Source organism: Amborella trichopoda, chromosome 3 (genome assembly GCF_054954075.1).
Source record: "Amborella trichopoda isolate Santa Cruz 75 chromosome 3, AtrichopodaSantaCruz75HAP2 v2.0, whole genome shotgun sequence".
NCBI classification, from domain to species: domain Eukaryota; kingdom Viridiplantae; phylum Streptophyta; class Magnoliopsida; order Amborellales; family Amborellaceae; genus Amborella; species Amborella trichopoda.
In genome coordinates this window covers 59933943-59998253 of record NC_142338.1, presented here as the reverse complement: position 1 = coordinate 59998253, position 64311 = coordinate 59933943, and the positions used below count along the sequence as shown (strand labels likewise).

Below are 64311 nucleotides of genomic sequence, written 5' to 3'. Positions count from 1 at the left end.
TTATAACACTTTTAACGGCATTACATAATTCAAAGGATTTCACAAAATACCCTACTGGCGTCTCAAGTAGGTCATCTATATACCTCATCAGCGTCTTGATGGGTCCACTTAATCCCTATCGGCGTCCCAGATAGGTCCACTTAATCCCTGCAGGTCCACTTATACCTCACCGGCGTACCGGATGAGTCCACTTAATCCCTACCGGCGTCCCAGATAGGTCCACTTATACCTCACCGGCGAACCGGATGAGTCCACTTGCATATTTAAATTATTTCTAAATCTCTTTAAACATTCGAAAGCAGCAATATCATGTACTCAACATATCACTGAAACCATTAATATGAATTTCACTTAAACCATTAATAACAGTCACTCTCTATAACATTTCAAAAATAACCAATCAAATATTTTGGGCTCAAATTTAGAAAGGTAGCAGTTTGTAAAGGCATTCTAGCATAATTGCCAATTTAATATGTATAGAAAAAAAAAACTCTTATAAAAATTCAAGAATACGGAATTATCACAATTTATGGAATATCAATTCACAAATAAACATTTCACAACAATACTATAATCAATTGCAAAAATGTCAATTTTTAAATAATAAGGCAGTCATTTGCACATGAATTTTACAATGTCTAAATATTCAAAACAGTAGAAAGAAATATTTGAGAGGGAGCTTCCGATAAAAAATTTCGGTTCGAGAGAGAAGTTCACTGTGTTTCGACCAGAGAGAGAGATCTCAAAATTTTGTTTTAGGGTGGGAGTGCTCACATCCCCTATTTAAATTCTTATAACGTATTATTATATTGTTTTATTACGCTCTACCTCATACCTGAGGTGTCGCGTTAAAAGCAGACTTTTATCGTATGAAAACCACGTCCGCTAAAGGACGTTGCCAGCTGCAAGCAGCAGGAGGCAAAATCAGGCAAAAGAAAAAAAATAAAGGCAAAGGCAAATCTTTTGAAAATAGTGATGGTCCTCAAAGACCATCATATTCAAACAGAACATCACCTATTTAAAAGCATATTTTCTCCTTTTTTTTTTAAATTTTTTTTTTTAGGATTGTTACAGGTGGGAAAGCCCATATAAAATGAGGTAGGCACCTTATATAAACCACACCCTATCATCATCATTTGAAAAAAGATGTGAAAAGGGAAGTCTTTAAAATGAGGTAGGCACCTTATATAAACCACACCCTATCATCATCATTTGAAAAAAGATGTGAAAAGGGAAGTCTTTAAAATTAGTATCTCAAAATCAAGATCGTTCGAATGGATTGTCCACACCATAGATCCGTATTAGATAGTTTATGGGACAAGGATTTAAGGGGACATTAAAAACACTAGATAAGCATAGAAAAGAAAAAGAATAAAAGAAAATATAGGCCAGGACTGGTACCTTTTTGGAACTAGTTCGGTCTCAGCCAATTCCCAGTTTGGATCGATGATTTATGATCCGGTTATTCAAGTTTAAAACAATGGTTTAAAGCAGCGTTTTAAAAAACGCCGAGTCGAACCGGACTCGCCCGGTTCGACTCGGAAATAGTGAAAAAGGAACCGGATCGCCCGAAAATCGGAAATCGTCCGGTTCTAGAGAGAACCGGACGATTCTGTACAGTGAATCGCCGATTTACTGTACGGAATCGGCGAGTCCGAACAGTGAATCGGCGATTCCGTACGAAATTTTTTTATTTATTTATTTATTTATTTATTTATTTTATTTTTTTTTATTTTTTGGTAATCCATGATAGATTTTTTTTGTAATCCATGATCGAATTTTTTGGTTTTTTGTAACCCATAATAGAATTTTTTGTAATCCATGATCGAAATGTTTGTTTTCTTTTCTTGTAATCCATGATCGATTTTTTTGTTTTTTTTTTTTTTTTCGTAACCCATGATAGAATTTTTTGTAATCCATGATCGAATGTTTTGTAATATATGATCGAAATGTTTGTTTTTTTTTTGTAATCCATGATTGAAATGTTTGTTTGTTTTTTTTTAATCCATGATTGAATTTTTTGTTTTTTGCTTTTTTTGTAACCCATGATAGAGTTTTTTGTAATCCATGATTGAATTTTTTGTAATCCATGATCGAACTATTTTTTTCTTTTTTTGTAATCCACGATTGAATTTTTTGTTTTTTTTGTTTGTTTTTTTTTGTAATCCATGATCGAATTTTATGTAATCCATGATCGAATTTTATGTAATCCATGATTGAATTTTTTGAAAATTTGTGATTTTTTTTGTTTAATCCATGATCGAATTTTTTTTTGTAATCCATGATAGAATTTTTTGAAAATTTGTGATTTTTTTTTTAATCCATGATAGATTTTTTTGAAAATTTGTTTTTTTTTTTTTTAATCCATATTATTCAAAGAGAAAACGAGAGAGATGATGATTCTGAGGCCACCCTATCCCAGCCATATTATTCACATATCGAGTCCCAACAGCAACAGTGTAGGGATGAGCACGAAATACTGTAAATTAAATGCTGAATGGCGGTTCATGCAGGGAAAGAACATATCAATATTCGCATATTCATTCAAAAACATGAAAATTCTTAATGGAGTACCCTAATTTTTTATTGAATTCCTAAAAACCAATATTTATAATGAATTTTAATAATTTTTTCGGATTTTTTTGAAGCTTTATTCTGACCGATTCACCCGATTCCGATCCGGATCGCCGATTCGCCGATCCGGATCGGTTTTTGAAAAGCCCGATCCGGGTCACCGATCCGGTTTTTAAACCATTGGTTTAAAGTATCTCTAAACAATTGAAATTAGCTACATTTTATCATGATAATTCTACTACCATAATATTTCCAATTACATCATAATAAAATGAATTTATCATGATATTTTAAAGCTTCTCACTATTATCTACGTAACGTTCGTAGAAAAAGCAATTCTAAAAATTTCAAAATGGAGAAAGAAACCTGGAAACAATTTACAAAATTGATAAGGGATGGTATAGAAATTTTCGAGAGATAGGAACTCTTTTGAAAAAATAATTATACCTCATACAATTCCTTATGACCGTTCTTTCATTATATATATAATGATAATACAATGGTGTAATATGCACTTTCCTATATTGTTGCATATAGAGTTAATTACGTATAGACCTTAAATAAGTTACAAAAATACGACTTGCGCCCTTTATGCCCAAAAATTATAACCAAGGTCCGTCAACACGATTTTTTTTTTTGATAGAATTATCCCTCGGTCCGAGGATGCCATCATCAGACCACTTATTTTGGGTCAAAACTTAAGTTGCAGTCCGAGGATGGCATTTTCAGACCGCTTTTCTTTTTTAAACCTTAAGTTTTGGTCTGAGAATGCTATCCTTATACTGCAACTTTAAGTGTTGGAATAAACAAGCGGTCTGGGGATGTTATCATCGGACTGCTACTTTAAGTTTTTTTTAAATAAAAGCGGTCCGCGGTCCGAGGATGGCATTCTCGGACAGCTTTTTTTTTTTTCCTTTAAAGCTGAAATTTTAGTTCGAGGTTGAAATCCTCGGACTTCAACTTAAGTTTTGAAAAAAAAAGCGGTCCGAGAATGCTATTCCTGGACCGCAACTTTTAAGTTTTGAAAGAAAAAAAAAACAGTCTGAGGATGCCATCCTGGGACCAAGGGGGTAATTTTGTAAAAAAGGAAAAGAGGAAAAAGGTCGTGTTGATCGACCATGATTGTAACTTTCGGGTATAAAGAGAGCACCTCGTACTGTCCTAACTATTTAAGGTTCGTACGTAAATAACTCTTACATATAATATACACTTTCCTATTTGTGTTACATTCTACAATGGCAATATTTTGTTTTTATTACTCCCCCTCAAACTCAACTGGAGAGGCATCTGAAGCTCGAGTTTGAAGCAAAGATATTGAAAAACATTTAATAGTAAAGGCTTGGTGAAGATATCAACTACTTGATTGCGAGAAAAAACAAAACGAGTGACATGTACTCCAAGAGCAACCTTTTCACGCACAAAATGATAGTCTAACTCAATGTGTTTTGTCCGTGCATGAAAAACAGGGTTAACTGTCATGTAAAAAGCACTAATATTATCACAAAAAAAGTGTTTTTGGTTGAGGAATAGGCAACTCAATATCTCGAAGAATAAAAGAAAGCCATGTCAATTCTGCAGCAATGGATGTCATAGATTGGTATTCCGCTTTAACGTTGGAACGAGCCACAGTTGGCTGTTTCTTAGCACTCCAAGATTTGCAATTGGAACCAAGATAAATGCAGAAACCAGTGGTTGAACAACGAGTGGTTGGAGATTCTGCTCAGTCTGCATCAGAGAATGCATATAACTCAAAGGAACTAACCGATAAAATTCTTATTTCACATGATTGTGTACCATTGAGAGAGAAGGCATATAACTCTAAGGGAACTAACCGATAAAATTCTTGTACCACATGATTGTGTACCATTGAGATAACAGGGAATTCACTTAACTGCTTGAAAATGGGCAATTGTAGGGACATGCATAAATTGACAGACTGTATTAACACTATGGGAAATGTTTGGCCATGTTATAGGAAAGAAGGTGCTAGGTAGAGATGATAAAGATGAAAGGTTGAAAAGATAAAATAAAGACTCTTGCAACTCCTTATCTCATATGCAATAGCGATAAAGAAGATGCTAGGCAAAAATAATAAATACGAAAGACTGTATGCAAGAGCAAAAAGCTAGAAATTAATAAATCCGGAAGACTGAAAATACTCAAGACGGAAGGCTGAAAATAGAGAGAGGCTTATTTTGGGAGAGGAACGGCTTCAAGGTTGAGGGTTGAGAGGATCGATATTGCTCTAATGCCATACAGAAATTTTAGAGAGAGAGGAACCCTTTTGAGAAAATAATTATGCTCCACACAATTCCTTATGGTGGTTATTTCATTATATACATAATGATAACACAAAGGTGTAATATCCACTTTTCTATCTTATTATATGTAATATACACTTTTCTATTTGTGTTACATTCTACAATGGCAATATTTTGTTTGTATTAGATGGGCATGATAAAGCTATTAGGTTTGATGATGATTTTTTCTCATCAACGATGTCATTGGTAAAACTTGTAACACATTTATCCTTTTTATTGTGTATAAATCGAACTCATAATTACTGATTTTTCAATAAAAAACTAGTTCATAACTAATGAAACATTCCAAATAATTATCTAATAAAATTCTACATTAAAGATAATAATAATAAAATTCCTATAAAAAAACACACATGATAAAACCTTAAATAATAATATCTCAAGAAGGATAGTAGACACCAAACTATACACTGCGCATGGCGTGTGATTAAATGAACTATAGGACTCCATGGATCATACATCATGGACTCTAGGGGTGGCAATAGACCCAACTAGATTTGGGACTCGACAGGTAGACCCGACCTTGGGTTGAGGTATGGGTCCAATTTTTGGATCTAAAAGGTTGGGTTCAAGTCCAAAATCTAGACCCGTCCACCTGAACCGGACCCAGATAATATGGGTATATGTGGGTATTCATAAATGTTGCTAATACAATTACTTCTTAAGAATCTCCAGTTATTATGTAAAACAGTAAGGAATGTGGGTATATGTAATGTGGTATTCATAAATTATTGTAAATGTCGCCAAGAATATGGGTATATGATGGTTAAAAAAAAGGGCAAGGCAAAAAAAGAAGAAGGATAAGCTCATAGTCATAGGGTGGCCATGGATCCGATCAGACCCAAGACCCAACGTATAAACCCTACCTCGGGTCTGGGTAAGGGTCCAAATTTTGGACCCGAAAGGTCGGGTCTAGGTCCAAACCTGGCCTGGATGCTATTCGGGTTTGGGTCCAACAGTACCTGACCCGACCCCGATCCAACCCGTTCCCACACTTAATGGATTCTCATTGATAGGCCGGGAATGGTTTGGGCCAGCCCCGGTCTCTTTAGGGCTACCCCGAACCCTACTAGGACAAGGTTTAAAGAGGCTCTTGCCTATGCCAATTAGGGTCGGCTTAGGCCAGACAAGAAAAAAAAAAGAAAAGAGAAAAAGAGTGAACAGAATGTCGCCGGGCGAGAATATATCAATCATCTTGACTTAAACATTATGGTTGTGAAAAAAGAAAAGGATTTCAAGCTCTAAAAATAGTGTATATTGTAACAAATTATCTAGATCGTCCATTTCGCCCTAAAAGTATGTGTTCATAGATCCGCAAGATCTATACCAATTTTTGAAGTTCGAATTTCAATGTCAATGTTGGAAATTGATTTTAGAGCCATCATGGAGATTTCAATTGTTGAAAGTGGTTTTCGGATGAGGATTTGAAGTGAGGATTTATTTTGTTTTCATAAATCCTAGGCCTTATAGAAACCTCTTCCATTAAGAGCGTTACATTACTTAAATTCTTCCATTGAATAGATGGTGTTGCAAGTACAACAACAGGATAATTTTATTCTCATGACTAAAAAATGGACATCCAAACGACACCTTAAATTATTTCACCATTAAAATGTCCAAAATATTGGGCCTAAAAAGCCTAAACCATTGTTTATTAAGTTGTTCATCGGATTTATCTTTAGATATATAGCATCATGCTATACCAATCATGAGATAAAACTTTTGGAACATTGTCTAAACCGACATCTTCTACTTTGTAGCATCTTATAAAAAGTCATCCTTTAGGGATTACAAGAAACCAACCACTAAATATGGTTGATGGCAAAATACATAAGGTTGACGACTAAAAGATTTAACAATACCATGAGACACTTATTCTACCATAAAAGATTTAACAATAGTATGAGACACTTGTTCTACCATAGTCAATGAAACCCTGGCCCTAGTAACCTCCTCACCACTTGAAAAGTTTGTTCCTTCATGAGGCATTTGAAGATTTACACAAACCACTAGAGGGCTTCTCACACTGTGGTACCCATCAAACCACATTATCTCTCCAAAATCATACCTCCCCTTTGAATACTTGGTTGGAGTAAGGGTCACATAATATGATAATTTTTGTAGATGCTTAGTGAAAATCAAAACATTTGGCCACACTTGAACTTCCACACCTTCAGGGCTCACAAAATCCGCAAAGTAAATGGCTCTCTTCTGTCCCACATTAGTTAGGGTCCTTTTGATAGTTGCCCTAGATTGAAGATTTGGCACTGTTATTGATGGATAATTGAGGTCTTCCATCTCGAATGAACTAAGTTTTGAGCAGTCTATTTTCACTTGGTTCACAAGTTTTCCTATTTGTGCTTCATTGTATCCCAGTGCACATAGGAAGGGGACATAGTCCAAGGCATCAAGGTCATAAACAAGGCCTGGATCAAAGGCTTTCAAAGGGTTGACATGTCCAGCTCCTATATCAAAAGGATCAACTGCTTTCACAGTTCCTCCTGCTAGGATTCTATCTCCACTTGTGTCTCTTGTGTAAGCTGCGCAACAAGGATATGGGTCAGGGGAAAACAATAAAAAAAACCATAAGATTATAAAATCCCATGGGAGCATATATGTCCTACATTCACTCCCTCTGGTAAAACTCTATCTTATAATGCATTTAGGACAACATATTTATGGGAAGTACCCTCTCTAACCTATTAACCACCCCGACTAAAAAAAGTAAAAAGGATCGCGAGCATTTGATAAAAAAAAATGTACTTAATTTGAAGAAATTGTCCAAAGATAATCCAATTTTTGCATTATAGATTTAAGTGTCAACTAACGGCAAAATCTATTTCCTTTTGGTAAAGATATTCAGAGACTATATATTTTTAGTACAAGGATATCAAAATCACTCTTGTACATCGGATTTTAAATCAGGTGATTGTGATTGTCATTGGCTTGTCTCAAAGTTCAAAAATAAATTTTTTGAACTTCGTGACACCCAAGCCATCCAATTTGACTTCTGATAGCTCGGATAAATTGTGTACCTCTTGTCATAAAGATAAATAGTCTCATAGTATACAATCTCTTTTCGTTTTCTCTTTCAAAATACTCATCTTGTGATCCTAAATGGATCTCAAAACTTCAAATTGAGATCATCCTTCTAAGTAGGGTTTTTGCTCATGGGAGTATGTGTACAATGTTGTCATGGAAGTTGATGCAAATAATATTAAGGTTATTTTAATTTTTTATTATTCTTTTGTTTATCCCTTTCAGATGTGCGTAAGGATAATTAGGGGTAATTAGGGTGGGTAAGAGTTTATATTATCTTTATCTTATATAGGTAATATGTAAATAATACAAGGGTTATTTTAATTTTTTATTATTCTTTTGTTTATCTCTTTAGATGTGTGCAGGGGTAATTAGGGTGGGTAAGAGTTTAAATTGCGTTTATTTTGTACTAGTTAAATGGGTAATTAGAGTGGGTAAGAGTTTATAGATAATGTTAAATTAGGGGAGTTAGTTAAATCTAAGGGGATTTTTATTAAGAATGTTTTAGATAAAAACGTGGGAAGCATGGCTTTGGATAACATGTAGAAAATCTTATCTTTTTTGGTACGTGATGGTTAAAGAAGAAGATATTGATGATAAAAAAACTAGGTTAAGAGAGAGAAAATAGAGGGAGAGATAAAATAGAGAAGTCCATTGTCTATATTCTTTATTAAATTTTTAGTCTATTTAAGGGGACGTTTCCCTTCATTGTAAAAAAAAAGTGAATGAGTTAATAAAATTTGGTTTTGTGAAGAGATTTTTTGGGGCGGATTCCCTCTCAGACTGTATATTCTCTCAACCTTGGGGTGAATTCCCTTGTAGACCTTAAGAGATCGTATATTCTCTCAATCTTGGGATGTATTCTCTTGTAGAACTTGAGAGATGATATATTCTTTCAATCTTGGGATGAATTCCTTGTAGACCTTAAGGTATATTCTCTCAACCTTGGGGTGAATTCCCTTGCAGACCCGAGAAAGAATATTGGGGTGAATTCCGTCACAAACCTTGAGAGAGGGTATAATCTCTCAACCTTGGGGTGAATTCCCTTGCAGATTAGAGAGAGGATATATTCAGAGGATATGTTCTCTCAACCTTAGTCTGAATTCCCTCTCAGACCTTGAGAGATGATATATTCTCTCAATCTTGGGGTGAATTCAATTCCCTTGTAGACCTTGAGAGAGAAAGTGAATTCTCTTGTAGACTTTGAGAGATGATATATTCTCTCAACATTTTTCTTTTATTTTTATAGTGTTATTATTGCTCTGCATTAATTTGCGTCAATTAGATCAGTTGCAACTTTTTGTATTCAACAATTACTCTTGGAACACAGAACACAGTTGAAAGCATCAGTCTTGAAGAAATTGAAGAAAACGTACCAAGGCTCATGGTGGGACTTCATTACCAGGACTTCATTACCAACTTTGAGCTCGAGGTCGAGCTTCTCCCAACCCAAGAGAATGATGCAAATAGTATTAGGGTTATTTTAATTTTTTATTATTCTTTGTTTATCCCTTCATATGTGCGGGATAATTAAGGGTACTTAGGGTGGGTAAGTTAGTTTAGGAAGGTAAACACATAAGGTTAAATTAGGGGAGTTAGAGTTTTATTAGGAATGTTTTAGATAAAAACGTGAGAAGCATGGCTTTGGATAAAACGTGGAAAATCTTATCTTTTTTGCTACGTGATGGGTACGTGATGGTTAAAGAATGAAGATATGGATGATCAAGAAACTAGGTTAAGAGAGAGAAAATAGAGGGAGAGATAAAATTGTCTATATTCTTTATTAATTTTTTAATCTATTTAAGATGACGTTTCCCTTCATTGTAAAAAAAAGTAGATGAGTTAATAAGATTTGGTCATTTTTTAGGGTGGATTCCCTTCAATTTGCATCAATTGGTATCAGAGCTGCATTAGAAGTACACAGTCGGAGCGGAGCTTATAAATAAAAGGAAAAACAAAAAATATAAAGATTAGCCATTTTATAAAACAAAAAAATTGATTCCAATAAGAAAACTGGGAACGATTCTAACATGAACATATCAAATTCTCAAATCAAGTTTTACAAGCCAAGAAATTTTGGGATTTAATTTAAGAAAGGCACACTATAGGCAAGTGGTGTATGGTAATAAGGTGCATATTCAAACATCGACCGTTATTCACTCATTATCAATGGAGGAGGGTAGAGATTAACAGTTAACTCTAAGTGATGTTTCAGTGTATGGTGGATGCCATAGTACTGTAGATATTGGGATGTTGGACTTTGCAAACACCTTCATCTTAGAAAAACTCAAATTTGTCATAGACAAAAAGATGTCTAAGTGCCCCATGTCTTTATGAAATGCCAAGGCAAAAAAGAGTTAAGTTTAGCTTGTTTGCACTCTTGGTTACAAATTTCAAATGTCCAAATCCTAAAGCTCCCTTTATCCAAACTGATATATATATCTACCACTGTAATTCTGGTGTCAGAAACCTTATGATGGCTTGAAATCAATGTTAAATCTTAATTATGAAGCTTAAAATTCTAAAAATAGTGTAGATTGAGTATATCTATAAATACTTGAAAATATATGGTTCAGCCAACTTGTTACAAGACGCACTATTGTTAGGACTTGAAATGCTTTTTTTTCTTTATATCTATACATCTGGAGGTTGAGATGATCAATTAGAAGGTTTTTCAACTTTGAAATAATCTTTTCTATTGGGTTTTTGAGGTGGACCATAGTTATGTATTATAAGGTTGCAACCTTATATAAGCTTTTTCTATAAAATAACAATAATAACAATAATTATAATAAGAATCGTTATTCTCACCTGTTGTCATTAGAGCTGATTTAATGGCCGCAGGGCTCCAATATGGGTGTGCAGACTTGAGCAGAGCAACTATCCCAGCTACATGGGGACATGCCATCGAAGTTCCTGATAATAAGTTCCAATTTACAATACGTCTGTCTATGGGTACTGAGGAAGGTGGAAGAATGGGTGGCCAAGCAGCCAATATATTCACCCCAGGACCACTTAAATCCGGCTGCACCACAATAATATATTCATGCACGATTGAACCTCAGCATATAATATTTGTTTTGTGTGTAAGCTACAATCCTTACAATTAGGAGACCCAAAAGATTTTTTCTATTTTGTCAGGTTTAGAGCTTCCGCGCACAAAATATGTTTGGGTGGTTGTGGTTCATGGGAAATAATTATTATCTTGATATCCATACAAAGGTACTCAAGGAGAAATATGATATGAAAACTATATGGGAGAAAACCTGATTGAAAGAAACTTTTCATGATATAGCAATTCAAGAGAAAATAGGCATTTGAATACGACAGAGAGAGGGAGAGAAAAGGGGGGAGACTAAAATAAACTTTTCATGCTATAGATTGATTTTAATGTGAATTTTTATGTCATCATTATCATTTCTTGAAAAATATCATTTAAGGGGCCAAGACCTTAAAAAAATCATTGAAAGGGGTTAAAACATTCCAATTGGTACTAAAGGGTTTACTTTTTATGTTACAGTTCACTCAAGTATCTTGAAAATTATCTCACAAATTTCATGGTTGGGAAATGTTGAACAGTGATATTTAAGTAATTAGACCCACCCAAGAGGTCCCAACTAAATGAAAGGCCTACCTTTGCATGTTCAAGATGAGTTACTGAAATGTTATAACTAGTTCAGGTTTCTAACCCTAAACAAGCGCCATTGGGCATTTTTTAAAATAGTATTTGAGGAGGTACCCTAGTTAAATGAAAATCAAACAATTGGGATCTTTTGATCTTTTTTACAAAAGGGTTCTTAAATGATATTTCCCCTTTGTCTTTTGCAAATGAATTTAGCAGTTAGGTTTGTCTTTTAGGAATGCAAAATCTTGAATGCATAGGTCACCAACTATAAAGGGATCACCTTGAGTATGGCTGGAGAGAGTGAACTTGGTCCCCTTGAGGAAAAGTAAGCGACTTTAGGTGCTGGACCATCTTCTACACTCGTTCTGCTTGGATTAATCTGCACACTTGGATTCCTTGTGGTCCAAATGATTCTATTAGTACTATAAACTAAGATAGAAATTCATTTGTTTTTTGTTTTTTGTTTTTTCTTTTTTCTTTGCCCCTTTTTTTTTTTTACTTATATAGTTTTTGTTCCATTTTTTATATACTAAGTGGGAATGCAAAAAAAAGAGAAAGAAAAATAAAATAGAAAAATGAAATAAAGAAGACCAACTTTTAGAGAAGAAATGATATAAAACAAATAATAAACACACGTTTTAGAGAGGAAAATGAGAGAACAAATAATGAAGACATATTTCAGTGAAGAAAATGAGAAAATAAAAAAGAAAGACACATTTCAGTGAAGAAAATGAGATATAAATAATGAAGGCATAATTTAGTGGAGAAAATGAGAAAATAAAAAAGAAAGAAAAAAAGAAGGCACATTTCAGTGAAGAAAATGAGATATAAATAATGAAGGCATAATTTAGTGGAGAAAATGAGAAAAAAGGCCTAAGAAAAAGAGTGGGTGTCTCACTTTAATGTTTGGATATAGAAAAGAATTTGTGTCCCTTGATTGATATCAACATGAAGAATGGGAATGAAGGACACATCGGGTATTCGTTTAGTGGATGGTTGGGAGAAAATTAGGGCAGAGCCCCCTGCTAAATAAACGGCTAGGCCTGCAATTGTGCTTGAATCTCCTCCTGTTGAAAAGCATAGCACCACTTTCCTAAATGCAAGCCTTGGGATCAATTTGTTCACATCACATGCCCTATAAATATCGCCAACAGAGATCACATACACAAATAATTATTTTGACCGAGTTAAATAATTCAGTATAAATGCTGATAACGTTTTTTGGCGATTCATTTGTTTGTGCAAATGCATAGTAATATTGTAAATGGTAAAAAATGCTTTATTAATATATTATAATATTTATTTATTATAACATTTATTAATTTTTGCAATATTATATTAATACTAGTAAATGTATCATTATATAATTTTGATATTACTGTAATTTATTACTTTAAGTCTTAATTTATTATTGCAATAATTTATTACAAGATAATATAATATTATCTTATTATTTATTTATTATGATGTTTATTAATTTGTTATAATATTTATTGATACTAATGAAATGATATTCTTTTATATATAACTATTATAATTTTGATATTATTATATAATCATTTATGTGTATTATTGTTGTTGTTATTATTATAATATGATTTGGAGTATTATTGTATTATGAGTGTCAAAATAAGATCCGAACTGTCTAATTTCTTTATCATGCTGTGGGTGTCTTATTTTTAGGAAAATTTTGAATGTTTAGATTCTCTGTATGGCTAGAACTTTTTAAAATTTTAGAATTTATTTTGATTTTTGAAAAAATTCAATATTTTGATTGATATACTGTTGTATATAAATTTATATTTTTATTTATTTTAGAATTTTAAAAATATTAAATACCCCCCCCCCCCCTCCCCCCCCCCCCCCCGCCGAAGCACATTATTACGAAACTGAACTGAAGAAGGCTCCTACGCAAATCTGACGACATGACATTGAAAGAGAGAGCAGTACCCTGTGGTGGAGATGGAACTCCCATCCACTAATGGAAGTTTCAGTGTCTGGTCAATGAAACCCTCGCCCTTTTTTGGTCAGCACGCAGTAGGTAGCCATGCAAAGAACACAGAGAAGAGACACATTAAACAAATGATTAGGAAACTTTCTATATGAAAACTACATACATAACCGAGGGAATAAGAGGTGCCAATAATCACATGAATCGATCACTCATGCCATTTTTTCCATCAAGTGGACTCGAAAGTGTAACTAATAGTAATTTCTTTTACTAAAAAAACATAAGACACTAAAGAGAGGAGAACCACAATAATCATGTCCTAGAAAGAGAGAGCATATTACAACACTCATTCCTAGAGAGAGAGTAAATACCACAATACTTTTCTTGTTCCCAATGACGATCTCAGTAGGCGATTTCTCATTCAATTGGGGTGTTTTTTGCTTTTGGGGAGAGAGAATGCAACACATAAGTTGTTCTAGAGAGAGAAAGCGTGTTATTCTAGAGAGAGAACACATACCAGGTCTTTCCTAGTTTTGTCTCAGTAGAGAGAGATATATATACTTCCATCCTACTAGGAAAGAAAGAACATAGCACAATAGTCATATGAGAGAGAGAGAGTGAGAAAATACCAGAAAAGTGATGTTGGTGCTTCCGAGTATGATCTGTGTAGGGAAGTGCCTATCCAAGGTAGTGGCCCCAACACAAGTGGCCCAAGGGGTCACATTCTCCACCAGTGAAGGGTCTGATCCTGAATTGCCCCCTGAAAAAATCACATGAATCCCCCTTTGCATAGCATGAAATGAACCAATATCAGCACTCGATGAAAGATAAGGCCTGAGAGGAGGTGAAGCCCCAAAAGATGCTGAAATCACATGAACCCCATCTTTAATTGCATCTTCAAAAGCTCCCAAAATATCAATCTCTGAGCAATAACCAGGGCTCCAGCATATTTTGTAGATCGCTAGCCTAGCCCTGGGTGCGCCACCCCTAGCCAAGCCCATGGCTAACCCACCAAACCCAGCTCCGGCCACCGGCGAGCCCACCGCTGTAGAGGAGGTGTGGGTGCCGTGGCCCAGTCGGTCTCTCGAGGACCGGAACTCGGGGTTCGAGCTTTTGTTTAGGGGTCCAATGTCGTGTTCGTAGCCCTTGATGTAGTACCGAGCACCGATGAGCTTCTTGTTGCAGAGACTGGGAGAGAATTGCTCGCCTGCGATGCACTCTCCCTTCCATGAAGATGGAACTGGACCTAGGCTAGGGTCTTCTCTGAAGCTTTTCGACTCTGGCCATATACCTTCATTAAGGGAGAGAGAAAGTGGTTAGCGATCACCTCAGCTAGGGTTTGATTTAGATGTGAGTGCATGCTTGTATCTTAAAACATGTTTGTAAGAGAGAGAGAGAGAGAGAGAGAGAGAGAGAGAGAGGGTTGGGAGGACAAGAAAGAAGAAGAAAGAACATTCATCATTCATGTGATAGTGCAAATTATACAGGTTCGATGGCCATGTGAAAAATAACAACAATCAACATAAAAAAAAAAAAAACATGAAAAGAAATAGCACAAAAAAAACATCAAAATTTATATAGATAGTTACTAATGTTACTACATTCACAGGCAAAGATGACCAATACCTTCACTATCGTAGCTCGAAAGCTATAGAATGGCTCCTATACAATGGATCTCGATCACATAGCCAAAAACATATAAAGAACTTATATATATTGAATATGGTTTGTATAACGCTGAGGCCCTAAACAATTAAAATATGGTGCACCTTCAAATAATGTTGAAAGATGTCGTATCAGCACCAAAAATCGTTATGACAGACTGAAAGTAAATTTTCATATGTATTATGAAATTTCAAGCTTAAAAAATAGTGTACATCAAGTATATCTATGAACATTTGAAAATCTTAAAAATTGACGGTATAGATAAATGCATTACGAGATGCACTATTTTTAAGATTTGATGTTTTTTTATTTTTATGTCCATGTATCTTACGGTCAAGATGATTGGATTTCAGGGTTTCTCAGAATTGAAACTTCTTCTAAAGAATTTTTAAAGTGCACCTTAATTTGATTGTTTAGAGCCTCAATCTTATATACACTTTTTCCATATATATTTCAAGGGTGCAGTTGGCATATGGATGCATCTGTAGGTGTAGAAGTAAGGTGCACCTTCAAATTTTATCATGGTATGTAATTTTGATGTAAAATGTTCTTAGGATTATCTCAAAATCTATTTTTATATCTAATTATAAAAATTTAAATTTTAAAAATGGTTAAAATCAAGTAGATCTACATATGAAAATCTTGAAAATGGACAGTGTAGATAATATGATGTAAAATGCACTATTTCTGAGACTTAAAATCTTTTTATTTTTCATAGTCATGCATCTCGATGTCGAGATGATTAATCAAAGGATTTTTCAACATTAAAACTACCTTTTACGATGGATTTTTGAGGGGCATCCGTATTTCTACATTATAAGGTAGCATCCTTATATAAACTTTTTCCATATTTCAAACCCTCACTTAAGTCTAAGTAAACATAACCAAACACATCTTTATTCATACTTAGCCAATTAGAGCTGGAGGACCCAAGGTATGATAAATATTGGGTTACACTATAGAAGTCAGGGCATTGCTGCACACAAAACAAATTAAGGACAATATAACAAGAAAAATATGTCTATGCAACTTTAGAAACAAAAATTGCACATGTTAAACCTCTTGATCAAGCACTTTCCCATATAATCTTTGGAATTGAAATTTGTAGTTAAGAATATGAGCTTTGGAAACAAAATTGCACATATCGAACCATTTCATAAAACTATTTAAGTTGGGTGAAGTTTCTATGAAGCACCCACATTATAATATAGAAGGCACACCTTTAAATTTTTCTGTCTCAAATTTTACTTGGCCTGAAAAACTATCTTCACCCGAATTATAAAATTTGAAATTTTAAAAATGATGTAGATCGAACAAATCCATTAATATTTGAAAATCTTAAAAAAGGACGATGCATATTACTTGTTACAAGATACACTATTTGTCAAATTTGGAGAAAAAAAAATTTCCTTCATGGCCATATAATTCAAGTTCGAGACGACCAATTTGAGGATTTTATAACATCAAAAGACTCATTTTTAGTGGATTTTTGAAGTGTGTCTTACTTGCATAGTATAAGGTTGACACCTTATATAAACCTTTTCCTTTAAATTTTAAGTTTTAGGGCCTATAAGAGAGAGAGACCGGGACGCAATGAGCCTATTATCTTTTGTATTCAAAGTTTCCAAACAATCCAAGCCATTTAAGGTAAAATTTGATGGTCAGGGCATACAATTTATCTTCCAAAATTCAAAACTTTTGCAGACTTTGAGGTCAGTCAATAGTACACCCCAAGCCGTCCGACTTGACATCAGTCAGCTAGGAATGCTTTTGACCTTTGGCACTGAAGGTAAATGATCTTATTGTATACTTTCTCGTCGAGAGTCAGGAACCTGTATCAAAGACACCGACAATGATATCCTCCCCAAAAGCTTCTTGAACTGGAATAGCCTCGTCGTAGTCCATTGTTAACCCCATGAAATCCCAACTACGAGTGGTGTGAAGCTTAACGACCTTACTCTTAAATGAAGATATCACACCTTCCAAACCTACAACATGGTAATTTGTAGTTTAAGATATTTATAGATTAAGAAGACCAAACAAACAGCAACATTGGTGATGTCCCCTTACTAGCTAGAGTGGCCGCTTGTGTGGAGTTGAGTTTGGCAGCGAAACCTGAGAAGATGTGCTTATAACTATACACCATGGCTTCTTTGGCTTCATCCTCACTATCACATTGCACCAATTCATTGAGAGAGATGGCGTTTGGGGAGCGAATAATATTATCAATAACATGTTTCTACATGATGTGCAATATTATCTAAATTCCTTTATAGTTATTTGTGTGTGTATGTGGAGAGAGAGAGAGAGAGAGAGAGAGAGAGAACTATTATCAATGTTCTATTAAATGAGGAAGAAGGCATGTTAGGACCACGTTAAAGTTCCATGACAAGTGAAGTTCAAAGAAAAAAGTTTCATGACAAGTGTTTTGTGTGATAGAGAGAGAGAAGTTCGATGACAAGTGTGAGTATGATAGAGAGAGAGAAGTTCCATGACAAGTGTGTATGTGTGTGTTAGAGGGAGAGAGAGAAAAGTTCCATGACAAGTGTGTATGTGTGTGTGTTAGAGAGAGAGAGAGAGAGTCCGAAGTTGATACCTTGAAAAGACCTTAGACAGCAGCTGGAGATGGTATTTCGTAGTGAGAAGAGGATCATCTAAATGGTTGAGTCCTAAGTAGACTATATACACCTGCAAATAAAAAATAGAGGGGGAGAAAGGGATGGTGTCAACTCATATTAAGCAAGCATGGAAGAGGAAAAGGAAAAGGAATGGGGCATTTGCATTTGTGGGGTGGGAAGTTACCTCATTTGTGGCCACTAGAGGGGTATAAAAAAGTGGAAGAGAGAAAAAGATGACCAAATATGCTTTCAAAAAAGTGGCCATTTTCTCTGGGGTGGTGAGGTAGAGTGAAGGCGGTAGGGTAGGGCTTTAATAGAGAGAGAGAGAGAGAGTTAAGAAGGAGGATGTGATGAGGGCAGCGTGCAGAGAAAGGATGGGAAAGCTGCTGTAAAGACTAGTGCACCCCCATGGGACCATCATGACTCATCCTTGCCTATCTATTCCTAGCTGCACATCACAAAACTTCAATTCAAAGATTATGCACTTCCCTCAACCTAAACACCTCTCTCTCTCTCTCTCTCTCTCTCTCTCTCTGCTTCTTTCACATCTCTCTCTCTTTAGGTTTCGTCCACACCCTCAAATGAAACCCCCTCTCTCTCTTACACACAAAATATGTATAGGCTGCAAAAATGCATGGCTTTTTTAAGTGCTTTCTCTTCTCTCTCTTTCACGAACATTTGTTAAACACTCTCTCTCTCTCACTCAGAATTCAATCATTTTTGGAAGGTTAGCTTGTGTTTTCTGCACACAAGCTTCAAAAAATTAGATCCATATCTTTCCGTTTTTTTTTTGGGTAATTTAGTGGAGAAGACAGTCCCCTACCTATTCTTTATTTTCAAGTAGCTTAGGGAGTTAGTCTTTTGAAAGGGTTAATGGGGCGGTGTCGATTGAAATGAAAACCACAACGTGCTGACTAAAGTGTGGGGATACTACCACGACCTTAGCCCTTTTCATAAAATTCATACTTCCCTACCGGGGGTGTAAGGGAGATGCCTATGTCCGGTAGGGCTTATCAAGTGAGTCCAGCAGCTTGGCCCATTTGCACCAATTTAAACCTATGAAAAAAACTACGACTCGACCAAGGGGATTTGCTTTGGTTGAGCCGAGTAACTTGGACTCATCCCAAGCTGGACCGAGTCTGGCCAAACCAAACAATATTAAAAAATAAAAATAATACAAAAAATCCAAAAAATAAGACAAATATGTTTAAAGTAAAATTAAACAAAACACATTTAGGTCAAAATGCAGTGAAAAAATAGATTTTGAAAAAATCAATTTGTAACGGGGTATTTTAAAAATAATACAAAAAAAGGAAAAATGTAAAAATAATTCATGACCAAAACACTTTCTAATATTTATCAAAATGATAAAAAATATAAAAAATATTACAAACAAATTTCTTTTTTCTTTACATTTTTTAAGAAGTTGGGGGTCCAAATTACTCGGTCCTATCTTGTTACATTCTCCTCTCCAAAAAAAAATAGAACAATATTTCCTTTTTTAAAAACTGGAAATTTTGAATTTTTATTATTCTTTACTGTTTTGAACTAAAGCCTATATAATTAGGCCAGTCAAACCTTAATGCTAGGCTCGGTTATGGCCCATTAAGTTTAGGGCTTGACCCGTCGCCAATGTGCTTTATGGTGGGGCCCAACCAAGCCTATGTTTGGCAAGGCTTTAAAAGGCCTACAATCTAGCCCCATTCTCACCCCTACTTCCCTATAAGAGTGTGAATGCTGGGCCTTTGAAGTCACCTCTCTCCTTATTCAGCCAAGACCATTCTATATCGAACTTTTCAAATCGAGTTAGGAAGCGGTGAGAACCCGGGGAGGCAGACTGCACAATTTGCTCTAGCAAGTTTACTTAAAGCTATTTAAGTTGTTTTGACATGGAAAAATATCAAATTCATCGTCTCCATATTAAGATGCATAGAAAAATATATTTAAGTTTTTTAGGGCACCTTACATTCTATTTTCAATATTTTTATGTGTTTGTAGATCTACTTGACTTGAGCTATTTTTGACGCTTCAATTTTTTTAATTAGAGATAAAAATAGGTTCTCGCACTCTACTAAGAATTTTTGACACCAAAATTGTATCTCATGATAAGATTCAGAAATGCACCTTCATTTGATTGTTTTAGGTTGCAATCTTATGTAAACATCAACCCCAGACTTCCTCCTAACTTGGGCTCAGGATCCTAGCACGTTAGTGTTAGAATTCTTTGAGGGCTTGTTTGGTTCTTCGGGTTCAAATTTTTAGGAGTCATTTTTCTTTGGAAATCTCAATTCCACTGAAATAGGTGAAATTGACATTTCATGAGAACGACCCATTTTTTCACATACCCGTATTAAAATTTTAGAGAAGGAAACCATATCAAGTTTTAGAGAATTTATTAGAGAGAGAAAATACATGATTTTTTTTAGAGAGAGGAATTATCTCAAATTTTTAGAGAAAGGTACTATATCAAATTTAAAGTTATAGAGAGCATCTAAAATTTTTAGAGAGAGAAACTATATCAAATCTTAAGATTTAGAGATAGAAAGTATCTTAAAATTTTAGAGAGAGAAACTACATTAAATTTTAGATAAAGGAACACTATTTAAATTTTGTAAGAGAGAATATCTCAAAACTTTTAGAGAGATAAACTATCTTAAATTTTAAGTTTTAGAGAGAGAAAATATATTAAAATTTTAAAGATAGACTGCATCAAAATTTAGAGAAAGGAACTACTACATTTTTTGTTAGAGAGAAATATCTCAAAACTTTTAGAAAGAGAAACTATCTCAAATTTTAAGTTTTAGAGAGAGAGAGAGAGAGAGAGAGAGAGAGTTTATTAAAATTTTAGTAATAAAAAAAAATATAAAAGTTTAAATAAAAAAACTGCCTTTAAATTTTTAGAGAGAGAAACTAAATCAAATTTTAAGTTTTAGAGAGAAAATATCTTAAAACTTTATAGAGAGCAACTATATCAAACTTTCCATGGAGAAAGTACATGAAATATTTAGAGAGGGAAACTATTTCAAAAATTTTAGATAGAGAAACTATCTCAAATTTTAAGTTTTAAAAACAAAATATACTAAAATTTTAGAGAAAAAAACTATATGAAACTTTTAGATAGAGAAACTATCTCAAAATTTAATTTTTAGAGAGAGAATGTATCTTAAAATTTTAGAAAGAGTAACTATATCAAATTTTAGAGTGAGAAAGTACCTAAAATATCTTAGAGAGGAAAACTATCTCAAAATTTTTAGAAAGAAACTTTCTCAACTTTTGAGTTTTAGATAGAGAAAACACCTTAAAACTTTAGAGAGTGAAACTATATCATATTTTAGAGAGAGAAATGACTTGAAATTATTTTAGAAAGAGAAACTGTCTCAAAATTCTAATAAAGAGAAACTATCTCAAATTTTAAGTTTCAAAGAGATAAAGAATCTCAAATTTTAAGTTTTAAAAGGATAAAGTACCTAAAATTTTAAGTTTTAAAAGGATAACGTATCTCAAATTTTAAGTTTTAGAGAGATAAAATATCTCAAATTTTAAGTTTTAAAGAGTGAAAGTATCTTAAATTTTTAGAGAGAAAAAGTATATAAAATTTGCATTTCTAAGAAAAAGATAATCTAGGCAATCCAAACAATGAATTTGTATTTTTCTGGTTTCTACTAGAGGCAACACAAATAGCATACACCATATTTCAGGAAATGCCAAGTCCAATAAATACCGACTCCAAGTACATTTTTCTAGAGGATTGAAAAATAAAGGGGACCAAACGGGCCCTTAGTTATTATTGTGGTGTTGGGACTGAAATATTTTGGCACCATTTTTAGGGTTCATTACTCTATTTGCAAGCAAAGATTAGGCTAGGAACATGTGTGTATCATAAACTAATTTTAAGGACATTGGTTTCTAGAACTCAAATTAAGATGAAATTTCCCATTAGTAAAAAAAAGAAAAAAGAAAAAACCATTAATACTATCATTGCAAAAATGTTAGGGCGGCCATTAAAAATTTAACAATTTCACGTACAACAAAATAAAGGGATGCGTTGGATTCATAAAGGTTGAAGGAAGCTGCTACATTTTTTATTTTATTTTTTTGCAATTTTTTTCTTTTCCTACAATAAATATGTAATGGGAATCTAATTTAATGAGACTTTTACGGCATTCACTTATTTTAATTTCCAAGGGTCTTCACTCTACGACCCGAATCAAGGGTGATAATACGGATTCGAAGTCACATATGACGGATTGTTACAAAGTGACCAAATTTAAGATTATAATTATTGTTATTATTATTGTTGTCGTTGTTGTTATTGTTGTTGTTGCTATTGTTCTTGCTGTTTAGTAGTAGTAGTGAATGTATAATATTGTCTATACTACGATTTACGCCGATCTCGATAATGACATCAACTCAAATATTTGTAAAATAGAAAAAGTGGGGTCGTTTGAATTATGGGCTCAGAAACGACACAAATCTATTCAAAGCCCATTCGTTCCTGAGTTCATTGGCAGCGCTAGCTCCAAATCTATATTTTAACTTAAAATTGCTTCTAAATCTAATAATAAATTAAAATTTAAAAAATAATAAAATAAAACAGCGAATTAAATGAATAAAATAAAATAAAATAAGCAGATAAATAAATAATTATATCTAAGGACTCATAACCTGAAGTTTCGGACTTGGATTAGGCCGCGCTTCAAATTTGTGCCACTACCTCATTTTTAGATGCTTTATGCTTGTTGGAATTAGTAGATCTAAGGTTCTTTGACCTAGATCTAAAGTTCTTAAGGCTAGGAAAAAACTCATAAAATTTAGGTAAGATTTACCTAGTTTTTTTTTAGGATTGGATGATGTTTTCTTTAGTTTTCTAAGGGTTTTTGGATCTTCTAAGGTAAAGTCAGAGTTTGGGGATTTTTTTGGATTTTTGGATAATTTTTGGGATTTTTTTTCTTATTTTTTTTTGGAATTTTCTATTGCCTTTTCCTAGTTTCAGGTATTTTTGAGTAATTTTCCTAATTTCCAAAGATTCTTGGGAATTTATGATCTTTTTCAGATGTGTTGTCTACGTTTTGGAGGAGGTTATTTATAGGCTTCAACTAGTTTTTTTTTAGACTTTTTTTGGATTTTTTTTTTTCGAAAATTTCTGAAGTTTTTGAATTTATCAGAATTAGTAAAATGCCGCACCTGGGCCTAGTAGATTGCATAATGCATCACATGTTGACATGTGTCTAGCCACAACAGAGACTAAATTATCATTTTAGTGAAGAATTTCCTCGGTGCTTTGACTTTCTAACCATACGTATGATTCAAGAGATTCTTGGAGTATTGGAAAGTTCGTGTGACCTCCTCTGTAATTTGAAATCAAATTTAGTCAAATTTGAGGTATTTGTGAGGGGTCTATAAGGCTAGGACTTTAGAATCTTTGTTTCATATTTTTGGATGTCCGATGGGTAATCGGGTTAGTTTTTTGGGTTCACAATTCTCATGGGTGTATAAGGTGACTATTTGAAGGGATTGGGATAAATTTGGGATAAGTCTATAAGGTTTAAGTCACCTATGGTCTACTAGGGTTTGTATGGTCATTTGGACTCAAAATCAAAGGTTTTAGGGATTCCATTAGCCATAATTTTTAGGGGTTATCTACAGTTGCCCCCTATTTGGAATTCACAGGTGCGTGGATAAGAAATAGACACCTGCGATATGATGGCAATGAAAACTTTTTTTGATTGATTATTCTTTTGAATGACTAATACCCTTTAGGTAGGTAGTATGCCGATGGAGGTCTCTGACAATCAGGATATGAAGTGACAATAAAAAGGAATGTTATTTTTGAGCTGGTGACACTCCTTGTTTTAGTCACTCCAATACTCTTTGAGATGCTATAAGTGTAGTCATCTTCGACTTTAGACATTTTTCTTGAGGTCTGGTTCTCCAATCAAATGGGATTTTACTTTAGAATAATTGATGATGAATTCATAGGTGGTTGAACTTCTTGTTTGCATTCGATTCTAGTTCTTGGGGTCCACAGGTTCAAGCTTTTTGTCTTGGGAACCTGTGAGTTTTATCCCGTTTTTTTTTTTCCTTAAGAGTTTGCAAGCATGGCAATCCAAGATTTGGTGACAGTGGAAATATCATATCCAAGCCTCCATGGAGCACCTTCGTTTTTTGAAACACTTTAGAAAGTTTGAAAATAGATAGAATTTTGAAACAAAAACAATGTTCTGGGCTACAATTTAATCAAAGAAATTAAGGTTTTTAAATACTTTAGAAGAACATGTAGTGAGAAATTATGAAAACAAATTTGATAAGCAGTTTAGGCTCATGCTACCATAGAGCTCTCTTTTTTCTTTTCGTTTTGTTTTTGTTTTTTTTTTTTCAATATGAATTTACCGAGCCTCGACTTGAGACTTTTATGACGAGGAATCACCAAGTACGCCAGCATCTTCCAATATTGGCTCTTATGTCACAATTCAACAGAGAAATTTTCTTGAAGTTTATGAGTAAACTAATGTCTTGGATAATATGGGATACTGCCCCTGAGTACTCAGGATGCCTTTGGACGTCCAATTTTGTTCCTCCACTTCCCTACCAATTGAAATTCAGATAGTCGAGGTACTTCAAATTTACTTGGACTGATGTCTTTCTTATTTCTTTCATTTTTTACACTATTCTGATTTGAGAAGAGAAGAATTTCTAGTTATACTCTTTTTTTTGTCACCTTGGGGTCCCTTTCAAGTATTAAGCCTGGTGGCCTTTTTTCCAAAGCTCAGGGCTCCTTTCGAATTTTCAGCCCGATAGATTTTTTGTTTTTTTTTGTCGCCCTCAAGGTCCCTTTTGTGTGTTTAGCCGGTGGCCTTTTTTCCAATGCTTGGGGTACTTTTTAGATTTTCATCCTAGCAAAATTTCTTTTATTTTTCTTTTTACTTTTTTGAAGAAGATGAAGAAAGAGGATGAGAAGAAGAAGTCTCAGTGGAATTTTTTTCTTCTTGGCACTTTTGTCATGATGATAACTCGATCATCCTTACTTCCTCTAAGTGACAGGGAGGTTTTAGTCTCGATTATCTTTGGATTTTCCTTGCCTTGGTTGCTATCCAACACTTCCTTGACAAATGTTCTCGTATCCTATTGAGTCTTTCCTCCTTGAATTGCTTCACTTGAACCTTGTCTTTCGAATGGGAGTCATTCTCTGCTTCTTAATTGTTCAACCTCTTGTTTGGTTGGCTAAGCTTATGTTTTTCTTTTTCTTGTTTTTACTAACTCCTTGGGTTTTTTAATGCCATGGAGTAGGATACCTAAGTGGAGCGTAGATGCCCCACTTAGCTTATTTGAATGAAGGAGCAAGTGATCACCCTACTTCTTTTTGATGATCTTTTTCAGTTGTAACTTCATATTGCTCTTGGGGAATATATCACCTTGAGGCATGTTGGCAGTTGTCGGATAAGGTGTGGGCCTCACTGATTGCTCCTACTTTATTATAATCATTAAGTGAGGGTGCCCCAATCAAGTGGTTTAATGGGGCGGCCCCTATAGGGCTTTCCCCATTGGACAAGACTGTTTTCATTGACATGCTGGATGGGACAATATCTACAACACTTTCATCAGATGGGGGAATCCTTATCAATTTGGTGGATGGGACTACCCTTGTTGGATATTCTTTTTGTTCTTGAATGTGAGGTGTCCAAGGTAGTGGAGTCATGCCCTTGCCCCAGTCTTCTTCTTGAAACTACTTGTGGGGTAGTTTGCTCTTCCATTATTAAGATGCAAACTCTGAGGGATCCTCATACTTGTTTTTATTGTGGAGATAATATGCTCTTTTTGTGGGCTAGACTCTTGTAATTCTATAGGAGCTCCAAATGGAATAGACCTAGAGCTAAGGCAATTCTCATAATTTGATCTCTAAAATTCCCTGTAAACATAGGATTGGGTACTCATCATTTTGTCCCTCATTTACTAAATTTTTGGGTTGGCTTCTTCCTATGCCCCAAAGCCATATTGGATGATTTTCAAGCTTGAGCATAGATTTTGACTTGTCGATCTTTATGATATTGATATCAGCTAAGACTTCTTCATCTTCATTAGTCACATCATTTCATATTATTTAGCTTTGCTTTGAGTAAGCCTTATCTATATCCCTAAGCAATTCAGAGGCTGGTTCTGACTCAAGATCAGCTTCAAAATCTCCAATTGTCATTTCTTCAGAGTTACATTCAGATGAATCTTCAATGTAATTAGACTTTTGTTCTTTTACGACTTCATCTGTATCTTGCCCTAGGATGGTGTCATTGGGCTATTGCCCCAGTATAACTGGTGATTGATCTCGGGCTCTTTCTTTTACTATCTCATAACATGAAATCATTTTGAACATTGAGTAAAAAAAGAAAACCTGAATACTTTTACTAAAGTAGAGTTTACACTCAAGGGATGCAATCTTTATGGCCATACTGATCTTAGAGGCTTCAGAAAACGTGCAATCAATGACTTTTGGTGCATCCTCTCTAATTTTTTGGACAAATTCCATATACAATTCATCAAGATTGAGTTGGGTAGAGACCAATTCGCCAAGGGTCATTGGTCTCTCTTTGGTCACACGATATTGCTTGACAAAACGTTGAAACAATTCATCAAGAGCTTGATCCGAGTATTTTGAGACCACTTCTTGAAACCATGTTAAAGGTTGTCCGGAGAGAGTTTGCTAAAACATAGCCTTGAGACGGTGCAGTTTCTCTTCAAGTCCAGGAACAATTAACAGAGAAGTGGTAACATGATTTTTAGGATCACCTTTCTTATTAAAATTATTATCGAACTGAGGGAATCCGAAACCCAAAGGAAGGGGTTCGACATCCCTGTGAACATCCTTGACATAAGATCTTAGATGGAGTATATTTGGAACCCCGATCTTAGCCAAGGTCTCGTTGAATGTATATAATTCGTCTTTCAGTTGGGTGAGCTCAATTAACTCAGAGGTTTTAACCTCAGAGATTTGTTGGTTGCTCAAAACTGATGGCACAATTTGGGATGTAAGAGATGTAGTTGATATGAGCTGCACTGGACTAGGAGTAGAAGTAGGGTGAACTTGCAAAGCGACAGAGCTGGGTTAAGAAGTTGTGCTGGTGAAGAAACCTGAGCCGGGATAGCTAGAGCCGGATAGAGAGGTGGCACAAGCATGGAGGCCTAAACCGGGGGATAATACATGCAAGTTTGAGGAGTGACTCGGAGTGGTAGAGTCAAGAGCTGATAAGCTAGGACTAGTTAGGCTTGAAACTGAACATGTGCCCTAGTCGGTAAGGGTCAACTTACTTGAGGGTTGCAAATTCTAGATTGACTCTCTAAACAGGGTTGACCACATGATTCAAGAGGACCTTGACAATGCCCATGGGTTGGGACATGAAGTCGGTCAGGACAAGTGCTTCAGTGATGCCGACTTACCGAGGGTTTGGAATGGGCTTGACTATGTTGGTTAGGGGTGGAAGATGTCCCTGGCCTTGACTCGGATGTTGATATGAAACCCGAGATGGGTCACAAGGTTTAGCATGGCATGTGCATTGTAGGAAGCCTCTGACCTTGGATACGTCCCTAAGATACTCAATTGAGAGGGACACTTAGTCCCCAAAATTGTATAAAGGTGCACCTCGATGAGTAGAGATGGTGGCTAACCTTATTTAGGCCCTTACTTAATCTTCAACAATACTCTAAGTCTTGCGGGTTAGCATGTCTGATGAGTTCATCATTTGGGTTACTGTGAACCTTACTAACTTGGTAGCTATTAGAGTGTATCTTTTGAGGACCCCGACCTAATTGGACTTGACTCTCCCCTTGAGTAGTTCAATCAAGGTCTTGTGGTAGGTGTGCCCTTAGTTAGGCAGCATCTCCCATGGACTTTGACGGTGGTGTGGGAAGAGCCACCAGTTGGGTGGCACGTACCCTAGATTGAGAGGGTTGGGCCGTATGTCCCTTAGACTAAGGGGATTGAGTCACCGGTTGTGCAGCATGTCCCCTAGAACTAGATACTTGTGGGTGGTGCGACCTTTGTTGGGCAGCACATCCCCAAGACCTAGAGGATATAGGGGGTTTCAACCCTGGTTCTTTAGACTTGGGTCGAATGCCCCGACTATGTTTAGTAGCTCGAGCGATGCAGACTTGTTGGACTACACAGCTTGGCTAGACTACATATGGGATAGCTAGGCTTAGCACTACGTATGAGATTGTAGACCTGCTAGAATTTGACCTTAAAAACAGTAGGCCTAGGGAACTGAGCCATAAGGTCATGTGCATCTAGTCATCCTAGGGGTCTAGATGATGTTGTAGACTCAATATTTGAGTCATCGCGGACTATAATATAGACTTACTATGCACACAAGAAACAATTGAAAATAATTTTTGAATTTTATCCTTCTTCTTCTCTTTTTTTTTTTTTTATCTATCTAAGAAAGAAGATAAAGATGCTTCAAGCAGATAAAAGATGGCTCTAAAGATGAAGATTTTTTTTTTTTTTTTAAAGAGAGACTAAAAGAATGCTTCTAAAGAAGACGAAGTCAAGAAAAATCTTAAGCTTATACAAATAAAGATTTTAAAAGAAGGGATAAGATCTAAACAAACCTAGATTTATCTTATTTTTTATTATATATCAAAGAGATAAAGATGTTCTAAAGACGATAAAATGTAACTTAAATAAATAAAGATGCTCTAGAGAGATAAAGAATGATCTATAAAGATAAAGATTCTCTACAGAGATAAGAATGTTCTGAAAAGATAGAGATGTTATAGAGAGAAAAATAATCTAAAAAGATAAATATTCTCTAAAGAAATAAGAATGATCTAAAAAGATAAAGATCATCTATAGAGATAAGAATGATCTAAAGAGATAAGGATGATGCAAAGATGTAAGGTTGCTCTAAAGAACTAAGGATGACAAGATAAACATGATCTAAAGATGCTAAGCAGAAATAAAAGAAATTCTAAAAAGATGATAAAGATGAATATAAAAGATAATTTCAATAAATAGATCCAAAAGATGAAGTTAAAAGATGATATAAAAAAAGATGATAAATATTGAGAGAAAAAGGATCCTAATTTTTTGCATAGAGAAAAAAGAAGAACATAAGATTTAAAAAGAGAAGATAGAATCTAAGAAGAGATTTTTTTTTTTCAAATTTAACTTGCTTTTCTTCTTTTTATTCCTTTTTGTTTATGGAAAATAAATATGAGAAAAAGAATAAGTTTTCTTATAGTCTAAAAGACGGATCTGAAGCTCAAGGGCCCAACGGTAGCGTCAAACTATTTACGCTCCGATCTGCGCCAATCTCTAGGTTTGAGATCAACTCAAATTTTTGCAAAAGAGAGTTATTTTAGGAAATATGAGAGAAGTTATGGGCTCATAAATGATACATATCTATTCAGATCCGATTCGTTTCTGAGTCCACAAGCGGTGCCAACTCCAAATCCGTATTTTGACTTAAAAACACTTCTAAATTGAACTAAATATAATAGTAAATTAATTTTTACAAAAACATAAAATAAAATTGAGAACTAAATGATGAAAGTAAATTAAATTAAGCAGAGAAATAAATACATACCTCTAAGACCTGGAAACCGGAGTTTCAGGCTTGAATCAGACCGTTTTTCTGATTTGTGCCACCATATATGTTTTGAATACTTATGCTTGCTGGAATGGGTAGATCTAAGGCTTTTTGACCTAGATCTAGGGTTCCTAAGGCTGGAAAAAACTCAAGAATTTTAGATAAAATCTACTTAGGATTTTCTTAAAGATTGGAGGATAGTTTTCCAAGATTTTTGGGATCTCCTAATGTAAAATCCAAGTTCAAGGATTTCTTGGAATTTTTGAGGAATTTTTCCTAATTTTTTAGGAATTTTCTAAGCCTTTTTTCTATTTTTGGGATAGTTTTCCTAATTTCGGTAATTGTAACATATTTTCTAAAGATTTCTTGGGATTTTTAATCTGTTTTTTTTTTGGGTTTTGGAGGGGGTATTTATAGGCTTAAATTAGGGATTTTTCTAGTTTTTTTTTTTTTTTGCATTTTTCTGGATTTTTTTATTTATCCGAATTAGTAAAATACTATTTCTGCGTCATCGGGCCGGCTCGGCCGGCTGGGCCGCTCATGTCCAATCTTTTGGGGACTAAATTGTCATTTTAGTCAACAAAATTTCCCTGGCTTTAACTTTTTAACCGTAAGTCCGATTTAGTCCATTCTTGGACCAATTGATAGCTTGTGACTTCCTCTATAGTTTGAAACTAAATGTAGTCAAATTTTAAGTATTTTTAAAGGGTCTAAATGGCTAAAACTTTAGGATCTTGGTTTCAAGTTTTTGGATGTCCGATCAATGTTCGAGTTAGTTTTCTGGGCTAATATGGCTCATAAGTATCAAAGGTGACTATATGATGGTATTAGGATAAGTTTTGGGATAGTTCTACTCGGTTTTGGTCACTTATGGTCTACAAAGATTTGAGTGGTCCTTCGGACTCAAAATAAAAAATTTTAGAAATTTCCTTAGCCAAAGTTTCTAAGGGGTTTCTACAAACATATTACCTTTTAATATCTTATATTACTGTAATATATCACCCATTTATGTTTTATATTACCTTTTTAGTATCTTACATGGATAGAAATAGATCCCTCAACTGTCAGATGCCCTTGGGGACTTCAAAATCAAATGCTTTAGCAATTCTGTTAAGTTGTCTTGAATTTATTGTGGAACTCCATATTTATTTTATGTCGATCGTGGACTCTCTCCTTTAGAATTTCTCCTATGTTTGGGGACTTATAGTGGTATTGGAGGTATATGCATTTTTTTTTTTTAAGTTAGAGTTTGAGAGAGTATATGCCCATGTTTAGTTAGGGTTAAGTTAGGGTTTGAGAGAGTATAGAAAGTCTTTATGCATTAGTGACTAGAAGAGATAGATTTCTTAAGAGAGTACAAATATATGCTTTTTGGAGTTGCAATGGAGAAAATGTTGATCATCTTTGCCCATAGACACCATCACATCAATTATGAACTATTTACAAATCTTGATATTCTTCTTCGCTATGGTTTTTAATTTCTTTTGCTTTGTATCTGATCTTGTTTGTTGTTAGATTCTCTTAGCTTTCACCTTGTTATCAACCCATCTAATTAGGACTTTTTGACAATTAAATAACGGACATTCAAAGAACTCAACCACATTCAAATTCAAATTCAAATTCAAAAGGAAGACTGGAAATCAACAAAAATTTGCATTTTAGTTGATTCAGGTGAATTTACCAAGGGAAAATGATGCAATTAATTTTTTGTTATTTTTATTTTATTATTTTTAGGATATTTAAATTTTGGTTTGGGCTTATATTGGATTTTTAATTTTCTATAGAATTACTTTTTGTCTTTTTTTTTTAAATTGTAGATATAGGAGGGTAGAAACGAAAGTTTATTTCTTTATTAAAGATGAAGGGCTAAGATTTGATTAGAGTTTCTTAGAGAAAAAGTTAGATTTTAGTTTATTTCTTCTATAAATATATAATTGTTGCTTCAAAAAAGTGGTTATTATTATTATTATTATTATTATTATTATTTATGTTTGTCATTTTTTTTCCTGTATTTGGTGATATCAGAGCAAGAAGACCCAAATATCAAAATAGCACCAAAACATGCTTATATGACCGATGATTTAATGTCATACATTGTTTAAAGTATAAAAAAAAGCCTTGGAGGAGAACATGATGAACATAAATCAAGCTATAGAAAGAATTTGGGGAGTGATTGGCAAAGTGAATCAGCGGTTGCAACTGTTATAGAATACTATTATTGGAGAAGATGTTGCTCGCAATCATATAGATCTGGCGCCAACTTTTTGCCTTGGAGACAAAAGTACCCACACAATCGATTCCAGATACCGATCCTATATGTGACGAGCAGATTGTGATGAAAGAACTACGATCTAAGGAACATCCACAAAATCTTGATGTCAAGATTGATCTTCAAGAGTTACATGAGGAGCTTAAAAAATAAATCAATATTATAATTGGCATGTTAGAGTTCCCTTATAAATTGCACATCAAGTATTTGATTTATGAGTTCATTGAAGAAGAAAAGGACGTGAGATAAATGATAGGATTGCATCATCAACTATCGGAAAGTCTTTTAAAGGATGTGATGAATTCAACCAGCTTGAGGTCGAGCTTCTCTCAACCCAGGGAGAATGATACAATTAATGTTTTGTTACTTTTATTTTATTGTTAAATAAAAGTTGAGGTAGTATACCCTATCTCTGAGTCTGCAATAGAGTCAACCTCATAGATCTTTTCACAATATAAAAATCTCTTTACTCAAATCGCAATCTCTTTTCTGAACTAACAATTACATATCTATAGAAGAAATAAACTTAAAACTTAACTTCTTCCTAAGAAATCCTAAACAAGTCGTGGTCCTTCATCTTTAATAAAGAAATAAACTTTCAGCTCTACCCCTCCAATCTCTATAATTAAAAAAGACAAAAATAACTCTAGATAAAATTAAAAACCCAAAGTAACTCTAAAATTTAGGCCATAGCTTCTATGGTAAATTGAGGCATGGCAAATAATGAAAGCGAGCTTGAAATAACTAGTAAAAAAAGCACGCATAGGAAGCCCTACTTGTACACCTTGAATTATTACACATTCTTTACCTAAGTGGTGCAATCAATTACTACTTGGTATTTCATTTGGTTTGGAAAAAAATTGTTTTTTTTTTTTTTTTTTTAAGTCCCTCTCCCCAAATCTCCATATAATTAAACGTGGATTGGCTTTGCTTTCAGCCTCCTAAGCTACATCAAAATATGCATTGTAAGATATAATATCATTTCAATAAGTATATTAGATGAAAAACCAAAAATACTTTTCTTTCTACATATTGTTAACAGGCCTATGACAAAGCTTATTACACACTCCTTTTTCATTTCACCTTACATCATTGCCTCTTCTCCTATGCAACCCTAGTTCTCTGAGAAGCATTTCTCACTTTCTTGCAATACATGGTTGATTCCATAAGCATCATAAACTCCACTAGAGGAAACACTTGCCATGTGTGCTAATAATTTTAAATCCACTTGCCTTCCACCAAACTTGTAATCATCTTGGTCCCCATGAGTAGCATTTATATATATATATATATAAACCATTTATTACAGAAGATTAGAATGAAGAAGCCCTTTATTAACCTTGATCCATGATTTATAGAATTAATCTTTTCCTTATCTTAAAGTGGTGAAGAATACCTGTTTAGCCATGTTTCAACCTCAACTATTTCCCTTCCTGATCTGCTAATTTGCTACAAAAGAAACTCATTATTGTCCATCATGTTTCTTGGTTGAATGGAAAAACTTCACTTGTTAAAACTTACATATTTGCATAAAATTGAAACTAAGATCATAATAATTTAGCTAATTATTAATGAACTCAAGTGGTGAAGTGCGTCTTTCTATTATGGAATCAAATATCATGTATTTTATATAGGAAAAAGTTTATATAAGATGGCAACCTTAAAATGTAGAATCACATATACACCTCAAAAAGCTATCGAAAATATTGTTTTATTGTTGAAAAAACCTTCCAATCGATCATCTCGACATTGAGATGTATGAATATGAAAAAAAAAAAACAAAAATTTGAGTCCTAGAAAACACATTATCTAGACCGTCCATTTTCAAGATTTTCATATATTTATAGATCTACTTGATTTTAACCATTTTTGTAATTTAAAATTTCTAACTAGGTATGAAAATAGATTCTAAGATAATATTAAGAATTTTTTATAACAAAATTTCATGCTATGATAAAATTTTAAGGTGCACCTTGATTGGATTGCTTAAGGTTGCATCCTCATAGAAACCACCCCCTTTTATACATTGGGGAGCAGACTGTACTATTAATGGTTACTTTCCTAATGTTTAAAGCTACAACATCGTGGACCAAATTTACATGGGAACGATGTAGTGTTGCAATCTCCTACAATTAGCCACTCAAGCCCAAGTCCGAGCCCGAGCCCGATTCTAATACGATAATATTGATAGTTGAGTTTAAAATGTAGGTTTAAGGACCAATGTTTTAAAATCTGGGCCAAATGGTCAACTCGGTTATCCAATTGGATGATCTGGATCGATAACTTCAATCTAGATTGTTTGATCATCCCTGGTCAAATAAGAGATAACCCTAAGAACAACAATTAAACAAATAAAACAATTGGGAATCAGGAGATTAACTTGGTTCAATGTACCTAGATTACCCACCTACCTAGCCCAATCAAGATACCTGGATTGCCTACCCACCTAGCCCAATCAAGATACTTAGATTGCCCACCCACCTAGCTCAATCAAGATTGGTAGATTCCAATCCAGATCTGTTATTTTTAAATGCTTTTTAATGACTTTATCATAGCCTCTCTTTTGGGGATTTATTGGGATTATATACAATGAGACCATTTATCTTTGATACAAGGTGGTCACAATTACTTACAACCATCCGATGTGAAATTTGATAGCTTGGATGTATCACAAAGTTCAAAAAAATTTATTTTGAAGTTTGAGCTTGTTCATCGGAATAATTTCAGCCACCCATTTTCACATCCAATGGTCAATATTAATGTGACCACTTTGTATTAAAGATAAATGATACCATTCAATGCTTTCCCTTTTTTTTATTTTTTTTACTTTTTTGTTTCATGTGGGCCCCATGCATCCATGATACGCACGAGTATTCCACAATTAATGAAGTAATTATTAGAAACCGGTTTGGCGTTAATTGGTTAGTGGTCATGGAATGGATTATGAGTGCTTACCCGCAGGGTGTCGAGCATAAGCAGGCCCATGGAATTGAGCTCAAATTTGGGTTGGTATAAGATGGTAGGGGCTTGGGAGACCCAGCTTTAGGTAGGCTGACGTGCCTCAAGGGTTCCATTCTCACCAGCTCTCACGAAAACAATGAACTTTGACCTTAAACCCCCTCATTACTCGCATCAATATTCAAGATCAGGATAAGTTTTCGCAAACTCGGTTGGTCCAACTCAGAACCGGCTGGTGAAATCAGAATCAGGCACTTGCCAACCCGTTTTGGCCAGTTTTGGTGGTCTAGCTAGATATTTAAAAACATATAAAATTTCAAAAAATAAGGGATTTGTCTGTAATCCGTCTTGAATGTTTTTTATCATATTGGCAAAAGATTAGATAGTGTTTTGGCCATGAATACTATTTTTATATTTTTCGACCTTTTTAAAATTTTCAAAAATACCTTTGAGCATAAATTGATTTTTTAAAATTCAATTTTTCGACTACTTTTCAACTTCATTTGGATGTGCTTTGTTTAATCATTCGTTAAATATACTTTTCATTTTTTTTTAACACTTTTTTAACTGGATTGGATTGGCCCGATTAGGCCAGTTTACCGATTGCTAGGACCTAACCCTTGGCCGGTTTTTTAGGCTGGTTCGATTTTTCAAACACTGATCCGGACAATTGGAATTTAAGAGGTAACTTAATTACTGGATATTCATTATAGTCGAAAAAATATTATAACCTGCATAGCTACATGACAATGTACCAAAGAAATAGATTTATGCTATATCCGTATATATAACAACTCTAGTGAATGCTATCAAATTCGCATTAGGAACTATTACATTGGCTGGGAAAGGGAAATGCTTTGGCTCAGGCTACGGCTAACTCGGGGAAAGCTTCAACTATACTTTTTTAAGACAGAAAATTTAACTATTAAAAAAAAAAAAAACACATGCAAAAATGTTCCTAAAAAGTGAAGGTTGTGCTCTCTATATGGTAGAAGTAAGGCGCATCTCTAAAATATGCATGAAGATGTATTTTTGGTAATGAAACTTTATGATGGCCTAAAAATCTATTTTTATTCTTAATTAGAAAATTTTAAATTTCAGAAATGCTACAAAGCGAGCCGATATATAAATACTTGAAATGCATGAAAAGAGACGATCGAAGACTTGAAATAATGTTTTTTGTCACATCTGCCCATATCGAGATCGAGATAATCAATTGGACCTTCGACATGGGAAAAACTCTCTTTTTGAGGATTTTTGAGGTGCACTTTACTTTAATCATATAAGATTGCAACATTAGATAAAATTTTTCCTCTTTTCAATATATTCAAAAATTTTAAGTATATTGAGAATATTGCTGAGATTCCCAATGTATTAGTTATAGGGTGTGGTTTGCTTAAGGTTGCAACCAGTGTTTTAAAAGACGGCGAGTCCAACCGGGCTTGGAAATACGAGTGCCCGTTTCGGTTCCAACCGAAAACCGAGAACCGCCCGGTCCTAGAGTGGAACCGCCGGTTCCCATCCGGTTCAGCCCGGTTCTAGAGTGGAACCACCGGTTCCCATCCGGTTCAGCCCGATTCTAGAGTGGAACTGCCGGTTCCCATCCGGCTCAGCCGGATTCACACACGTAACACATGACACGCATTTGCGAGCGTGCGCCAACGCACACTCACACGCGCACACGTATGTCCGAACATACGTGCCACACGCACACTCACACGCGCACATATGTGTCTGAGCGCACGTGCGAGCGTGCCCCCACGCACACTCACACGCGCACACGTGTGTCCAAGTGTACGTGCGAGCATGCGCCACGCACACTCACACGTGCACACGTGTGTTCGAGCGCACATGCGAGGTTGCCCTAATATTTTTATACACATTTTATAATTCATATTGCATAGGTATTTATATACCAAATTTGAATACCCATCTTTCGATGTGGGATAATTTTCAAACATCATTAAATGAAAACGAAATGTAAATATAGTCTATTAATTTTGAAATTTTTACTTGAGGTCCCCAAATCGAATCTCCTTGGGCACCCCCTTTGCATTTGAATCCTAGGCATGTGTTGCATTTTTGTTGTGTATATAGTGGTTGGTATAAATATTTTTGTTGTTTTCGAATCTCCTTGGGCATGTGTTGCATTTTTGTTGTATATATAGTGGTTGGTATAAATATAAATATTTTTGTTGTGTATATGGTGGTTGGTATAAATATAAATATTTTTGTAAATAATATAAAAGACATAAAAAAATGAAAAATAAAAAAATTAATTTTTTATATAACCAATTAATTTTTGTTGTATATAGTGGTATAATTATTTTTGTAAATAATATGAAAAGTATAAAAAAAATAAAAATAAAAAGTTTATTCTATTTGAAATCTCCATCTTTCTACTAACAATCTCTTTTATTAAATTTATTATAGAAACCTAAAAAAATAAATTTTTGAAAAATTGAAGTGTTATTTCCAAAATTTGTACGCATTTTATAAATTTTTATATTGATAACCAAATATTTTATTTTATTTATGAATTTTTACATTATAAATCATGTAATGTACTATTTTTCTTACAGTTGTCAATAATACAATTTAAATTAGATAATATTAGAAAATATTTTTCATTTGTTATTATTTATCTAATAAAATAATTATAAAATGTAAACTAATAATTATAATTTCAGTATATAATATTATAATTAGTGAGGTTGTAATAATTTTGGATTATAGTTAGTTCGGTTGTAATAGTTTGGGCTTTTTTAGCGGGTTAGGGTTTTTCGCCAAAATGAGATTTTAATGGCCATTCTTTCATTGATTAGTCTACTCTTTATAATAGTCCATATATAATTATATATTTTATCCATGATAATTCTCTGATTTTTCTTTTATGTGATGCAAATTTAATAGTTAAAATAAATTTATACAGGGAAAGAACATCTCAATATTCACAAATGGATAAAAAAAATGAAAGTTAATAACGTAGTACCCTCATTTTTTATTGGATTCCTAAAAAACAACATTTATAATGAATTTTAATAATTGTTTCGGATTTTTTTGAAGCTTTAATCCGACCGATTCAGCCGATTCTCGATCCGGATTGCCGATTAACCGATCCGGATTGGTTTTTGAGGTGCCCGATCCGAGTCACCGATCCGTTTTTTAAACCATTGATTGCAACCATAAACTATCAAATTAAGGTGTACCTCCAAGCTTGGCCATGAGATGCATTTTTGGTATAAAAACGTTTAAGGATGATGCAAGAATTTATTTTTATCTCTAATTATAAAATCCAAAAAATGGTCAAAATCAAGCAAATCTATAGAGACACATGAAAATCTTGAAAGTAGATGATCCAAATAATGTGTTGCAAACTGTGCTATTTTTAGGACTTAATGTCTCTCTTTTTTCTCCATATTTATACATCTCGATGTTGAGATGATCAATGTGATGGTTTTCTAACATTAAGACAACCTTTTCAAAGGATTTTAGACGTACACCTTAATTCTACATTTGAAGGTGTCAACCTTATATATACATTTTCCTTACTTATATTCTAAGCCGAAATAATTTTTTTCAATTTACTCTTTGAACTGAAGTCAAAGACTTCGCTGATTCGGCCCAAGAGAAGCAGAGTTAAAGCTAGGATTTCATATCTATGGCTTTAGAGGGTGTGAAGTTTCATCCAAAAATTAACCATTTATTTTGTGTGAAAATATATATAATGAGCTTTAGTATTTTTGGTTTAAAAAAAATGCTTGAGTGTATTTCTAAACAACACTTTGGTTTTATTGTTCTTTCCTAAATTGCTTTTGTAGAGAGGGAAAAAAGTGGGTTTGAGTCCCACATTGAAGAGGAGAGAGTTTGTTGAGCTGTATTTAAGAGCACGTTTCTCATGCAATATACTCAAAGCACAAATGGGAGAGAAGGCGCGTGTGCGAAGCGTGCGTTTGTGAGGGAGCTGTTGGGGTGCTTGTAACTTGTAGTTGTTAGGTGAGCCTCTTGGCCCTCCATAACAAGAGCCCTCCTACCCATACAATTTTGGATACTTAGAACAATTTTTGTGTAGTTGTTAGGTGATGCTTGTAACCACCACAATACTAATTTGGACACTTGTGACCACCACAATGCTAATTTGGACACTTGGAACAATTTTTGTATAGTTGTTAGGTGATACTTGTAACCACAACAATACTAAATGGATAGCCTCTTGATGCTATATAACAAGGGCTCTCCTACCCATACAATTTTGGATACTTAGAATAATTTTTTAGCCTCTTTCAATAACTATTCTCTGCAATTCTAACAAACAAAACATCAAGTGTGTGTAACTCATGTAACTTGCAGCTGTTGGAGTGCATGTAACCATATGTAACTTATAGCTATTAGATGATGCTTGTAACCACCACAACACTAAATGGGCAGCCTCTTGGCCCTCGATAACAATGGCCCTCCTACCTATGCAATGTTGGACACTTGGAACAATTTTTTAGCCTCTCTCAATAACTATTCTCTGCAATTCCAGCAAGCAAACCAGTAGGTTAACTCTCTCTCTTTCTTTACTCAATTTTTTCTTTCTCTATCTAAACTATCAAGACTCTAGTGTCTTATGTGTGGGTTCCAAACTCGGGTACATAGAGCTTAGGAACATTGAAAAAGACCTCTCTGTTTCCTGTATGTCGATGACAAATTGCCCTTCTTATGCACATCAAATAATCTATCGAAAGGGTGCAAATATCATATTAAGATAATGCTCATGCGTGCTTGAAAACAAGAAGAGGTTGATATCCTCTTTTTTTTTTCTTTTTTTTTTTTCTTTCGTAAATTGTACCATTTTATGCTCCCATTTCACCCAACCAAATTTTCAAGAACCGTGGGGTTTCATTTCTTTGTACAAACCCTAATAAAAGTTTTCCTTAAAACTCAAGTGTGTGTGGTCAATAAATACCCATAACCACCTAATTTCACATTTGACATATAGGGTTGGCAATGGGTCAAGCATCTCAAGCTTCGTCCATTAAATTTGGCCCGATGGTTGGGCCCAAACCAAAATCTAGGTCCTATGTTTGGGTCGAGCCAGACTGGGTTTAAGCCAGTAGTCATGGCCCGGCCTTGTACTTCCATTTTTTCTTGTCCTTTTATGAATTTATAGCACAAAAAGTCTAAATATATACTTGTCTGGCTCGGACCAAGCTGGCCTTTTAAAGTACCAAACCAAGCTCGGGCGACTCTTGGACGGGGACCGAGCTTGGTCCAGGCTTCTTAATGTGAACCGACCAATCAGCCCCTTTATTGTAGACCTCCTCTCAAGCAAAGGTGGGGGACACATTGCAAGTTCACGAACATGATTTGTCCCAATTCCTACTCCACCAATACCAAATGTACAATTCCTCTTTTGCCAAGTCATCATCCAAATCCCACCACTACTCCCCACTTTATCGTTAACTCATGACACCAAAGCATTTGCACCCAAAATCCCACTATCACCTCCTCGTCAATGGTTGAATCAATAACAAATCTTTCGTTATATCGATATCTCATTAAAGAAGTCAAGAATCCAAACCATATTTCAAACCCCATTTATTATTTCATCAAAAAAAGAATGCGATTTTTATAGAATCGAGGCTCTAAACAATCAAAGTAAAGTTCACCTTCAAATAGTATCGAAAAATGTGGTTTTAATACTGTAGATCTTTGTGATACTATATTTTTAACTTTAAATGAAAAATTTAAAGCTTAAAAAATAGCATAGATCCTACAGATCTATGAAAACTTGGAAGTCTTGAAAATTGAAGGTCCAAATATGCATTACAAGATGCACTATTTCCAAAACTTGAAATCCATTTTTTTCCCGGGCCCATGCATCTTGATGTCGAGATGATCAATTTGACGATCAAAACAACCTCTTCTAGTGAAATTTTTGAGGTGGGCTGTAATTTGATTGTTTAGAGCCTCAGTTCTATATAAACTTTTTCCGCAAAGAATTTATGTTTGCATTTCATACGCACATCGTACCTTTCACTTTCGATAAGAAAACGAAGAAGAAGAGAGAATCCCTTCTCTTTTGGCTCCATTGTCGTTCCACGAGTGAGAAAGAATCCCTTTCTCATTGATACTTGAGAAGACTTGGTTGTGATCGAGCTTTTTCTTGTGATCGCAACATTCGAGAGACCAGGCCGGTCAAGATAGGGCCAGTTCCACCACCTTTGTTTGGATTTTTTGTGAATAAATGGTATCATCGGATTTTACATTTGACAGCTTGGGGTATTTATAAATTTTATATCAAAAGCAAATGTTCATTATACACGATCCTTCAATTTCAAAAAGAGTATTAATATAAATAATCTTTTTTAAAAAAATTTTGGACCCTCGATTTCAAAACGAGTATTAATATAGATAGTCTTTTTCTTTAATTTTTGGATAGTTTCTTGGCAAGAATCGAACTTGACATATAGCATTGCTAACATCAACCGCTAACCGCTCAAGTCCAAGACCGATTCCTAACCATGCTAATGATTGAATATATTCATTTTTTTTTTTTCTCGTGCATTATATTGAAGTTTCTTTAGCTTGTAGCTGAAGTTTTGCCCGAGGTAGCAAATGCACAATTTGCATGTATACGTAATATCTTTTCTAAAAATAAAAATCAACGATTTAGATTTGTGCGGTTTGTTAAGTTGAACGGTTGGCATATCAAGATTCAAGAGTGACATCTTTTTAGTTTCGATCACTGGGATCAGTAGGTCACGTCTCTAAAATTTGGGATCTGAAAATATTCATACCTAAATATTTGCTAAGGCAGCGAGTTTCATAATTGCACCTGCAGGAGCACAAATATCTTTTCAAAAAAGTTAAAATTAACAAACTCCAATAGCAGGTAGGTCTAGTTTGGGCCATTCATTTAGTTTGACACTTGTCATGTAATCCTGTGACTTTTTATTTATTTTATTTTCCGTATGCACAATGAACTCATTTTAGCTTTGACTATTCGGTTGAGTAGGCCATGTCTCCAAAATTTGAGATCCTAAAAGTACCCGCGTTACTGCTGAAGCAGCAAATGTACATTTTATAAGGCCGGGAGCATAATATGTTTTCAATAAATGGAAAGCTGCTCATAAGTGGAGGAAATGTTCCGAGAGGAAATAATAAAATGGAGTAATAATAATTTACTATAAAAAAAAATGGAGTAACAATAATTTTCTACAAAAAAAAATGGAGTAATAACAATTTAATCAAAGATAATGAGTTCCATTAGATTATAACTTAATAACAATTGTAATTGTACTTTGTCGCTGTTTTCATGGAAGAATGGCCTCAGTTTAGGGCTACTTTGTTTAATAGAATTTTATCAAATCAAGCAGCAGAGATTCATTATTTAACATTTCGTCCATATCGTATGTCCTACTTTTAGAAAAGCACATCCAGGTTATACGGGTTGTACAGTTTGCATTGATGGAGGGGAAATTTTCAATTTTGTTCTTTTGTCGAAATAAATGTGGTTTTCAAGAAAACTATTTATGTGAGATGAATGCTTTTTAATATCGATATCTCACTCCAAACATTTTATGATATATAGGTATTTATAAATACCATAATCTCACGAGTGACTGTGGTATATGGTCTTTGCAAGAACTAAGAACCGATATCTAATGGGGGTAACTTTTTTTTTTAAAAAAAAATCTCCTAAGGTGTTTAGAGGAAGATATTCGTGCTTAAAAATGCCACTATCTACCTTGTAAAATTTTAATATCTCTGAGGTATTGGTATTCAATAACACTTGTAGCTCACAAGGTTAGTTTGAAGATACCAAGATAATGATAATTTAGTTAGATATATTAGAGTTGGTAAGATACTAATATCTTGTAGAGTTACCAAGATAGTGATAATTTAGTTAGCTATTAGGGTTGGAAAAGATATTTATGTTAAAAAATACCGACATTTCATATCCTAAAATGTGCATTCCCTTCCAAATAGGGGTAAAAATAGAAATCACTCAAAAGTGAAAAATTACACTAGTAATAATTTTTAAAAAAAAACCTCATATAGGGTGTCAACCTTATGCTATTGAACAAAAGATAGTGTTAAGATGTTGGAGAAACCTCAAATTGATCATCTTGACCTCGAGATGAATAGATACGAAGAAAAAAAAGATTTTAAATCGTAACAATAATGCATCTTGTAATAAGTTGTCTATCCCATTTATTTTCAAGATTTTCAAGTGTTTAAGGATGCCCTCGATTTGTGTTATTTTTTAAAAAAATTAATTTCAAGAGTAGAGAGGAAAATTGAATTTCTAAGTCATCACTAGGTTTCTAACATTAAAACTACACCTCCACGCAAAACTTATGGGTGCGCCTTACTTCTACAGTACATGGAGGCCTCACCCTAACTTAAAACCCATTATTATACATCAAAGTGTCTCCAATATTTTTCAAAATTAAAAAAATTAGGAAAAATGTCATACAAGACAATGGAAAGTACCAAGAATCATAACGGTCCGAATAAAAGCTGAAAACATATTAATTTTAGTTGTAGCCAATGAGTGGCCGCAAATGGCATTTTGAGGGACCAATTCATGAATTTGTAGAGGGAGAGAGAGAGAGAGCGCAATTGGTGCTAGAGAGAGAGAGTCCCCCACTATGGGGTCCAAGTCAGGTGACGATTATCGTTATAACATCAAATTATTGGAACATTTTTGTGGTAAATTAGGAAGGTTATTAACTACGATATTATTCCGATATAATGAAATTATATTCATAATTATTATTTTTTGATAAAATCATGCTAATTAATCTTTCCTACAAGGTGGGGTTTGGTTTAAGTTGCCAAATGTCCCCAAAACTATGGTTTTGTTTCTTTTATCATGGTAAACATGAAGTAAGAGGATTAGATACATGATTACTGCATGAGATATAGAAGGGCTAACCATTCAAGAAAACGATATTTTTTTTCAAGTTAATATTCAATTATATTTAATAAATATTATGGTAAACATTTTTTGATATTTTAAATTCCCCATAAATTATCGATAAATTTAATCACTAGAGGATATTATGATACAAAAAGGTTGCCAACAAATATCCCGATAACAATAACTGTACTGAGGACCGAGCTGGTGGCTCGGTTCATGCACTTCGAGATAAAGTGAAAGTGTGATGATTTTGTTTATTTCAGTGTTTCAAAACTTTGAAGGGTGGGATGGATAATTATCCACATATGGGTCGGACCGTATATCGGTGATCCAGATCGGGTATGGATGATCAAAATAGGTGATAGAAAAAATATTAAAAATTATTAAAAAAATTTAAAATTAAGATAGGAGTTTATGGGATGGGGATTTAAAAAATAGGATTGTATACCATGTGACCACTTACCTTTGATACAAGGTGGTCACACTTACAACCATCCCATGTGAAATTTGATAACTTGGACGCGTCACAAAATTCAAATTTTTTTTTTTTTAAATTTGAGCTTGGTCAATGGAATAATTGTAGCCACCCAATTTCACATCCAATAGTCAAGATTAGTGTGACCACATTGTATCAAAGGCAAATTGTCTCATTCTATATTTTCCCTTAAAAATGACTCAAAATATTATATAAGATTAAAAAAAGGAAAAAAAATAAGGGTGGTTTTAAGAGGAACCAAGCTATGACCCATACCATCTTAGAACTCTTAGTACCATGGTTAGCAAGTCTATGTTTAAAACACGATTTTGTCAAAATATCATCCAATTTTTTGAAATCAGTTAAGAACTCTGAGTTTTTTTAAAAGTTGTTAAAAAAAATTACTTTTTTAGTGAAATTGATATAAATCCGTATTTTATCTTCTTACAAAATAGGGAGAATTTAAGGGTAGCCCACCAGCCGATAGCTACAGTATAAGCCCAAAACCCAGATTGAATATGATCTGATGGTCACGACCTCATTTCGTAATATAATTTTAATATTTTTTCTACGAATCCAAATTACATGAAACTCTAAATGTGCATTTTATTAATCAAGGTGCACCTAATAAAAATATTAAAAAAATAATTCACAAAAATAAATTGATAAAAATACCCTGAAAGATTTCAAGGGTATTTTGGTTAAATAATTTATTGGGAATTATTTTTTTAATATTTTTATTAGATTGACCTATTTTTTAGAAATAGGCATTCAAAATTTCAAGTGATTTGATTTTGTAGAAAAAATACTTAAAATTCAAATACAATTGTGATTATGATAGTGCATTATATTCACTTTGCGCCATTGGGCTTGTGAAGAGTCTCGAGTTTATTTGAAAAGAGTGTTCATTATTATATGAATATACAAACTTGTCTTTTATAGACAAATTACAAATGACAATAATAGAAACTTAATCATAGATACCTAAACTATATCCAAACTTATTATAAAGTACATATCTTCTACCAACCCTTCTCATATATACTGATTGTAATATGTGCTTTCTATGTTAACCCGATACACAATATACACTTTTTTTTCACATTTCCCCTCAAACTTAAGATGTTACGAGGGAGAGCAGCTAGAGTTTGAACACTAACTTGCAGAAGCAAGTAGTTGGATCTTCAAGTGCATACTTAAATTGCTTTATCAATAAGCACAGAAATCAACAGCGGAGCAGCAGCGAATCAATATGCCTCAAAAACAAGTGGCAAGAATAGAGTGGTAAATCAGAGTTCAACAATAAATAAAAAACTTCAGATCTTCATCGGAGACAAAAAAGTAATCGAGACAGTTGAGAAAACAGAATAACACTTGGAAGAGCCAACATAACTCGGTGTGGATTCGAGACAGATTCAATAGCTCGCATACCAGAACAAACGTGATCGAATAACATAACAACAAACTCGATCATACAAATAAGAATAGACATCGTGAAGATGAACACCAAAAACCTTCTTTTTTTTTTTTAATTGGAGTCGAATAGAAAAAAAGAACTATGGTTTTTATCATGAGAGAGAAAGTGCACCCACTACAAAGATGGCATGTCACTACACTTGTAGTGTGGTCTGCCACACCACCAAAGAAAATCCAAACAAAAAGCTTAAATGGGTAGAAAATGCCTTTACACTCCTTCAATACACGTGGCAAAAGTAAGGCATGTGAAGAGTCTTCGGTTCCCCTAAAGAGACTCCCTGTGTTCATTATTGGATATAAATATACTTGCTTGTCTTTTAGAGACAAATTACATGCGATAATAGTAGAAACTAAATCATATAGTCAGACTTATCATAAATTATAGGATACAATATCTTACTATTTTTATATTTATTGATTATAATATACACTTTCTATATTAACCGGATATATAATATATACTTTCCTTTCGCATAGCTTACACTATTGCAGGTAACTAGTGAGCTAACAAAGTCTTTTCGCGTAAAAAAAATTCCTTCTTTATAACTTTATTTTTTCATTAACTTAATATACAAAATTTTAGTTCAAAGATAAGCCAGCACATTAACAGTTGGAGTAAATTAAGAATCTTGATTTATTTATTTATTTATTTTTTTATAAAATTTTACCAATGGGTTCCCTTAAAAAAAGTATATGAAAAAATACAAGTAATATATTCCACAAAAAAAAAATCAAATCAATTGTATCTCAAAATAATAGGTAGAATTAGAGGAAGAGTAACCCAATGAATTTTTCATTTTTTCTTTAAACTCATAGCGTCCTTATAAAGAAAAAGAGAGACTAAATGATACTAAAGATTTAGATAGCTAGGAATTTAGTGTGAGATTCGAACTTGTTTAAGCATTTTTTTGCTTATTTTATGCATAAAGAAGTTTGATTAATTTCATATTTTATTTTTATTTTTTATTCCATTGGTGTATACAACATTGCATTTTGGATGGATTGCTATTTCACATATTTGGGTATTTGCATTTTCTTTTAATTAACTACAATCCTATATTGGGTTTTTTTTTTTTCTTTGAAGGGAAATCCTATACCTTAGTTCACAGTTCTTGTTATTGACGAATTAGTTATTGTGTTTGAAATTATTTTTGTTGTTTTATTTTATGCTCCCAATAAATTTACGATATGTTTTGTGCTGTGACTACAAAATAAGCATTGTTGCTGGATTTATTGAAAGTTCGAATAAAATTTGTCAAGTATTACTCTATTGACACTAGTAAGGCTATAAAATTATTGTTTAATTATTTTAATATATCTATATAATAATTACAAATCATAATCTTATATTGTGTCATCTTTACATATTTGATTTTTTCTTTTTTTAACAAAATCTAAAATATTCATGATTCTATAACTTATTTTATTTTTTAACAATCCATATTTTTGACCTGATATTTTTTTCCCAATTTTTTGAAATAAAGCCAATTTATTACAGATATTTTTATCGACCAATATTTTATTATTTCTAGACTTGCTACTATTAGTCGCCTTAATTGATTCTCATCGAGATCGACAAATCGCCATATTTTAAAAGACTAATTTAGTTGTAAAAACAAATCAAAAGACGAAAAGAAAGAGGTGATATTGGATAATTCGGTTTTGGTATATAGCTGGATGCAGCTGATCTTTGAACATTAAAAGACCTGTTACCGGACCAAAACTCAGCACTATTAATAAGTCCAAATAAACATGAGAAAGAGAGATGGGTTGTTGAAATAGCAGTTTGGCATGTAGCTGGATGCAGCTCATCTTTCAACATTACAAGTTCACAACACCTGTTCCTCGACCAAAAGTCACCATTATTAATCACCACAAATAAACATGAGAGAGAGAGAGAGCAGATTTGAAGATTTCTGTGTATTTATGTGCACGAGTCAATGAGAGAGAGAGCTTTCAGGGAAAGAGCTGAGAGATTATCAGCTCCCAAAATAGAATTTGATGGTAATCTGGCATTGGGGGAGTAGAGAAATTGGAATGCAGTGATGTGGAAGTGGACGTGGATGTGGGTGTGGATGTGGGTGAGCAGAGAAGCAGTGGAAAATTAGTGCGCCCGCCACTAGGCTGGAAGAAGTTGGGAAGATACGCCTGGAGAGAAAATTGGTGTGGATTTAAGGGCGTGTTTGCTTTTCAGTTTTCACCCATCCGGTACGTTTTTAGATCCGGATCTGATCCGATCGTCAATGAAATCCCACATAATATTTTTAGATCCGGATCCGATCTAATGAATTCATACCATACCAAGATAGGTACGAGTCCAAGTCCAAGTCCACGCCCCATATCCTTTTGTGGGTCTGGTCAATCCCGATTCCTACTTTTTGAACTTAAAAGTTGTATTGGAGCAAATACACTGGAGGATAATTTCAGCACGAATCTGTTATAAAATAATAGGATTAAAGACATTCATTGATTAATCCATACGACGGCCTGGAGAATAACGATTTTGAGAGTGGCTCACCGAGCAGAAAGAAAGAGAGAGGGGGACAGGCACCGAGCCAAAAAGGACGAGAGAGTAGTGGCGAGTTTAGAGAGAGAGAGAGAGAGAGGGAGACTCATGGACCGCCGTCGGACCCACCTTCTCTCCACTATCGTTGCGTGCATGAAGGTCGCAGAGCCCACCCACCGCTCTCATCTCCTCCTCCTCAACCAAAACTCCCATCATCGATGTCTCTCAATTTCTCTACCTTAATACGCTTCCAATATTATAACCCATCAGCGATCATGGTTTCTTTTCAGTGATTAACCACTAACTTGAATTCATAAGACTGGTAATGCTATATCTTCTATCTCTGCGTAGGGCTTTGCTTTATTGAGAGGTTGGTTTTTTCTCCATTCCTTTTCCTTGAAGGATTTCATGGGGAATTGCTGGTTTGGATGCAAGCCAAGTTTGTGTAAAGTCTTCACTAACAGCAAATCAGGTTGCTCTCTCTCTCTCTCTCTCATGTTTATAACCAAAATGGTCTTCTATATAGAAAGTTTTAGGTACCTTATTAAGTTTGGATAGAGTGAAATACTCCATGTTGTTTACTTTTGTTTGTTAAAATTTAAAATATCTTTCTGGTTTGAATTGTTCCTTGCAAGTGGTTTCTCTCTCTCTCTCTCCCTCTCACACACACACACACACACACATCCATGAATTATTTTGAGGCTTCTGACTTCTTCATTGTACAATGGATTTTTTATTTGGACCAGTAAGTTGAATGCCTTGCACTGCTCGCTCTCGGCAATAACTTTTGTTTTTCTGTATAATCAATATTTTTGCTGTTAATAGTATAACTAATCAATGTTATTGTGATTTGCGAGCATGGTGATATTATTGTGTTCTATTTCATATTCAGCTCTTCTTGAGTTTGAAATTGAAGGACTATGCCCTTACACTTCAAATTCAAATCAACAAATCAGGGGGTTTTATTTTCTATCTTTTCAAGTTCATTTGATCCAATATTTGTGGTCTCTCTTATATCTTCTTCTCATGCTAGAATTGATTTCTGTAGGATCAAAAGTTGTTTTTTATGATAGTATCATGCCAAGCTAATGGATTTTTTTTTTATTTTTCCTGTTATTTCTATTTAATTTAATCATTCATTTCATACGTTAAATAATTTAAATTATCAGAGAGAACTAACAGAAGTGTTACCCAAATACCAATTAGGCTTTCTTCTTTTGTATTCTGGTATCAAAGCTGTGATATTTGGAGGCTTGTAGTATCCACTCTCCCCTCCCCCACTTGCAAAAAAGTAGTGGGCTCTTGAACATGTTGAATCTCTGATTCAGTATTCTGTCGGTTATTTCAACCCACAATGATGAATTTCTTTCTGCTTTTTTTTGTTTTTTTTTTGGTGGGGGGCGGAGGGGAGAGAGAGAGAGAGATCTCCAACTGAAGAAATTCTTTTTCTGTGGTCAGATTCCCCAAGAAATGAGAGTCGACCAGTGAAGGTAGAATGCAAGGATAATGACAATGACTTGCCTTCAGATCCCAAAGAAATCGAGGATCTTTGCCGGAATTCAGCAGCCAAGCATTTGATCATGTTTACTTACAATGAGCTAAAGACAATTACTGGCAATTTCAGGCTGGAAAATGTTTTGGGGGAAGGTGGATTTGGAAGTGTGTATAAAGGGTCCATTCCAAGAAATATCAGAGAAGGACTTGAGCCACTTCAAGTCGCTGTTAAGGTTCATGATGGACTAAATAGTAATCAAGGCCACAGGGAGTGGCTGGTATTTCTCCCCACTCTATCCAGATATTTTTCTCACAATTACTATCGAACTTTCATTGCATGATTTCGGTATTCATGTACTTGCCCTGTTCCCTGTTCATTTTTGGGCAGAGCATTGTGTATTTGTGTGTGCGTGTTCTAGGTATTGTTCTTCCTCTGAGATATTGTTCTGAGTCATTTTATGATCTTATTTGGTTCTCACAGGCAGAAGTCATCTTTTTGGGCCAACTTTCTCATCCAAACTTGGTGAAACTGATCGGATACTGTTGTGAGGACAACCACCGGGTTTTGGTCTATGAGTACATGGCAGGGGGTAGTGTAGAAAGCAATCTTTTCTCAAGTATGATTACTTCACTCTTTTTCTCTATTATTGAACTCATATGCAAAGTTCATAATGAGCAGTGCAAAAAGAGAAGAAACTATAACATTGTCTTAATTTTCGCTCAGCTCATAGGTTATGCTTTTGCATAATAGAATTTCCTGATACAATTGAGCATAAGTTGAAACACTTCATCATCTGAGTAGCCTATGGATTAGATATGCCTCTATGGATCTTGCTGGTTTTCCTGATCAACTATGTTGTTGCTTCTGTGTCTTCATTCATATTGAGCCTACATCGGACTCGCCCAAGGAACTTGGGCTTTGCAGGTTGCCTTGCTTGAATCCTCCCAAACCTGGGTACATTTTGCTCTAGATTTTTTAGGGTATTATATTTTTAATATTTTTATTTTTGTCTATAATTTATCTTTTTCTGTGAAGATGATCTTTAACCAGTTTTCTTTATCTTTTTTTCTTTTTCCTTTTTAATTTTTTCTTTATCATCTTCAATGTACATTTTTAATAACAATCTTTTCTTTTTTGGACCTTTTTCTTTTTTTTTTGCCATTTTCGAGCTTGGTGCGGACCCTGTGGTATTGACTCGGGCTTGCCCCAGTAACTTAGCCATGTCAGCGGCCGAGTTCTAAAACATTGCTTATCCATGAAGCCCACAAGGTGGCATGGACATATAATTAGAAGGAAGAGCATCTTGGCATCGAATGCTATTAGTTTGGCTATTTAATCATCACCATTTCAAATATTGTGGGCAAAATCCATTCTGATCATGTTCCAATAAAGAAACTGTTGACCCTCATCTCTCTCTCTTTCTCAATACAGTTACAAACATGCGGATTTTCTCTACTGCCAACCATTTTTTCCATAATTTATCTCTGCGTTGAATATTATTTAACCCAATTAATTCATTATTTTCCAAGCTAGAAAACATGCCTACCATATTCAATCACCCATTTTAGATCTTATAATTTCTATTGATGAGCCACATGTCACTGTCCATGTAATCAAAATGATTGATTGGATTTTTGGTTGTAACAGAGATATTACTGCCCCTTCCTTGGAATGTTAGAATGAAGATTGCTCTTGGTGCTGCCAGAGGACTTGCTTTCCTCCATGAAGCTGAGAAACCTGTGATTTATCGTGACTTCAAAACATCCAATATCTTACTAGATCAGGTTAGTAACAGTGAAAAATTTTATATTTTATATTTAAAATTTAATAAGAATTTAATTCTTGGATACCAACTCTTTGTATCTGAAAAAGAAACAAAAAAAAAACATAATGTGGTATGATCTTTATGCCTTATCTAATCGCCTGTGTAAATTATTCTTACATTTGTTATTTTTTTTCACTCTCAGGAGTATAATGCAAAGCTTTCCGACTTTGGGCTGGCAAAAGATGGACCAGTGGGCGATCAATCCCATGTTTCAACGCGTGTCATGGGTACATATGGATATGCAGCTCCAGAGTACATGAAGACAGGTACACCTATATTATGAGCATGGGTGGTACTCTCTGCTTCGCATCTCTATCTTTGTGTACCTATCAATTTTTCCATTCTTAGTATGTAAGGAATGAAAACTAATAAACTGTACGCCACTCTCATCGAAGAAATGGGAAAGAGTATTTATGCATATTCAGATACACAGTTTGCCCAGGTTTTGAACTTTCACTCATTGGACTACTCATATTACTTGGACATCTCCTACTTCTTTTGAGAGAGAGTTTATGCTACTGTATCTCTTACTCATCGCTTTTGTGTACAACTTAGTGTCTGGAATGATAAGTTCATACATCAAATCTGTGTGCTGGGAATGTGCAACAAGAACTTTGGTTGAGTCCCTTTCTGCAATAAAAATTTGAGATTATCTGGTCTCTGTTCCTGCAGTTAAAGCTAGATTAGATATCTCTCAGACCCTTGATTCTCTTTAATATTAGCAGCCCCTAGAACCTATTGTCTTCCATAATCTCTTACCGAAAGGAAAATAGAATTTGGTATAACATAGGGCAAACTGCTTATTTTTTCCAATCACAGGGGCACTCATTTAAAGAATGCGCATATGTATGTATGTAAATATGTATTTATATGGCATTTGAAGTACACGATATTTGTGCGATTTTTAAGCTCCGAGGAAAAATCAGACTTGACATTGACTTGATAACTTCCTTGGTAACAGGTCATTTGACCACCATGAGCGATGTTTACAGTTTTGGAGTAGTCCTTCTTGAGCTTCTCACTGGTAGATGGTCGCTCGATAAGACAAGGCCAAGCAAAGAGCATAATTTAGCAGAGTGGGCTCGGCACTTCTTGACTGAGAAGAGAAAACTGTTAAATATAGTTGACCCAAGATTAGAGGGTCTTTATCCAGTTAAAGGGGTGCATAAGGCTGCCATGTTGGCATATCACTGTTTGAATCACAACCCAAAGGCCAGGCCCCTCATGAGAGATGTGGTGGACACTTTGGAGCCTCTACAGGTTAGTGATAGGCCTCTTAATTTTTGAATTTCTACCAAAATTTTTATGGGTTATTTTCTTTTGTGGAAAATGGATATTGGTTTTTGTTTTAGTTTTATTTATTTATTTTTCATTACTCACTATCAGTTCTCAGGAATACTGACTTGGGCACAGTTCCTGGTATCTATACTTATCGAAGAATACGATAAGAAATTACCGTTGAGATTGTTAACATTAAGTTGTGACATCCAGGTTTTCTCGACTTCTTGTTGATTGTAGCCTTTGGCAGGGGATTTATTTCTTAGACATAAATTAGACTGATCTGGGTTGGTTCATTTTCTAACTTTCTTGCTCTCTTTTTGTTTATGTACACTGTATATGCGCATCATATGTACATGTATGTACAAATTCATGCACGTGATTATTTATGTTTATATGCATACGCACACACATGCACATGAGTGTGTTTTTTGTTTAAGACGGCTTCTTAGATAATCATCATAAGACGGCTGAACTCTTACCACCAATTCTTGATTAAACTAAACTAAGGTTGATGCAAACCTGGCTACAGTTAATCGACAGCACCAACTCTTAAATGGTTGATGGACAGCGAAGATTAGCCTTCTCATGGTTTCAATATGGGAAATCTTCTTTATGCAACAAGACATCCTTTTGTACCATTCTCAACCGAGATTAAACCGAGCGAACCCAGGTTGGCTGGTGGCTGCTCTCTTTCTTAACTGGTTGGTTCCTTTTGCCTATGTAACGGAGCAAAATCACCAATGAACACAGCCTAAACGAACCAACTTGTTTGGATCTGGACCAAACTTAAGGGACCATTTTATGTTCGAAGAAGTGTCATCTCCTGGTTGCACCAAAATGATCCGTTCGAAAACTTAATGAGGACACTTGGGTCAGGCATATTGCTTCCCTCAAAATGGATGGTTCTGTATCGAACCATGTGTCTTAGTTTAGTCTTGGTGTGGGCATAAACAGGTAGGGTCAGATCGGGGTTGACTCCGATCCTAGTTGGTCCCAAACGTGTTGGTCCCAAACGTGAACCACAAGGTCCTAGTTGGTCCCTCAGGACCGGTCAATTTTTGGTCCCATATCCGACCTGCAGGTTCCGGACCAGGACAAATGGATCAGGAGCCAACCTGCCCGGTCCAATATCCATGTCCAGAGCCAGACCTGAGTTGCGACATCTCCCATTTGCCACCCAATAAGTCTGAGGAGTACATTCTATTTAGCTAAGTTTTTCTTCAAATATGGAGGTGAAAAATCATGGCTTTAATCATCTAAGTCTTGAATGGAATTCTTTGTTGTCCAAGAAAAAGAAAAGAAATGGTCGATCGTCTAAGATAGGCTAATCGATGTGTGAGCAAGCAAATATAACAAAGCAAGGCTTGAAAATTGGAGATTTCGATTCCTCCTAAGTGCAAAGTCGACTGTCTGTTTAGTTATTTATCTTTAATTGGAGAGCTTATATAGCCTGAAATCATCATGATCAAAATCAAGAGAAGTTCATGTTCATTATGGGAAATGGCTTTAGCTCACAATATCACTACATATAAAAGGGAAATGTTAGAACATTGCAGCGTTTTAAAAAACGCCGAGTCGAACCGGACTCGCCCGGTTCGACTCGGAAATAGTGAAAAAGGAACCGGATCGCCCAAAAATCGGAAATCGTCCGGTTCTAGAGAGAACCGGACGATTCTGTACAGTGAATCGCCGATTCTCTGTACGGAATCGGCTAGTCCGAACAGTGAATCGGCGATTCCGTACGGAATTTTTTTTATTTTTTTTATTTTTTATTTTTGGTAATCCATGATAGATTTTTTTGTAATCCATGATCGAATTTTTTGGTTTTTTGTAACCCATAATAGAATTTTTTGTAATCCATGATCGAAATGTTTGTTTTCTTTTCTTGTAATCCATGATCGATTTTTTTGTTTTTTTTTTTTTTTTTGTAACCCATGATAGAATTTTTTGTAATTCATGATCGAATGTTTTGTAATATATGATCGAAATGTTTGTTTTTTTTTTGTAATCCATGATCGAAATGCTTGTTTGTTTTTTTTTAATCCATGATTGAATTTTTTGTTTTTTGCTTTTTTTGTAACCCATGATAGAGTTTTTTGTAATCCATGATTGAATTTTTTGTAATCCATGATCGAACTATTTTTTTCTTTTTTTGTAATCCACGATTGAATTTTTTGTTTTTTTTGTTTGTTTTTTTGCTAATCCATGATCGAATTTTATGTAATCCATGATCGAATTTTATGTAATCCATGATCGAATTTTATGTAATCCATGATTGAATTTTTTGAAAATTTGTGATTTTTTTTGTTTAATCCATGATCGAATTTTTTTTTGTAATCCATGATAGAATTTTTTGAAAATTTGTGATTTTTTTTTTAATCCATGATCGATTTTTTTGAAAATTTGTTTTTTTTTTTTTAATCCATATTATTCAAAGAGAAAACGAGAGAGATGATGATTTTGAGGCCACCCTATCCCAGCCATATAATTCACATATCGAGTCCCAACAGCAACAGTGTATGGATGAGCACGAAATACTGTAAATTAAATGCTGAATGGCGGTTCATGCAGGGAAAGAACATATCAATATTCGCATATTCATTCAAAAACATGAAAATTCTTAATGGAGTACCCTCATTTTTTATTGAATTCCTAAAAACCAATATTTATAATGAATTTTAATAATTTTTTCGGATTTTTTTGAAGCTTTATTCTGACCGATTCACCCGATTTCGATCCGGATCGTCGATTTGCCGATCCGGATCGCCGATTCGCCGATCCGGATCGGTTTTTGAAAAGCCCGATCTTGGTCACCGATCCGGTTTTTAAACCATTGGAACATTGTATGTGTATAAAAGAATAAGAACTAGAATGTTTAACTACTCAGTTAATACCAATGGCTTAAAAAACGGATCGGTGACCCGGATCGGGCTTCCAAAAAACCGATCCGGATCGGCGAATCGGCGATCCGGATCAAGAATCAGGGGAATCGGTCAGAATAAAGCTTAAAAAAAATTCGAAAAAATTATTAAAATTCATTATAAATATTGTTTTTTAGGAATTCAATAAAAAATGAGGGTACTCCATTAAGAATTTTCATGTTTTTGAATGAATATGCGAATGATGATATGTTTTTTCTCTGCATGAATCGCCATTCAGCATTTAATTTACAGTATTTCGTGCTCATCCCTACACTGTTGCTGTTGGGACTCGATATGTGAATAATATGGCTGGGATAGGGTGGCCTCAGAATCATCATCTCTCTCATTTTCTCTTTGAATAATATGGATTAAAAAAAAAAATAACAAATTTTCAAAAAAATCGATCATGGATTAAAAAAAAAATCACAAATTTTCAAAAAATTCTATCATGGATTACAAAAAAAAATTCGATCATGGATTAAAAACAAAAATCACAAATTTTCAAAAAATTGAATCATGGATTACATAAAATTCGATCATGGATTACATAAAATTCGATCATGGATTACAAAAAAAAACAAACAAAAAAAAACAAAAAATTCAATCGTGGATTACAAAAAAGAAAAAAACAGTTCGATCATGGATTACAAAAAATTCCATCATGGATTACAAAAAACTCTATCATGGGTTACAAAAAAAGCAAAAAACAAAAAATTCAATCATGGATTACAAAAAAAAAAACAAACATTTCGATCATGGATTACAAAAAAAAAACGCACATGTCGATCATGTATTACAAAACATTCGATCATGGATTACAAAAAATTCTATCATGGGTTACAAAAAACAAAAAAATCGATCATGGATTACAAGAAAAGAAAACAAACATTTCGATCATGGATTACAAAAAATTCTATTATGCGTTACAAAAAACCAAAAAATTCGATCATGGATTACAAAAAAACAAAAACAATTCGATCATGGATTACAAAAAAATCGATCAAGTATTACAAAAAAATCTATCATGGATTACAAAAAAAAAAAAATTCCGTACGGGACTCGCAGATTCACTGTTCGGACTCGCCGATTCCGTACAGTGAATCGGCGATTCACTGTACAGAATCGTCCGGTTCTCTCTAGAACCAGACGATTTTCGATTTTTTAGGCGATCCGGTCCCCTTTTCACGATTTCCGAGTCGAACCGGGCGAGTCCGGTTCGACTCGGCATTTTTTAAAACACTGGTTAATACCAATGGTTTAAAAAGCGGATCGGTGACTCGGATCGGGCACCTAAAAAACCGATCCGGATCGGCGAATCGGCAATCCGAATCGGGAATTGACTAAATCGGTCGGATTAAAGCTTCAAAAAAATCCAAAAAAATTATTAAAATTCATTATAAATATTGTTTTTTAAGAATCCAATAAGAAATGAGGGTACTACATTATTAACTTTCATTTTTTTCATCAATTTGTGAATATTGAGATGTTTTTTCCCTGTATAAACTTATGTTAACCATTAAATTTGCATCACATAAAATAAAAATCATAGAAATATCATAGATAAAATATATAATTATACATGGACTATTATAAAGAGTAGACTAATCAATGAAAGAATGCCCATTAAAATCTCGTTTTGGCGAAAAACCCTAATCCGTTAAAATAAACTAAATTATTACAGTCTAACTACTATAATCCAAAATTAGTAAAACCTAACTAATTATAATATTATATAATGAAATTATAATTATTAGTTTATAGTTTATAATTATTTTATTAGACAAATAATAACAAATTAAAAATATTTTATAATATTATCTAATTTAAAATGTATTATTGACAACTGTAAGAAAAATAGTACATTACATGATTTATAATGTAAAAATTAATAAATAAAATAAAATATTTGGTTATCAATATAAAAATTAATAAAATACGTACAAATTTTGGAAATAACACTTCAATTTTTCAAAAATTTATTTTTTTAGGTTTCTATAATAAATTTAGTGAAAGAGATTGTTAGTAGAAAGATAGAGATTTCAAATAGAATAAACTTTTTATTTTTTATTTTTTTATACTTGTCATATTATTTTAAAAAATAATTATACCGCTATATACAACAAAAATTAACTACTATACAAAAAATTAACTTTTTTATTTTTCATTTTTTTATGCTTTTTATATTATTTACAAAAATATTTATACAATATATACAACACAAAAATGTAAGGCTCACGGGGGGGACTCGACCGTGAGACATCCCATGAAAAAGCAAAGGTCTTAACCACCACACCACCTTATCACATGTGGTTGTAACTTGCTAATTAATAGAATATATTTATATTTTTATTTCATTTAATGATGTTTGGGAATTATCCCACATCGAAAAATGGGTATTCAACTTTGGTATATAAAAACCTATGTAATATGAATCAAAGCATTTGTATACAAATATTAGGGCAACCTCACACGTGTCGCACGCATATCAGGAGTGAACCGGGTAGAATCGAATGGGAACCGGCGGTTCTTCTCTAGAACCGGGTGTTTCCCGGTTTTGTACTTCAACCGACACCGGCTGTGCCGGTTCCAGAGTCAAACCGGGAAAATCTGGTTCGACTCGCCGATTTTTAAAATATTGGTTAGTACTCTATTGGTACCAGAATAATCTGTTCCTCAATTGGTGTCACAATATCACACTAGCTTACGACTCACCATCAAAGAGATAGAAGAAGAACACACAATATGAGGTGGAAGAAAAATAATTTTTCATTCAATGACAAAAAAGAGGTACACAAAAGCATTATAAACTTAATACAAGTGATCAAATTTTCTCACAATACGCATCTCTTCAAATAGAGGTTCTTACAACCATATTGACTAAAATAACTATCCATTTACTACAATAACTTCTTCCATAACTTCCCATTATACAAAAAGATAAAATTTCAATAAGGCCTAGGATTTATGAAAACAAAATAAAACCCCATCTCAAATCCTTGTCCGAAGAGCACTTTCGGCAATAGAAATCAGCATGATGGCTCTAAATTCAATTTTCAACATCGACAGTAAAATTTGAAACTAAAAAAATATACAAAGCTTGCAGATCTATTAACACTTTTTTTTTAGTGCTAAATAGACGGTCTAGATAATTTGTACAATATACACTATTTTTAGAGCTTGAAATCCTAATTTAATTTACAACCATAATGTTCAAGCAGAGATGATCAATGTAAAGGTTTTCTAATACTTGAATTACAATTGAGGAGTTACTTCTGATTTTCAATATCAAAACTGACTCTTTTCTTTCTTGAAAAGGTTTTCTAATACTTGAATTACAATTGAGGAGTTACTTCTGATTTTCAATATCAAAACTGACTCTTTTCTTTCTTGAAAAATGACATTAAAAAAAGAAAAAGAAAAAAAATTACCATGGATATGGAAAATCCAAAGGCATCAACTAGCGTGGTGACTTCATCGTTCAGATTTTCAATATTTGAGTGAGGGTAAAGATTGTAATAAAAAATCGAAAACAAGAGGAATATGCGCGTAATCTACCAAAAGTAGGGGATTTTCATAATTACGATTTGTATGGGATACACGGGTAAATTTATCTTTTGAAATTTTAAAATTCTATACATGTGTTTTTTTTTTTCACTATGATTTGTTCTTAAGCCCAATCCGATATATTCGCGATATTCCGGAGCCCAAAAACGATTTAATTCGACTTGATAGTGAGCTAATATATTATGGAAAATGTTTCCATACTTTCCCTACAACATAGAAGATCTATGCTTCCCCTACCATCCAGCAGTGCAATTTTGATCAAGAGAGCCACTCACCGTTTGATTTTAGATTCGAAGTCTCAAAGTAATTTATTTTTTGTTTTTTTATACAAATTGTATGAATATGAATTTGGGACGTGTCATCTTCTCATTGGAGTGTAGCTATAAAAAATATTAAAAATAATTTTTCAATAAAATATAATGACCAAAATACCTATTAAAACTTTCAAAAATATTTTGATTCTTTTATTTTATTAAAAATAATCTTTTTATATATTTTTCACTAGTGCGAGTTATTGTTACATCCCTACTCCTTAACTTTAATCTACCCCATTAATTGGTTTCCTAAAGCACTACTTAAAGCTAAGGCAGTGTTGTCATTACTGTCGACAATGTGGTCAGTTGATATGTCATCAAATCTAGACCGGACCGACTGACCCCGAGCCACTTGATCGGGTAGAAAATCAGACCCCAAGTCAATAACAAACATTTGTGAGGATTCGTGATGGTAGAGGACTTTGACTAATTTTCATTAGTCCAATTGGTTGTATTTTCATTAGTCCAACTGGTTTCATAAGTACAATTGGTTATATTTTCATTAGTCCAATTGATTCTCAAATTAATTGGACTCATGAAAAATATTCATAGTCCACTATGCAGACGAGGACACATTTTTATAGACTGAAACATTTATAGAGACTGAAGAAACATTAATTCCATTAACATTCATTGAGAATGAGTGGGTATATACTATGCTTCTTCAGCGTCATACTATGCATTTGCTCCCTCGGGTAAAACACTAATTATAACTAGACGATAATTTTTAAAGAAAAAAAAAATTAGATTTTGAGTTCATAGACATCTAGATCATTCTATCAAAAAATTGAATGGTTCTGATGCAATCTCGGGATGATTTTTTTTTTAGGCACGTAGAGAGCCAAAGTTGGATTTTTTTTTTCTCTGTTTGAGATCATTTGCCCGATTCTAAATATCACATCCCCAAAATTGGAGATCATAAAGATATCCCTAGAGTAAGTTCTACACAAGGGAATAAATGGATTAGATATATATATATATATATATATAAAAGATACTACAAAATGCCTATACGCGAAAATGAACAGTGATTTTGCCTACTCTCATTACTGTCCAAAGTTCATCGTACGGTCACGATTGTTCGGTAGTGTTTTATTTTTTATTTTATTTTTCTACAAATCATAATGATCTAAATTTTGGAATGTGTGTTTATCAAATATAAAAGAATCTAAGAAAAATATCAAAAAAAATATTTTACATGAAATAAATTGATCAAAATATCTCCCAAAAGTTTCAGGGGTATTTTTATCAATTTGTTTTATAAATTATTTTTTTTATATTTTTATTAGGTGCCCCTCACTAATATTTACACACGCTCCAAATTTCAAATCATTTCGATTTGTAGAAAACAAATGAAAAATGAAACACTACCAGATAATCGTGACCGTATGATAAACTTTGGACGATGAAGAGGGTAGACGAAATCATTGTTCTTTTTTGCCTATAGGTGTTGGGAAGAATTTTCATAAATAAATAAATATATATATATATATAGATAAAGACAGAAAAAAAAAGATTCTTAAACAATTAAATATGGCAATCCATAAAATAGAGTAGAATGGGAATACGAGAGCAGATATAGGATGCAATTGAAAAAAAATGGTCGATATTGAGTAAATTACATCCCAAATATTGGAGTCCAAATACTTCTTTGAAATGACAGAAAAAAAAAGGTTCTTAAACAATTAAATATGGCAATCCATAAAATAGATTGGAATGGGAATACGGGAGCAGATTTAGGCCTGGCCACACTAGTAGTCGATAGCAAAGACTATACTATTCCACTGAAACTAGAAAGGATGGCGCGGCTATAAAATAGCCTGGCGAACAACCCAACCCTACCATGAGTAAATTACAACCCAAATATTTCTTTGTAGATTTTTGCTCAAGGATTAAGCGTAAATTTTGTTCTCTTGGGAAATTTTTATTTTTCTAATTTTTCTTGCAACTGTTTATTTTGTTAATAAAAGGCATTTTGCAGAGGATACGGTTTCATTGAGTCTCCAAAACTCATATGTATAAATGTGGCCCCCCTTAGTTATCCATATTTGAAATATATTTTAGCCCTAATTTTTAAGGAATATATAATCCCTAACATTTAAGATCATTCATGTGTTAAAAAAATAATTTTAGAAATTAAAATTAACATTTTTAAAAAAAATATTTAAAAAAAATACATTAAAATCATTTACCTTTGATACAAAGCATTCACAATTAATTTTGGCCATTAAATATGAAATTATGTTGCTGCATTTATTCTATTGATCAAGCTCAAGGTTCAATCGAACCTTGGGACACACCAAGCTAATGGATTTCACATCAAATAAGTATAGGTAACTGTGACCTTCCATTACCAATAGTAAATAGTCTAATTGTACAATAAATCATTGCTTTTTTTTTTTTTTTTTTTTTGAGGGATCATCATGTACATCCATCTTTGGATGGGTGGTTTATGCGTTGGAGAACACAAATGTAGAAATGTGTCCCCGACGCACATAACACTTGCCCTTTTGGAAATTTTCATATTTACTGTACAACCCTCCAGAGTCGAGAGAAAGTGTACAATCTACTCCCACGGGTTTACGGTGTATGGCCTTAATAAAAGTTCGTAACTGTAAGTTACGGAGCACTTTGGCAAAGAGCTATTTGCGAGGATTTTTAATATGAAGATTCGGCGTCCTTCTAAAAATCATTCAATGATATTAATTTTTGACAAAAAAAAAAAAAAAAAAGGGGGTTTCAATTTGGGAAAGTATATAAAGAGATCATTTAGCTTTTACACAATGCGGTCACAATTAATCTTTGATCATTGGATGTGAAATTGGTAATTGTATTTATTTCATTTACCAAACTTAAAGTTTGGTAAAAAAATTTCTAGAATTTTGTGACTCACTTAAGCTATCAAATTTCACATGAGATGGTCGAGAGTAATTATGACCTCTCTATACCAAAGGCAAATGGTCTCATTGTATGCAATCTTTTTGAATATAAGGCACATTTAGTATATTAAAAATATTTCTATGAAAATATTTTCATTTGAAAAAACTTCCTCATGTGATTGTGATTAGATGCAGGAGTTTTTCACACCAATTGGTCTTGGTGCTTTTTTTCACACCAATTGGCAGCAAATGATGTGAAAAAACTCTCATGCATATTACATAGGAGAGTTTTTCATGTGAAAATACTTTCAAAAGTAGTATTTTCATGTAAGTATTTTCACGCATGTCAAACGTGCCATTATATCTTGCAATACAAGACTTAGACAATTCCTATTCACTCTTCGGATGTAATTTTTTCAAGCACATAGAATGTGCAATTCTTTTCATGTCTGTCTCTTTGAGGTGGTTTCTAGATTCAAGAGTTTACATCCCAAAAATTTGGTGTCCTGAACGGATTTTACTTAAGGAAGGAAACGGACAATATAATCTTAGATAGAACAACAAATCTTCACTTATGTTATTGATTCAGATAGATGAAAACGAGGTAAACTATCACATGGTCCATGTGGTCGAAGTAGTGACAAATTTTGGGAGTATAACACTTTTAATGCATAGATTAACCTCAGTACTAAAAAAAAAAAAAAATCTTATTGCACCCCCTAAGCACATGGAAAGAAAATGTCCTAAGATTCAATAGAAACCCTTCAATTTTAATAGGGCATAATCTAAGTGTTAGAAAATTCAATTTCAATTTTTTTTATTCGAGTATAATCATATAGGGATTCCAAGGTGGTACTAAAAGTTCAAAATGAAAAAAAATCCTACCAAAGAGGCCATCTGACTGAGGGAGTAGAAGTAAACTAGGCTCTCGAGTGAGGATGACATACTTGCTCTTAATATTTTACCTATGTATTTTGATTTAATTTCAAAATGCCCATCAAAATCATATGACTTTAATTTGGAATAGTAGTAAAATTGTAAAATGTTAAGGAAATAGTTTATATGAGTCCATGTAGATGTGAGTCCCTTCTTAAAAATCTATTTTTGAGATGTATTTTTGGACCTATTTTTTAATTATATATAATCTCTAACCAGGAGATCATGAATATGAAAAAAATAAATAGATTTTAAAAATTAAAATAATAGTTTTACAAAGAAAATGTTGGACTTTTCAACTGGCTTTTGATGGGCCATCCATTTCCACCCATCTTTAAAATGGATACTTTATACCTCAGGGGAAAGATTTCCAAATGGTAAATAGTTAAAGGAAAAAGTTTATATAGATTTGAGGCTCTAACGTATCAAATTGGAGCATACGTCAAAATTTTTATTAAAAGAGGTTGTTTTGATGCCCAAATATCCTCAAATTGATCAACTCGACATAAAGATGCACGGACATGATAAAAAAATGGATTTCAAGTTTTGGAAATAGCATATCTTGTAATGTATTTTTGGACCGTCAATTTTCAAGATTTTCATAGATATGCTCAATCTACACTATTTTTAAGCTTTAAATTTTATAGTTAAAGATGAAAATATTTTTCAAGGCTATCACAAAGATTTCCAGTATTGAAACCACATTTCTCAATGCTATTTGAATGCAGGCTCTAATTTGATTGTTTAAATCCTAGGCTCTATACAAACTGCATCTATACTTAAAAAGATGTGAATTTTGATAAACTTATCTTTATTAAATTAAGGAAAATTGTTTGAGGATGTCTCGACCGTATTTCTACAATATGCGATATTAAAGATGGATGCAAATAGGAAGATTATTTAAAAACAATTGTAACTAACTGTCCAAATATTTTCTTACTATAATTATTATTTTTAATTTTTAAATTATTTTTTTATGTTCATGATCTTCATGTTAAAAACTATATATTCTCTAAAATTTAAGATAAAATTAAATTTTAAAAATATATTTATTGCCAAGCCTGACCGCACAACCGGCATAGAAACCGTGTCCTTAAATTAAATGTAAAGTGGACCCATGTCGCTCCAA

At 33.8% G+C, this 64311-nt stretch overlaps 2 protein-coding genes across 7 annotated transcripts; one reads left to right on the top strand and one right to left on the bottom strand.

Moving 5' to 3' along the window:
- Window positions 1-6615: 6615 nt before the first annotated feature.
- On the bottom strand, window positions 6616-18260 carry UNE17 (Subtilisin-like serine endopeptidase family protein). 2 transcript variants are annotated; one of them, XR_016052021.1, is made up of 10 exons: window positions 17978-18120; window positions 17772-17863; window positions 17246-17343; window positions 17008-17163; window positions 14140-14801; window positions 13510-13577; window positions 12458-12694; window positions 11840-11954; window positions 10746-10850; window positions 6616-7435 (listed from the first exon to the last, which is right to left on the bottom strand). XR_016052021.1 is itself a non-coding variant. In XM_020664309.2 (10 exons), exons 1-10 carry the CDS (start codon window positions 18056-18058, stop codon window positions 6768-6770), a joined length of 2391 nt encoding a protein of 796 aa, XP_020519968.1. In that variant the 5' UTR covers window positions 18059-18260; the 3' UTR covers window positions 6616-6767. The 2 variants fall into 2 exon arrangements, 1 of the variants encoding a protein (XP_020519968.1); XM_020664309.2 differs by having other exon boundaries at window positions 10746-10959; window positions 17978-18260.
- A 29087-nt stretch (window positions 18261-47347) lies between these two features.
- Window positions 47348-53823, top strand: LOC18421438 (Protein kinase superfamily protein). 5 transcript variants are annotated; one of them, XM_088861871.1, is made up of 8 exons: window positions 47348-47669; window positions 48319-48439; window positions 49426-49739; window positions 49943-50078; window positions 51110-51246; window positions 51430-51553; window positions 52249-52547; window positions 52674-52942. In XM_088861871.1, the coding sequence occupies exons 2-8, from the start codon at window positions 48376-48378 to the stop codon at window positions 52797-52799; spliced, it is 1200 nt and encodes a 399-aa protein (XP_088717997.1). In that variant the 5' UTR covers window positions 47348-47669; window positions 48319-48375; the 3' UTR covers window positions 52800-52942. The 5 variants fall into 5 exon arrangements, with proteins under 5 accessions (XP_088717997.1, XP_088717995.1, XP_088717996.1 ...); XM_088861869.1 differs by lacking the exons at window positions 47348-47669; window positions 52674-52942 and adding exons at window positions 47675-48126; window positions 53098-53823; XM_088861870.1 differs by lacking the exon at window positions 47348-47669 and adding an exon at window positions 47675-48126 and having other exon boundaries at window positions 52779-52942.
- Window positions 53824-64311: the final 10488 nt, after the last annotated feature.

Excerpts from the sequence above, each read along its gene's own strand:
- UNE17 (XM_020664309.2), bottom strand. The coding sequence starts at position 18,058 with ATGGCCACTTTTTTGAAAGCATATTTGGTCATCTTTTTCTCTCTTCCA. Across the intron at positions 17,164-17,245 it reads ACAAGCGGCCACTCTAGCTA|GTTTGGAAGGTGTGATATCT; the intron begins GTAAGGGGACAT and ends ACCATGTTGTAG. Across the intron at positions 7,436-10,745 it reads ATCAGCTCTAATGACAACAG|CTTACACAAGAGACACAAGT; the intron begins GTGAGAATAACG and ends CTTGTTGCGCAG.
- LOC18421438 (XM_020661709.2), top strand. The coding sequence starts at position 48,076 with ATGGACCGCCGTCGGACCCACCTTCTCTCCACTATCGTTGCGTGCATG. Across the intron at positions 49,740-49,942 it reads AAGGCCACAGGGAGTGGCTG|GCAGAAGTCATCTTTTTGGG; the intron begins GTATTTCTCCCC and ends TGGTTCTCACAG. Across the intron at positions 51,247-51,429 it reads CCAATATCTTACTAGATCAG|GAGTATAATGCAAAGCTTTC; the intron begins GTTAGTAACAGT and ends TTTCACTCTCAG.